The sequence below is a fragment of the Eucalyptus grandis genome, chromosome 3 (assembly GCF_016545825.1).
Source record: "Eucalyptus grandis isolate ANBG69807.140 chromosome 3, ASM1654582v1, whole genome shotgun sequence".
Taxonomy (NCBI): domain Eukaryota; kingdom Viridiplantae; phylum Streptophyta; class Magnoliopsida; order Myrtales; family Myrtaceae; genus Eucalyptus; species Eucalyptus grandis.
In genome coordinates, this window is record NC_052614.1 from 29,030,350 (window position 1) to 29,102,438 (window position 72,089).

Consider the following 72,089-nt stretch of genomic DNA (forward strand, 5'->3'; position numbering starts at 1 on the left):
CTAGATCGCCAAAATTTAGGTGTCAACAATTATGATCAAGCAATCAGGTAGACTTATCCAATTGAATAATTAATTAATTGAAATATGCGAATGTAGAGTAGAAACAAGTTGTAGAATGTGAAAGCATGGGAATGCGAAACATGGAAATCTTATTCCTTATCATCTTACAATTTTTCATGCAGAGAATTCTGTAATTTTCATGTGAAAATCATTTTTTAACTTTCTTGCGCTTTGCAAGCCATAATGCCACTAGTTACTTAAGGTTAAAAAAAAATTGAAGCATAAATTCTAAAACTTTTATAATAATGCACTTGAATCCTAAAATTTTCGTAATTTAGGTTCTATTATTAGAAAAATTTTCTTGTCCGATATGTTTTTTTTTTTTTTTCTGATTTTGTTCCCTCAATGAGTTTCTAAGCATATGAAAGCGACCAGAATAGAAATGCGTTTAACATGACATTCTTTTTGCAACTTAGATTTTTTTTTAATTTTTAAATATTTTTTACAATTATTTTATTAAAATTATTATTATTATTATTATTATTATTATTATTATTATTTTTTCCTTTTTCTTCTTCTTCATCTTCTTCCTTTAGTTGGTTGCTGGCCTTAGGTGTCATGCCCCGAACCTCGAGCGCGTGCACATCCCTCGGTGGTCAATAAAATTGCGACATCCCAGGACGCGTCGACAACCCTTTCATTTTATTGCACATGTGGAAGCGTATAGACAAAACATCTAATAGCAAACAACATGAGATAGAAAAGCAAGATACAAGTTTCACAAACACTTTTATATACAAACTAATCTATCTACAAAAAGATCGGCTTTGAAAAAGAAGCTGTCCTACAACCTACTAGTTGGACACATTCACCAATCTTTCGGACTCCATCTCCACAGGTTCCGGGGCTTCAGGTCCTCCATAACCCCATCAGAAGGGTCAACTGCACCCTCACCCAGAGCGGCGTTAAGCGTAACGGCGGAGATATCAAATCCTTAAAGGGGACCTATCCTATACCCATTAAGTCCATGGCGAAACCACGTCCTGAATCGATGAGGTACCCTATGAGGTAGGCCCTCATTGACCCAAACAATGGTCACAACCAACTCATAGACTTAATGACTCCTAGGAACATGGACGTCTATGCTTTGCTCAATAATAGCCCGAGGCTGACCAAAACATTCCAGAGGGACCGCCATCTAAGGACCTGAAAAGATTGAGCCAATGATGGGGTGAAACAACATCTCAACAAGTTCACCCCCTAAACCGCGACTAGGGAGGAAATACGCCCAGAGGTGGCCTAACCACATAACCACACAACCACACAACCATAGACACTCACCTCATCTCAGATCCTCCCTGCATGTCAGTACGGTTCATATCACAAACATAAGCCGTAATAAACTCAATCAATTGGAACGCCTTAACTTATATCTCAATAAACACAAGGGTCCCGATTATAAGGTCAAATCGTTATGACACGTCTCATACAATGCCACACGATTTTGTTCCATAATCAGGCACGATTAAGACACTCAATCATGCGTTCCAATTTTATAATGGCCCAAAGGGCATGGCCTACTCGATGTTCGGTGGTCTTCTGGCGTAAATAGACATCATCTCAGCCCATTAAGCATGGCAACGTTTACCTCGAGATGGCAATCCCGAATGAGCATCGGTTCAGAATCTACTGCGACCGGCATCCGTTATTCAGGGGCATCCCATATAGGGGCAACGTCCACCCGACTCATATCGCGGGCAGGTTCTCATATCCATCACACGATCATTTACTTACAGCCAAGGACACTGTGCATTGCATCCAAATGTCTCAATTAAAATAACAAACTTGGCATATTTTTTTCATATTAAAAATACACGGTAAAATAATTGTGTGTGGATACACAGTCAATTTGAACCAGAAAAATTGATATCATCCCTTTTAAAATCCCACTATTTGATATAGTCTTTAAAACCAATTTCGGTGTCAAAACCCGACACTCGGTAATTTCTAATTAATTAACAAAATTTCCTAATTTTGAAATAAATACAAAAAATCACAATCACCACTCACTTTGCACAAATTAACACTCAATTGCATAAACTAAGCACATCACTGTAATTAGCATGAAATTCCGATCATTGGCTATCTTGGTATAATTTCCAAAAATATTAAATAATTAAATAAATCACTAAAATAATTAAATCATGCAAATTAAATCCAATAAATGCTAACCTAGGCCAGAAATGCTAATCTAATCACCTAAACGGGCCTAGAAAATTAATGCACCAATCTAGATAAATAGCACAATCTATTTAGCCCCTAATTAATCTATTCTAACCACCTAACATGCATAATTAAGCAATTAAATCACTAATCTAAACTAACGAACCACCTAATCTCATCTTAAGCTAAACTAATCAACCCGTAGGCATAATTAACCTCTTAAGTAAGGTTTAGTGAGTAAACTCATTGGTTTAGCGGGCCGGTGAGTCCACAGCGACAGCGACGCCAAGGCGGTTGAGAATCAAGCCTGAAGCGACACCAACAAAGGTCTGGATGGGCCCGGAAACGGCCCATGAAGCCCACAGCAAAGTTGCTGGGCTTGGTTCTATTCTTGAAGATCTAAGCTAAACCAAGCAATTGGAAAAGGCAAGGTGGGACGATGAGGGCTGCAGCAGGGCCAAGCGGTAGCTCCGGTGGGTCCAAGCGGCTTGGGAGCAGTGGATGGTGGCTGGACGACAGCCTAGGTGACGGAGGCGGCTTGGGACAATGAGCAAGGATCATGGACGGGCGGATGGGCGGGCGAGCGTGTGGCCCGGCGTACGGAAGCTCGCGCGGCACTCAGCTACTCGGACGGTGGCAACAAGGACGGTCGACGGTTCAAGGGGGTGTTGGCTAGTTCATGCTTGCTTCCTCTGGTTTTTGAGCTCTCAAATGGCACAACAATGGGGAAAGCAAGGCTGATGAAGAAGAAGAAGAAGAAGAAGAAGAAGAAGAAGATAGTTTGCTAAGAAGGGGGTCACAAAATATCCAAACACTCATTACCCTTGCCCCACCATGCTCAGCTATCATCCTTAGCCATTATCCACACTAAAGCTTCTCTAAGAAGTCTCCCAAGGCGGCTGAAATGTTGCTCCCTCCATTGACCTACGAATTTTGGAACATTTCCCCCCAAATTGAGCTCAATTCCTCTTCAATTAAGTTCAATTGGTGCCTGAAAATTCCCAATAAGGTGTTCACATCCATTCCATGATTTTTCCTCATCAAATGAACCAACTTGAACCCCAAACATTCACCCAAAAATAGCCCTTTAATTTTCCCGGTCAAAAACGCCTAAATTTGATTTTTCGCTGAAAACTCGGGTTTGCAGAAAATATTTTTGAAGGATAAGTCGATATTCATAAAATGAATCATGACATGACAGAACTTTCAATTTCTAAAATCGGGTTCAAATGTGTGGTTAATTTCAACTATGCGTGATTTTAGCGTGACTTAACCTACTAGGTAGCTTTTAGAAATTTTTAGTGCAATTGACCTGCGGTCGATTATTTTCGAGCCACATTGTGCATCTTCAACTCATTAGCGACTCTTGGTTGTCATGAAAATCTCGAGATTTCAAATATAGGCACGGGTACGAAATGACAGAAAATCAGTTTAGTGCTTTGTTCGACGAGAATTTTGCAATTAGGTGAAATCACCCATACTTTAATCACATACCTCAGTCGAACCGGCCTATCTCTAATCTCTGACCAATTTTGATGGTGTCGTATTGACCCTTGCAGATTAGCACGGTCGAGTAATCAATTTCTGGTCGAATTTTCAAGTTTATTGCGTTAAAATCCCTTAATGACTTCACTAGATAAACTAGTTATATCATGAGTGATTAGCTTAGAGAAAAGAACTATAAGCGCATTGATGAAAAGCCCAACTCATTCAATTGAAAACAAAATAAAAAATTTGGGCCGTCACAACTCTTCCCCTCTTATAAAAATTTCGTCATCGAAATTTAAACCTATTACAAATCTTAAACAAAAAAAGGTGGGGTATTGTCGTCTCATCGAATCTTCACTTTCCTAGGTTGCTCCTTCTGTGCCGTGGTGTTGTCAGACCACTTTAACTAATGGGATTGTCTTGGTGCACAGAACCTGATCCTTCCGATCTACAATTTGAACTAGTCTCTTCATGCACGACACTCTGTCATCAACGTCTAACTCTTCAAAATTCAGCACGTGGGTCGAGTCAGGTTCATACTTTCTCAACATTGACACATGGAAGACGTTATGCACTTGCGCTAGTCTTGGTGGCAATGCAAGACGATACGCTAGAGTCCCTATCATTTCCAAAATCTCAAAGGGACTTACATACCTCAAACTCAGCTTCCCTTTCTTGTCAAAGCGCGAAGTACTCCTCATCGATGACATCTTCAGAAAGACATGCCCACCAACTTGGAATTCCAAAGCTCTTCAATGCTTATCAGCATAGCTTTTCTGGCGACTCTGAGCAGTCTTTAATCTGTCCATGATAACTACAATTGCATCCACCAACTGTTGAACCAACTCTGGGCATGTGATCTTCCGTTCTCCAACCTTATCCCAACACACTGGCGTTCTGCACGCTCTGCCATACAATGCTTCAAAAGGTGCCATCTGAATACTCTGCTGGTAGCTGTTGTCGTAGGCGAACTTGACGAGATGAAGATGTTCCTCCTAGCTTCCTTTGAAGTCTAGCACACATGCTCTCAACATGTCCTCGAAAGTCTGAATCGTCCTTTCAAACTGGCAGATGGCAAGCCGTACTAAATTGCAACTTCATTACCAAGGCGATTTGCAAGCTTTTCTAAAAGATAACTGTAAATGACGGGTCTCTATCAGATGTAATTGTCATCGGCACTCCATGCAAACAAACAATCTGACTCACGTACAATTATGCATATCTATCCAATGCAAGGTCTTTCCTTACGACGATAAAGTGATCCGACTTTGTCAGTCTATCAACCACAACCCAAATGGAATCATTAACCTTCTGACTCCTCAGTAAGCCCATCACAAAGTCCATTGTGATATGTTTCCATTTCCACTCGAGAATCTCAAGAGGTTGCAGAACTTCTCCCGGTTTACAGTGATGTGCCTTCACTTACTGACACGTCAGACATTTGGCGACATGCTTGGCAATGTCCGCCTTCATACCGTTCCACCAATAGTATTGATGTAGATTCTGATACATTTTTGTATTGCCTGGATGAATGCTGTACCTATTACGATGAGCTTCTGACAAGATTTCCTCCTTAAGCTCTGCATCGTTAGGTACACACAATCATCCACGAAATCTCAGTGTTCCTTCAAAATAAAAAAATAACATAAAAAATAAAACTTTTTTTCCTCTTTTTTTTTCCTGTTTCATTTGGTGTTTCATTATTCCTGACGTATATCTCAGCCAAGGACCCACAAAAAAGAAACCTTAGTTCTCATATCTTTTTGGTAGCATGGATTTTCGATCATTTGATGATTACCTTATGGCCAAACACCAAGAAGAGGCATGTTAGGGCCAAAGATGTTGGGAAGGTGCATAAAGCCCAAAAGGAAGGGGCGAAAATTGATGGTTTCCTTTGGCCTAATTATTTATGATACTTTGAAACGTCTCCATTTTTTTTTTTAATCTACCTTACTTGATTCTATCCTATCTCAATTGATTCAATATCTTGGATGTCGAGAGTCGAGTAAAGATTGGATTTTTCTTAAATAAGGCCCATTCTATTATTAATGTTATTGTGTAAGTTCTACTTTTAATTTTCATGTATTCTTCACTTATGTACCTTTGTAATATATGCACCTTATGCTTTGTCCCCCAGTTTAACCAATTGAACCTGGTGAAAAGCACTAAACTGGAGAAGAGGCCGGGTGCAATGCTCTAGTTGCAAGATTTTTTCATTCTCCAATATTTTTTTCAATATACGAAGTTGTGGTGTACCTCCTAGGAAATCCATTTTTTTTTCTTTGAAGAAAAATAAAGAACCGATGTTGGAACTAAATAGTTACATAATTAATATACTCCAAAGGGCCAAAGCCCCAAGCGTAGAATGTAGACTCGCTCTGGAGCATGAGCTTAACGATTTCCATAGATCAATCGTAGAAAATGGAACAAGAGAAAATATTTTCTAAATATATCAAAGTACTCATGGTTCACATGTTTGTTAGCAATACATAATCACAAAGTGGAGAGTCTTTATGTTATCTACTCCTCCGATTACAAGCTTTTTCAACCATGGCAGATTGAGAGGTCATGATGGCTTTGAGCTATACTTCTCCTGGGGGAATACCTCTGGAACAACATTCAATGTCGTGGTTCTCTAGCTTCTTCAAATTGGATAGATCAAGTAAACTTTGCAAGGAACTATAGTCTCCAATGGTGATTGATTGTAGTGATTCTAGTCTGTCAAGACCTTGAATCTCGACCAGTTTCCAATAGCTCCACAGAGATAAGTCCTTCAAATATTTTAAGTTGGATAAGTTGGGCAATGTATGAAGGAGGGGGCAAAGTTCAATCAACAAAACTAGTAGATTCTCTAGGCTTTCAAGCCCACCAAGATTGCTAAACTCACAGGAGGACAGTTTCAAGCATTGTAATGATCTTAAGCCTTTAAGACCTTGAATATTGGGTATCCCAAAACTGAGACTTAACTCCAACAATTTCTGCAAGTTAGAAAGATCTATACTTTGTAGAACACTACAGTGGGAAACTGTAAGTTTCCTCAAACTAGAGGGAAGCAGTCCAATGTGTTGCAGGTTCTCACAGTAGACAAGGAGAAGTTCTTTCATGCAACAAAGGTGATCCAAATCCGATGGTATGCTAGTGATGCTTGGAAGTTCCAATCTTAAGTACTCCAGTCTCAATAGTTTCCCAATCCACCATGGGTTGTAAGTTCTATCCATTTCCATAGCTATGAAGGACATTAAGGTGGGAAAACTCAATTTCAAATTTCTTAGATTTGTGTCCAAAACTACTGCTATTGAAGAAAGACATTAAACTTGGGGGAGGCTATGGTACTATCTTCACATGAGTTTTTGTCAATTTGAAAATTCTCAAGAAACAGTCCTGCAATATCACTAGGAATCGTTTGTAATGCCGAACAATCCTCTCCATGAATCTCTTCCAATTTCTCCCACATTCCAATTGTCGTCGGTAGCTTTGTTATGCAACTTTTGTTCATCTTCAAGACTTTCAAGTTCTTAGGCAACTCAATAATACCTGTGTTTAAGATATTCAATTCAACTAAGGGTGTGTTTGTTTGCGAAAAACAATTTACGGTAAAATGTTTTCCTCATTTTTCAACATTTGGTTCATTTAGAAAAATGAGTCAACGGAAAATGTTTCCTTCCGAGAAAAGTTTTCCTTAAATTTAGGAAAACAATTTCCCCTTTTAAAGAAGCGGAAAACATTTTCCAAAATGTTTTAAGGTCTTTGCTTAATGAAAAAATTATTATTAGAAAAAATTTCTAATTAAAAATTTTGAATTTGTTATTATTATATCTTTTCTTTTCTTTTTTCTTTCTTTCTTTTTCTTTTCTTTTTTTCTTGTTTTCTCTTTTCTTTCTTTGCCTATGAATGTAAACCCTAACTCCTCCTCCCCTCTCTCCTTCTCCTTCACCCCCTCCCTTTCGCCACCACGGCCGCCTCCTCCAACCCTAGCCCCTCCTACACTCCCGTTGGCTTCTCTCCCTCCTCTTCCTCTTCATTGGCGTCTTCTGCACCTTCATTCTCCAATGGATTCGGCTCCACATCAGCGACTTCGGTGCCAATGCTCTTCGGTACGCTATCGCAGGTTACGTCCGGAGGATCGTCGCCCTTTGGAATGGCTAAGCCTGCCGCGAGCTCTGGTCCATCGCCATTCGTGTCGAGTTCCCCTTCGCCATTGTTTGCCTCATTGGGGAGCTCTGCTGCTTCTCTGTTCGGTGCGCCTACGCCTTCTTCCAGTGTGAGCCTAGGTTCGTCCTTGTTTGCAACGCGTGCGCCTGTGCCTCGGGCATGGTCAAGGCTTGCCGGCTTGTGTCTGTACTTGGAGCTCGGCTGAGCTTCAATGGACGGAATCGATGTAGAGGGAGGTGAGGTCGTTGAAGATGGCAATGATGGTAGTGGACTAGAGGAAGGGGTGATGGGTTAGGTGGAGAGGCGGTTGGGAGAGAAGGAAAAATAGGAAAAAAATATAAAAAATAAATGTTTATTTAAAAATTTGATTTTTTTTATCCGAGAGAAAGCATTTTCCAATGAGGTCCAAACATGAAAGAATGTTTTCAATGATATATACCAAACAAAAGAAAACTAATCGTATTCCTGGAAAATATTTTTCAAGAAAATATTTTCCTCAATCATTGAGTTTTCCACGAAACAAACGCACCCTAAAGATTTCAGCAACCGAACTGATTTTGGAAGTCTTCTTAGCCTTGGAGCTCCATAAATGGACAAGCACTCGAGATTCAAAAGTGCTTTGATTGAGCTTGGGGCATGCCTAATGCCTAGACTTATTTCCCTAGATGACCAATACCTTGATAACTTTTTGGTGCAGAGGTCTCTCCATCCATGATACCTTCGACTTCTACATATGACCAATCCATTCCATAAGCTCCTAGTGCAGGGGGATCTTCATCCACGATACCTTTGACCTCTACATTTGACCAATCCTTTCCATAAGTTTCTAGTGCAAAGGTCACTCTGTCCATGAACAGCTCAGTCAAAGCTTTCAGAGAACCTAATTTAGGCATTTCCCAGAGAGAACAACATCCATTTAGATTCAAGTGCTTCAGACACCTTAGTTGACCGATGGATGGATAAATTTGGTTCAAATTCTCACTCCTCAAGAATTGGTATTTCGAAGGATGAATGTGCTGATAGGTCTAGAATCATAGTTAACCTACGGCAATATGAAAAATTAAGGACCTTTGATCTCATAGCCACCTATCAAATCGTATTTTTTAAGAAGTTGAATTAATAAAACTTAGCAGAACATGACCAAAAATATTGTTACTCCATCAATGTAACCATAAACAAATATCCTAAATGAAGAAAGAGCTACATCAAATGTCATACTTTCACATTTTTTATTTACGTTTTCTTTATGTGACATAATTTATTGAATTTACAATAGATTTGAGTCAATCAATATTGTTTAGTCCTTATATCCTCTATTTAGTAAACGAAAGTGTATAATTAAGATTTTCAATCTAACTAGTATTTGAGTTTATCAAAGTATTCGTTCAATATGTTAGTTGAGAATTGTGATGAAAATGAGAGGAATGTAATATCCTATAGATTACCAAAACGAAGATTAAAAGATCTACATAGAAAAAAACAATTAGACTTAAATACAACCAATGTAAATTACAATTAACTTAGCCCGAAAGAGTAATCATAATATAATCTAACGTACCTCTCAAATGGGAAAAGTACAAAAAAATTCTAAAACCTATGACATTGGTACTAATTTAGTCATAAACTTTTCAATTGAACCAATTTAGTCCTAAACCTTTTTACATTGATACCAATTCAAATTTTATGGTCAATTTTGGCCAACGGGCACTGACGTGGACATTGTTCGGCAAGCGAACGCGACATGGAAATTTTTAAATAATTTTTATTTTTTAATTTTTTTCCTTTTTTCCCCTTTTCCTCTTCTTCTTCATGGCTTCTTCTCCTATAATAGCCAACAAGCCTTTAGTGGCTCGTCGGCTGCTGGGCGAGGGCCGTGAAGCCCTCACCTACCGGGGGTAAGGGTTGTGGCCCTTGCCCACCGCCGGCGACCAACCTCGCCTAGGGCTGCGGGTAAGGCAGCTTTGCCTAGATCTGGGTGAGGCGAACCTCACCATGGCCTAGCCACGAACGAAGGCAGCCTTGCTTGCGGCTAGTGAGGCAATGGTGGCCTTCGTTGGGTCTTAGCAAACGCCGCCATGGCCTCGCTAGCTACGGGCGAGGTCATCTTTGCTTGCAACTAGGCCATGGCAAGGTTGGCCTCGTTTAGATTTGGGTGAAGCCGCCTCGCTTGTGGCCTTGGGTGAGGCCGGTGAGGGGGTGGGACATGGGGGTGAGGCCCACTAGAGTCTCATGGCCCACTGCGGGGAGAAGAAGCCATGAGGAAGAAGAGGAAAAGGGAAAAAGGAAAAAAAAAAAAAAGGAAAAATTCAAAAAAATTCAAAAAAAAAAAAAAAGATTGTTTACAAATTGCCATATCTGCGTTCACCGGCCAGCCGGTGATGTCTACCTCAGCTGACCAGTCAAAATTGGTCGGAAAAACTGAATTAGTATCAATGAGAAAAGATTTAGGATTAAATTGGTCCAATAAAAATGTTTAGAACTGAATTGGTACCAATGCCATAAATTTAAGATTTTTTGGGGTACTTTTCCCCTCTCAAACTCAAGAACTCAAGGTAACTTGAAAGAAGTCAATTTGAATTTGGAGAATAGATCCTAAAACGCTTAAATGGATTTGTATTGGTGAATATATAGGCACTTTGGTCAACAGATGAAGTGGAGATGAGTTGTACAGTGCCACTAGGCACATGATATCAAATGAAATGACAATTAAAGTTCATTGTATTTGGTGCGCTCATTATGTGCTATTAGGTTATTCTTACTCTTGCTGAGTAATATTGGCCTTTATTGGCCTGCCAACATCTTTTCTCTAGGTTCATCCCTAACCGCGGGCTCGTTCGATAAAATAGAAACTAAGTGGTGAAACAAAAACTAAGTGTTGAAAATTATTGAATTGTTTAAGTACCAAAAATAAAATAAAATAAGTTATATTTATGACAGATGAACATTAAATAACAGTTTTTATTTGTTTCTTACCAATTATAGAATAGTGAACATTGTTGGAAGATTTTTAACTATACAATTGGTAATATTACAGTTTTGATTGATTTTTTTTTTTTCACTTAATCTTTTAAATAATAGCTTCCTCCATATTATATTAAGTGATTTATACTTAAAACAATTTATTAAGTTGTGTGGACTTAGAGGTTATCAAAAGTACTTAATGTGGTTATCAACACACGCTTAGTACATTCAATTTTGGGTTAGGTCTTATTAGTGCCTTCAGTGCACTTTGTTAGCCATATGTATAAACAAAGATTTACATTGATAATGCACTTATTGGGCAAAATACGAGAAAAATCCTTTACAAATGATAAATTTTCTCTATATGCATGTCTAGCAAATATTTTTAGAGCACTCATTAAGAAAAACCTTTTATATTATTTTTAAATAGAATATAAGGAAGAAAATAAATATTTTCTTGAAAGTGCAAAAAAAAAAAAAAAAATTACTATGATTACTATAAACAAATATCTTAAATTACATTATTATCACCATTTATTTGTCATTTAAGATTTAATGAAGGTACTTGGGGAAGAGAAAAGAAAAAATATCCCTGAAAATTAGAAACCTCTCTTCTCATCATTTTGTACAAGAATTTGTGCACATATAGAATTGCCCATGTTTCCATTTTGGACATATTGCATATAATTGATTCTAAGAGTGAATAATTACACATAAAATGGAAATTTTAGTTCTTAAAAGTACAAAAGGGAACTGAGAATGTGGAGTTTTCTGGTACTTAAAAAGGAAAAAAAAACAGTATAGAGAGAAATGGGAATGTGGAGTCAATGAAGTACACTAGATAGGTAAAGTTTAACATGTGATTATTTTATTTCATCTTTTTTAGATTTACGCAATTGTCCTCGGGACAATTTTTTTACCGGTAAGTTTATGGCATTCGTGTAATAAAGAGGGACAAATCCCTTAAAAGTAGAATTCATCCTAACACTTCTATGAAAAAATTCCAATAAAGATCATGCAATGGGATGAACAATAACTGTACCAATTATTTTCCTTAAATCTATAACAATTTTTTCCTTAAGTAATTTATTTTCTTTTTGCACTCTATTATATACTAGAATTCATCCATGCACGTTGTGTCAAGAAAAATGAAACTATAAGGAAATATCTCATATATACTAGGGAACTCAAAACAACGTGGATGTTTATATAATGTTCTTTAAAAAGTAATGTAAGTCGACAGATATTAAGCAATGACATATTCCATTAGATGATTTAACAATCCTATAAATTACAGAAATTATGAAATATGTATAAAATTCTACAAATCATTTCTTTTATTAATTGTGCTACCCAAAATTTAGTTACAAGTAACGTAAAATGCACCCATTAACAATATCCCTTACGTGTGCAGTTAAAATCGATTTGAATCAAAGAAACACATCAGGTATAGATTTGCCTAATGATAAAACAGCAGTAACATAGTATCAATCTAAAACTATAAATGGAATGCAGAAAAATGACCAACAACCAAATATTAACATCTCTTTTTTCTTTTTCTTTTTTGTAAGCTAATTGTTTGATTCGATAAAAATGAAAAATGCAATTTTGAAAAATCTACACATGCTACATTCTCTCCGTCTCCACAACATAATATCTATGAATACTATATCGAAAGAATGAGATAAAAGTGATCGAGGGTGACATTCTTTCCGTCAACCAAAATGTACAATGGGGATATACAAGTAGCATTATCTCTTCAATCACATATTTGACATATATCAAAGTCATTGTTTGATTCGATTTACTTCTAGTGAAAGCTCAACGGTTGTGTTTCAAACCTATGGAATGAGGTATTGGTGCCATAGGCATTGTTAAAGAACAAGATTTGTTTGAATTAAGGCAACAAAATTCAAATGGAAAAAAAAAAAAAAAAAGCAATAACATAACAGTCTTCAATCACATGAGACACAAGACCTCGTGTGATTGAAAGAAAATATAACATGTTATACTTAATTATCCGTACATACCTTAAGATGAGTCCAACCGCCCCAAAGTTCGTCTATTCAGCTCCTCGATAGGTCGAGGATGGGTAGTTTTTTTGGGCATAAGTTGGTCGCACCCAGCATTGAAGGACTGTACTTCCAAGAAAGCCATCTCAATTCTGAAAAGAGATCCTCAGAGTCTCCAAAGAGGTTCCCACGGACCATTTTAAGAAATCTAATACTTTGGCATTTTCATAAATTTATCTGATGTCAAAACAGTGGCTGTTATAAACCTGCCAAAGTTCATACAGATCGCTTCAACAATTTCGTTTCCCTAAAATGAGGAAAAAGTCAGCTAAATGCGAGTACCAAATAATGTTTGAAATGAAGGGAAAACAATCCAAGGAAGATTTCTACAATGAACAAAGCAAAGGAGGGTGCACTTAAACATGTACCTTCTTTCTCTTGATCATGTCAAGAACTTCTTCATGATTCCACAACCGTGAACGTTTTCCTAGATCTTTACAATTTTCTTGGTATCCAATGCTCTTGCCGAAGTCTTTGACCTGATCATGCGTCCATAGTTGATTGTTTTCTCCAATTTTCACTAAGGACATCAAAAGCAGAACTTCAATACCCTCATCCGGAAAAAAATCTGCAGTCATCCCACATGTAATCTGCATAACTCTTATTTTCTCCAGCTAGAAAGCAAGCAATATCAAGAAGTATTTGTTGTTGCTGATGATCGAATGCCTCATAACTCAACATCAATTTTTCCTTCACATCCTTATGAAGGTAATGTCCATTTTTTTCAATGTATCTTGCCACACTACTTTCTTTTTCCTATATAGTAATGAGCCCATCACTTCAATAGCCAAAGGAAGCCCTCCAGTTTTTGAAGTAACTTTCTTAGATAGACTTAAAAATGCATTTGGAGGAGAGTTGCTTCTAAAGGCATGCTTGCTAAGGAGCTCAAGAGCTTCAAGATCCATAAGCCCCTTAGCTTCATAAATCAAACAATGGTCAAATTGATCTTGAATCCACTTAAAACACTTTTGTCTCTTATTGTAACAACAATTCTACTTCCCGAACCAAACCATTATGTCTTTGCTGCTATTGGCTCCTATGAATTACATCATCAAGGACAATAAGAACTTTCTTTATCTTGAATCTATCTTTGATCATATTTATCCCATGATCAATGCTAGAAAGTTCAAATCCTACGTTGCCAAGGATATCAGAGACTAGTTGCCTTTGCAAATTGGACAGATTAGAACCTTTTGATGCTTCTCAGATATCTGAAATGAAACTACAACTTATAAAGTTAGTAAAAAGTTTGTGGTAAACAACCTTGACAAGAGCTGTCTTGCCTATTCCACCCATTCCACAAATTCCGATGAGCCTTATGTCCTCAGATTCAACATTCAGCAAATCTACTACTTCGTCCATCGATTCATCCATTCCAACTAAATGATCCGATATATGAACATAAGACACCTTAAGCTTAACCAACACTTTTTAAGCAATCAACCGTACGAGTTCCCCATGGCTGTGTCAACACATACAATGTAATCAAGTTAATTAAAAGATTGGTGGCAAACTTGTATATATGCAAGATCTAACAATACATGAAGTTACAAAATTGACGCTGAGTGAACAAAAGAATGAATACATGGTTTTTTGGTTCTTTTCAATCTAGACAATGGAGTATAATGCTTATGTAGATAAGGTGATCCTTGAGCCTTCAGATAATGGAGCGTAGAGTTCCATGTGATGTTCCATCACAATTTTTGGTCCGGAACTCAGAAAAAGCTGTGCTCTTCAAATTATAATCTGCATTCAAGCAAAAGAAACAAGGAGAAAAGGAAAAATGGAGTTGAATGTGTTAACATACCCCGTTTTCTTGGTGTCTTATCCCTTGTGATGGTTTTATTTATAGTGATGGGCCTAAGTTGGCACGTCCGCCCATGATGGGCCTAAAAGGCCGGCCCACAGGATAAGGGCCCGTTGAAAAGGGAACGTATAAAAGGGATGAGAGAGAGAGAGGACGCACCTTTTGGCGCATAGCATACGTACATCCTCTCCAACGCTCTCTCTCCCTCCAAAAAGAACAGTAAGCACAAGGCCACTGTCTTCTCCCCTTCCAAGGCGAATTGACATCATCGGATCAGAATTTCTTCCTCGATCTTCGGCATTGGTGTCTAATCTGTGGCTAACAAGGTATGCTCGAATCCGTGATGTACTTTACGATCGGTGATACGTGTTTTTTTCCTGGGCTTCGTCTTCCGCATTGCTTTAGGGGTTCGATTTAGTGTCGAATCCGATTTTCGGGGATCCGTTATTCCCAACATTGGTATCAGAGCCCTAGTTCACGTTTTCCCGATGTTTGATGTTTTTTGATTGATTTTTCGCGAAAGTAATTCGGCCGTACGGATCGAGGCGAGAAATCCCGACACCCAAGCCCTGTTCGTCCTTTTTTCTGAGTTTCCGTAAGTAGAAATCAATTTCTGAAGGAACTAGGTGAAAGAGGTCGTCGAGGTGAGTCCGGCGACATGTCGTGCGGCGCCGGGGACGCCGCACGCGCCACACGCGTGGCCGAAGCCGCCGCACATGGGCGCGACACGCCGGCTGGCATCGGCCGGCGCGTTCGTCCCACGTGCCGGTCGGTGAACCGGCACGTGCGCAACGTGCCCGGCGGCGACCGGCATGCGCCGGTCGGCGGACCGACGCGTGCGCGTCAACATGACGTCATCCGGATCGGCTTCTGCTGGGATGACGTCATCACGGCGTCAGCGCCGATGGCGGTTGGCGGGCGGTCCCGGCAGCGATCCGACCCGACCCGACCGCGGCCTTTGCCCGCCCTGACGTGCGCGTGTCGGCTTCGCGCACGCCGCTGCACGTGCGGTCGGTTCGTCCGACCGGCCCGACCGGCCCAACCGGCCGATCGTCCGGCCCGGGTCCGACGTCCGACAACCGGCGACCATTGACCATTGACCATTGACCGACGACCGTTGACCGTTGACCGGAAAAAAAAAAAAAAAGAAGGAATTTGTTTCTTTTTTCAAAAATGTCTGTGTGGGTTAGAGGTAATCCATTTTTTAATTCTGCATTTGTTGCATGAATCATGGAAAATTATGTATTTTCCATTTTGTTTATTGTGGATTATAAGTGATCCATTATGCATTTGTTGCAGGAACTATGATGCGTTATGCAAGGATACCTGCAATCCCGAGAACGGACGAAGGAAGAGCTAGACTGAAAAAGCTGATGAAAGAGTTAGCTGATTATCGGTGGCATGATGGTGATTTAGTATCACACGTGATCGGAGTCAATCGGATGATACAGAAATCATTTGAAATGGTTATCTTATGCCGATTTTGAGAAGGTGCCGGCATTGATAAACACTCTTCCACCTGAATGGCAAGCAGTGTTAGATTGGCTATGGGAGGTCAACGTGGTCCCGGGTTACAGGGGGCTAGTGGAAGCTTTTGTAAGAGATTACTATAGGATTGAGTTGGCCAAAACTTCAACCCTTAGATTGAGCACAACATGGCGCGAGAGTGAATGCGCCTTGGTGGCGACATGAGAGCTCTCCAAAAGTTTTTCCATGGTTGGCAAATGTGCCTTCAAATTTCACGAGATATTTTGAAGTGATAGATTAGAAGGGACTTTCCCTATTTATTTCTTAGATTAGTTTGAGATATTTTTTTTTTTTTGGGTGTGAATATCTCTTTCTGTGTTGATATTTCTTTTTGGACATATTACTTAGTGTAATGAATTGTTGTATTAGTTAAAAGCATTATTATTTTATTGGATGTCAATTATCTGTTGCTTTCGTTATTGCCGATTCTTGTGGGTAGTTAGCTGTGGGTAGTTCATAGAAGTTTTTGTAACTTCATAGAATTTATTTTGCATAAGACAATTATATTAATAATAGTTTTAAGTTAGGATTTTTGGAGGATGATTGGAAACGTAGTGACCTTTTGATTCTGAAACCTAACTTGAAATTATTCATTGATATGATGGGTCTATGCAAAGTGGATGCATAAATGATAGGCATTAATTATTCATGCATGTATATCTGATGTGTTCAGATCGATGGATTCAGCAACTAAGAATGCAATTGCTGATGTGAACGGCAACAATTGTGAAATATTGAATATGAGGATTCAATATGTGCTGGAAAAGCAAGAAGCACTAGAAGCTCTTGACCATATTATGGAAGATCTTGAGGATGATGTGCGCCACCTTGAGCTGGTAGAGGACCGCTTGACGGCATGTGAGCGGAAAATAGATATTTGCAATGCTGGTTCTAGCTCGAAAGGGCTTTGAGCTCTAAGCGCAAACGTATTGATTCGTTCAATATGTGGGAATGCAAAGGATCAAGTCCTTATTGCAAGAGATCAAGAGTTAACCAACACAAGAGAGGAAAACGTCATCAAGTGAAGAAAATGTCAAGGGTAAGGTGTTACAATTGTGACAAAAAGGGTCACTATGCTCGCAACTGTTGTGAGCCGAAAAAGGTAAACACCTCTTGTACATTTGAGAACTTTGCTTATGTGTCAAGTTCTGCATTATTGGCTGAATCCAATCCTTAGTGGACTGTAGATTCAGGATCGACAGGCCATGTAGCGAAGTATAGAGAATCCTTCGTGGAATTCCGACGATACCAACTGGAACTAAGTGGATCTATGTGGGATATAACTCCAGAGATGAAGTTAAAGGGATTGGCACCTGCCAATTGAACATGCGTGGTGGACGCACCTTATTCCTACATGATGTTCTATATGCTCCGGAGATTCGTCGAAATTTAAGTGTCTGTTTTTGGTGTTGGTTAAGCTTGGTTTATGTGTGAACTTCCGTAATAGCGGTGTAGATTTGTATTTGGATACAAACTACTATGGTTGTGGTCACTTTCTGGATGGTTTTATTGTACTAAATGTTGACTGTGGTGATGTTAATATTTGTTATTCCTTTGCTTCACGTCTTCTACTTCATATGATAATGATGTGATTATGTGGCATGCTGGACTTGGTCATATTGGCCAACAACGTACAAATAGACTAGCCAAAAAAGGGCTTGTTGGGCAACATTGAAAAAGTCGATTTGCCCAGATGTGAGCATTACCTAGTAGGGAAAACGACAAGGAAACCATTTGGAAAAGATAAAAGAGTTGAATTTCATCTGCATTTAATCCATTATGATGTCTATGGTTCAATGAATGTGAGAGGAAGGCATGGGACTGTTTACTTCATCACTTTTAATAAATGATTATACTCGATTCGAATGTGTCTATTTGATTTCTCATAAATCTGAAGCATAAGTTGTTTCAAAAGGTTTATGAACTTGGAAGAAAATCAATTAGACAAGAAAATAAAAGTATTGAGATCCGATCGAGGTCGAGAATATTTATCTGATGAGTTTAGAAAATAATGTGATGAAAAGGAATAGAAATACAGTTGTCTATTCCATATACTCTTCAACAAAATGGTGTTGCAGAGAGAAGAAACAGAACCCTACTGGAAATGGTTAGGCCCATTATGGCGCATGCTAACTTACATATCACTTTTTGGAGTGAAGTGTAGTTAACTGTTGCCTATATACTTAACCGGGTGCCTTCCAAATCAGTTAGTTCCACTCCATATGAGTTATGGACAGGTAGAAAACCGGACTTAAGTTTTCTTAAGCCATGGGTATGTGCTGCCTATACTCATGAGACCTCTCACAAGTTTGGGAAATTGTGTCCCAAAGGAAAGAAGAGTATTTTAATGAGATACTCCGAATACTCGAAAAGGTACGTGTTCATATGTGAGTAGGAAAGTGGGAGTATGACTAAATTTGAATCACGAGATGTCACATCCTTAGTGGATGAATTTCCCAAGAGGGGCGAAATAAGAGAAGATTACTTCCTATTTGAAACCTTAGATCAAGATAATGATATTAGTGGAGTTCGTCCAAGTGGGAGTAATATGAGAAGTGATGAATTGAATTCAACTCATTCTCAATTACAACCACATGATAAGATGATATCGTCATTATCTAATCCGAGTGGGAGCATAATTGGGAATGATGTGCTAAGTGTACTATCTCCCATACGGCGAACAAGTCGCCACTTTTATAATTGCTCCACAAGATGAGGATGAGCCAAGAAATATTAATGAGGCTCTAAATTGCCCTAATAAGGAAAAATGGATTTATGCAATGAAAGAGGAGATAGAATCAATGAAATCAAACCAAGTCTGAGAACTGGTTGATCTTCCAAAAAGGACGCAGAGCTATTGGGAACAAATGGGTTCTCAAAATAAAGCGAAAGGCTGATGGCTCGATAGAAAAGCATAAGGCTCGCCTTGTGGCGAAGGGGTATAATCAACAGGAATGAATTGATTATGAAGATACATTTTCTCATGTAGTGAGATTTACCTTGATTCGCATAATTCTGGTAATAGTGTTTAGTATGGATCTTGAGTTACATCAAATGGATGTAAAGACTGCTTTCCTCAATGGAGATTTAGAGGAAGGAACATATATGGAACAACCTGCTGGTTTCATAGTGAAAGGCCAAGAAAAAAAAAGGTATATCGACTTTTGAGGTCGATATATGGCCTTAAGCAGTCGTCAAGATAATGGTATATACGATTTCATAATACCATAATGGCATATGATTTTTACAATGATAGATGAGGATCATTGTATATATATCAAAAGATCCAATGATCAATTTGTGATCATATCATTATATGTTGATGATATACTAATTGCCGGAAGCAATATGGAGCTTGTTAATAATGTCAAGAGTTGGTTGTCTTCCAACTTTGAATTGAAGGATATGGGATTGTAAACCCATAGACACTCTTATTGCAAAAGGTGATGGATTGAGCCATAGACTGTGTCCAAGGACTCCACAAGAGAAGGAACAAACGAAATATGTTCCTTATGCTAGTGCTGTTGGGAGCTTGATGTACGCTATGATGTGTATAAGACCCGACATATGTTTTGCAGTTGAATGGTGAGAGATACCAATCCAATCCAGGTCAAGCACGTTAGAAAGCCGTTAAATGAATACTAAGGTATCTAAAGGGGACTGCTGATTATACGTTGAGTTATTATGGAAAGGATCCGCAACTCAAAAGCTATTCTCGATCTTTGATTGGAGAGGAGATTTAAATGAAAGGAAATCTACCTCTGGGTTTGTTTTCTTACCGAATAATGGCACCATATGTTGGAGCAGTAAGAAACAAAAGTGTATAGCTTTGTCCACGATAGAAGCTGAGTTCGTGGCATTATCAGCAGCAATAAAAGAAGATGTTTGGCTTAAGAGATTATTGGATCATTTAGGTGTTATTTGAAGTGCTGCAGATTCATTGTTGGTTAACTGTGATAGCTAAGCAGCAAAAGCGTACACCAAAGATCCAAAATATCATGGCAAGACCAAACATATAGATACCAAGTATAATTTTGTCAAAGATATTGTTGCATGAAATGATGCGAACTTACAGTACATATCTACGCATAGAATGGTAGCAGATCCTATGACAAAGCCAATACCTAGAGATGTGTTTTGTGGCCATATGAAATCTCTAGGATTGCGTAGAGTCTGATGTACTGGATTGTAATTTCCTTGAAGTGTTCACATTTGATGAATTTGTGTTTTTTCATCATTAATGCATATGTATCTTTGTTTGATCTTTATGCATCTTAATGCTTAGTGTATTATTTTAAGTTGAGAAAGTATGTCGATGACGAGATATAAGATTAGCCCACTCACACGGGTAATCGCCTCTATTTACTGTGTGATAAATAGATATGAGACTGTTTTTAAGCTTATTATCTAGGTGATAATTGAGAGCTCAAGCTTAAAATATGTATGTCGCCTTAACTGGGTGTTAAGATGAGGATATAATACTTACTATGTCCGAAAGTAAAATACCCCACATATTTTACTTTATCTGTCTATGATGCCAGATGTGAGTTCTGATGAATTTTGTGAATGAGTAGATACGTGAACTCAAGTTAGACATTGGGTATGTCTGAACTATCATCTGTACGGTATTGAAAGGTGTAGACATACGCTCAATGGGAAATGAGTTAATACCGTAATACGTATTTCATACTACGTCTGCATGAAACGACCAATAAGAGTGGCAAAAGTTTGATCTCAACTTTTATGTCGTGTGAGACTCTTGAGAAAAAGAGTTACTCAATTTTTTAGTCCCCTCAAGGCTCTTACTTATTCTCAAGATTTCTATTTAGTGTTTGCTATCTTAAGATATTGCCAATGGTCATGAGTTGATTCGATCTAATGGGGCATTTCTAGAAAAGCAAGATGAACTAAAATTGAGAGTTTGAAGGGAAGAGGAAGATCGAATTTGGAGAATCACATTGTAATTTTTGTATTCACCGGTTAACCAATTATGACTGTCTTTGTGATAATCATAATTGTGAATACGATATATATATATATATATATATATATATATATCATTGTTTAAAAGAGATCAAGAGAGATATAAATGTGATCAATCGATCTTGGGTGCTGCATACTAAATCTACTCGGAGTGTGATGCCCATTATGAGCTGCTATATATTCCTAACAGATGTATGGCAACGAGCTCTCAAAGTATCTTTCGCACGGATTATTCACCGGTATGAATGTTGAAGAGAGGTAAAGAGAATCTCTGTTGAGCCCACCATGTGCGAGTGGGAGATGATGGTTTTATTTATAGTGATGGGCCTAAGTTGGCCCGTCCGCCCATGATGGGCCTAAAAGGCCGGCCCACAGGATAAGGGCCCGTTGAAAAGGGAATGTATAAAAGGGATGAGAGAGAGAGAGAGAGAGGACGCACCTTTTGGCGCATAACGTACGTACGTCCTCTCCAACGCTCTCTCTCCCTCCAAAAAGAATAGTAAGCACAAGGCCACTGTCTTCTCCCCTTCCAAGGTGAATTGACATCATCGGATCAGAATTTCTTCCTCGATCTTCGACATTGGTGTCTAATCTGTGGCTAACAAGGTACGCTCGAATCCGTGGTGTGCTTTACGATCGGTGATACGTGTTTTTTCCCGGGCTTCGTCTTCCGCATTGCTTTAGGGGTTCAATTTAGTGTCGAATCCGGTTTTCGGGGATCCGTTATTCCCAACACCTTGATTGCAGTAACTTCCTCAAGCACCTTGGTACAATGCTACACAATATCGACCCCCATTTTTCTTCATCCAGAGTTAATGCATCCCTATATACTTCACTTTCAAGCTTCACATCGAAAGGATCCACATCATAAAATATTGGTATAACGTCTAGTTCGTTGATTTTCCTACACTCCATCATGTGTCCCAGCTCACGTAAACACGAGCTACCGGAGGCATAGCCTCTGGAGAAGATGGAAATGCAGATTCTAGAGTCATCAGTGGCCTGGAAAATCTTTAGGCTGATCTCTTCACCAACGTCGATTCCTTTCTTGTCTAAGAAAACACGGATACCCTTATTTAGCAAGGCATCATAGAGGGAATCTGTGAAGTCAGCGCAAGTTTCAGATCCTCGAAAACTTAAGAACACATCAAACTCAGCTCCCGATTAGCCATGGCTTGTGGATCTAGTTTCCGAAGAAGAGCTCCATTTCCTTTCCATCTTAGTTGCATCTGCTAAAGTTTTGAAAGCAAATCACAAAAGATTTGACATGCTTTTCTCATAAAAAAATCACGTAAAACCATACCACATTTTAAAGCAATTTTACAAGACTTGGATGATGGAAAACATGGTGTTATGCAATTCAAGGAAGTTGGAAGAACTCCATTTGGAACGGGGATCGACAAGCGATGGTCAGGTAGGAATGTGAGGCTCGGTTCCCACTTCCATTCCCATTGTGTTGTGGCATCGATCCAGAGAAGTGGCAAAGATATAATTGAAGGATTAAGAAATGGTCTAAGCCCCACAAGTTGACATAATTTGAAGGAAGTAAACTAAACTCCAGTATGGTCGATAATCGAGGTGTGACCAGAACCGAAGTGTGGCTCGCAAAATTCATCCATACCTCAGTCACTTTCGAGCTCCTTGCTCTGCTGTTGCTATGGCAAATCTGGAAAGCATGAAACATCCTCGTATTCAGAGCTCAAAGTCCAAACCCCCCAGGCAACTCATCGACCTGGCTCTGGTGATGGTTGCATGAGACACAGGGAAAGAAGTCATTGCTCGCGTACATCACCGTGACGGCTATGGCTTCTTGATCGATGGCTTTGCTCGATTGGGGAGAGTGGCCTCGGCGTTACAAGCAGAAGACCTACCCATTGTTGAATCTGAAGCAAAAGCCGAACTGAAGTTAAGAGTTGGAAATAGAACAGTCTGATCTGGTGCAGGAGATATGCAGAGGCGCAGATCAAGCGAGCTGGGAGGTGGTTGTTCTTATCACTGAAGCCCAAGCCCGTTTGATATATTTCCAAAACCTGAAGAGAATTGTTAACCTAAATTCAAAGCCCAAGTCCAAGCCCAAGCCCAAGCCCAAGCAAGAGAATTGAAATAAGGTTGCCGATTGAGTGGTCAATGTATCTCACCACCCAATCTTATGTCGATTGACACCATCGTAACCGAGGTTCTACCTCACCGCCTAGGTATCTCTAATGTAGTGATCCGCAGAGCAACTACTATATGAATTATCAACCTAAATTCAAGTAATTTATCAATTTTTGTTACATAAAGTTACCAATTAGTTCTGCGTTACCAAATTTTATTTGGTTTACTAATTCTCTTTATATTTACCAATTATATTAGTTAACGTGATTCACCAACTTGTCTCCCATAATATTACTACTTAGTATTGAGTTATCAACTCTTATTTAATTTACTTATTGACAATTTATTTGGTTCTTAATTTCTAACTTTTCTTATTGTTTACAAACTTTTATTTGCATTTCTTAGCAATGCCTTAGAATTACCACAATTTTTTTTTTTTTAAATAGCCATCTTTACTTACAGTGACTTGCTAACTTTTTTCTGTTTAAGTTATCAACAACTTTGGGTTGTCAACTCTTGTTTGAATTACTTACCAAGTTTATTTATTAATTACCAATTTTTCTTCTTCTTCTTCTTTTACCAATTTTCATTTACCTTACCTTTCTTCATTATGCCTTAAATTTATTAACTCTTAAGAGATTTTTAATCAATGATAAGAGAAGTTAGTATTTTTTAAAAAATAAATATAAATTGATAACTAATTTCTTAGAGCCCACGTGGAGCATTCCAAGAAGGATGCTCGAAATATAATCTCCATGGTTGCTACCGCGTGGAGTAGAAAAGAGTAACACTTCTTTCCCAGCCCTCAACAAAAAAAAAAGAAAAAGTTAAAGATCAGTAATCAAAGTAACAACAAACGATCTTAATCTTTCTCATTCATTTTTGTGTTTCCATTACCTTTCTTGGAAATCTAGAATCAACTGTTCTTTTAATAATTTCTAATCCTTACGTTAAATGTACATAACTTATGAAGATTTAAGTGCAAACTATAAGAAAAATCTATTAAAATTTTACTCATCATCCTATTTTAAGCACAGAACTACTATATTTAATATTTGAATCAATACATTGCATTCACTTTTTATTTTCTATTAGGTTTTCTCACTAATAAAATTTTTCTGAATCCCCCCATTTTCCCAAGTGCAAACACGAATACAAGGCTGCCGAGATAAATCCAAGGAAATGTCAATTCTAAAAAGAAATAACACACAAAACTAACCTCAAAATCTAAAGGCCAAAATATATTATTGGACTAAACCGAAAGAGTAACGGTCTGAATAGGATTCAAGTAGGTCCATGAATGCCTCCGGCCGGTTTAGTCCGCTGATTAGCACGTTTCATTGACGGAGTGGATTTTTGGACTAGCCACGGACGTGGCATTATGTGGAGCTAAGGTAGCACTAACACAGCGGCTCTAACCATGGTCAAATGAGAGACTGGCTAGTGGCACAAAGGCACATAAATCGAGGTGAGGCAGGTCGTTGTTGCATGAAACTGGATCGGACAATCGGATCATTTATGACATTTCTTATGCAGGTGCGTCGAGTATTGGATGAGGCTGTGGTTCCTAACGTTTGACTTTCTAGTGATGGGTGATTTGTGCCAAACAACAGGGACCATGTGCTCTGGCATGTATTTGGATGGAAGTTGTGACGCGAGAACATTCTTGGCGGCCGGCGAAGCTAGATCACAATTGTAGGATAATACCTTAAGTATTTTGATGATAACAAAAGTTAATCCAAGTATCTGAACTATTCAAGCTTTATTAATTGACTTGCCCTCTTGTAATGCCAACATCAACACATGCTGCAGCACATATTGCGGTTAGACAGAATTAATTTAACAAAAAAGAAACGCATACTTTTAAACATTTATTAATATTGACTATATATGGCATGCAAATGAAATTGTTACATTTCTATTAGACTAAGAACTAGATAACTCTTTATTCCCGCTGTAAGACACATTCTCTCATAAGTTGAACACTAAGTAATAGTAGTGTATCTTTATTTATGGTCAACTTTTTAAATCATGGTACTTGCAGTGCTCAGACTTCTCTAAACTATTAGAGTTATATAATACTCAATCTTAACTCCAAAAAAAAAAAAAAATGTGTTGCCGTATGTCAAATTTGAAGTATGGCTTATGAAATCTTCAAAAAAATATAATAAAGGTAGATATAGATAGGTTGGTAAAGATGATCTTGGCTGATTAAAATGGTTGGACCTTCGTTCGGTCTTAATTCAAGTAAACCCCTCAATTTTTTGTGTTCTGTTAATATTGGAACTCAAATCTGCATTTGATAGGATGAAAAAGGAGAATATGAAAGAAGAACGTTCACTTGATTGGCATTAAGATTTCTGATAAAAGAAAAAAAATGCAAAGGCCGTTCCAATGTCAACGACGGATCTTGTACCAAAAACAAGAACAATAACACCAGAAGCACCATATAAAACTCGAAACACGTATGCAATCATTTGAGTAGCCTCCAACAAAGTTCAGTTCTAATATAATCAAATTCGCGAATTCAAGGTCTCTATTTTGAAGGAAACATAGCGTGTGCACTTTACCTTATCGGTGAAGTGAATCTAACTGGGAATCAAATCCGTCAAGGAACTTCCGGATGTTTTGTCGGTGAAGATCGGAGCTGGTAGTGGAGAATCGAACACAAATTAGATTCTTTTCAGATTCTTGGATCTGAAGACAGAGTCGAACAGGACAAACTCAGTGCGACGGTGAAATGGCCAACGGCATTAGCGACAGCCATTGGAATAAGCTAAAAGACGTCAAATAAAAAATTTGGCGATCAGAACCCACCGTGTCAGAGCCAAACTTTTAGAAAAACCCTGTGAGAAATGACTTGGCCTGAAGGAGAATTGGACTAGGCTTTTCTTGTGGCCTCTGCAATTTGGACAGGGACCGAATTGACCCATTATTTTATAACTTATTTTTTTATTTGTGTATTCTGATTTGGTTTCGTTTTTTTCTTACTTTTGATCAAATAAAATAAAAAACTACCTAATGGCCGATTTTGCTTGAAATTTCCATTAAAAATCAAGCGCGGACAATCATTGTAAATTGATCTACTGACATTTTGATTCTTGATGACAAATTCCTCCAAGTCTCAAATTTCAGGATTTACTGATCTTCAAGCCTTTTCAAGTGTAGTGGGAGATCATCTCATGAGCTACTGGTTTTTCTCACCACCAACTCATCTTCAGCTTCTTCAAGCGGGATAGATCAGGGAGGCTTTGCAGGGATCCGCAGAATAGGATATCAAGCCTTTCTAGTGATTCTAATCTGTTGAGACCTTCTATCTCAACTAGTCTCGGACAATCCATTAATTCAAAGTCCTTGAGATTTTTTAAGTTAGATAAGTTGGGCAATGTCCGAAGGAAGCGACACATCCAAAGCTTGAAGAGTTGTAGATTCTTCAGTCTTTCAAGCCCTTGAATAGACTGACAAAAAAAAAAAGCCCTTGAATAGCACAAATCCAATTATCGGTTAGACGTAACTCCAACAAATTCTCCAAGTTGGAAAGGTCAACAACTCCAGAAAGATTGCAATCACTAATTTTGAGTTTCCTCAAACTTGAGGGAAGCTGTTGAATCTGACGTAGGTTTTTGCACTGGTTGAGTTCAAGTTCTCCAGTACAATGAAGGCAACCCCCAAATGAGCTTACGCCGGTATTACTCAAAAGTTTCATACGCAATGAGCTGTAAAAAGGGTGGCGCTCTGATTTATAGTAGACAAAGGTTTCATCATCATCTTCGCCGAAACATAATTCCAGATTTCTTAAAGTCGGAAGGTTCTCCGGGTTTAAGATCTCCGGAACTTTTTCTACGGCACTTGAGCACAAACATAGACTTACCAAACTCTTTGGAAGCTTTGGTACATTCTCCGCACGAGTTCCTGTTAATTTCAAAGTCTTCAAGAATGGTAGTCTCACAATATCACTAAGAATCATCTTTAGCTGCTCGCAGTGCTCTCCATAAATTTCCTCAAGATTCTCCATCATCCCAATAGCCTCGGGTAACTTTTGCATGTAACTTCGATTCATCTTCAACACTTTCAAGCTCTTTAGATTGACAATGGTATTTGGCAACTCTATGATGCTTGTGTATGAGACATCCAACTCAATTAAACATTTCAGCATTCCAATCGAGTTGGGAAGTTTCGTAAGCACTCTACACCACCCTAGAATTAATATTTCTAAGGATAAAAATGCAGAGAGGTCAGGAATTTCCTTCAACATGTGACAACCTAACAAATTAAGGACCTTCAATTTTGTAGCCACCTATCAAATGATTGTGTATATCCAATGAGTTTAATTAATAGAAGTTTTGCGGGACATAAGCAAATTTATTGACTAAAGAAGCATTCCACTAAAGTAACCTCATAAATACTCTATATATGCATTCCTAACTTAAGCTAAAACCACTCTTTCACACTTTTATTTTATTTTATTTTATTTCTTCCAATATTGTCCCCAACAATAAATTGAAAAAAGAAAGATTTATTCTCAAATTACTCTCCGTATCAAATAATAAAAAGACAAAATATAGCCAAAACTTCTCCTATAAATTGTGACATCCCTCTCCAGCTTCATCATCGAATTACCGACTTTGTCCCCACCACTTATACTTATGACACTAAACTTCATGGCTTTTCCTATGTAAATATATCTTCTAAATTTCAATTTAGAAGATATATCTTACATATTTTCTGACTATTGACTAATTATATTTGCACTTGACTGTTTTTTTAGTTTTTATTATTAAAATAAGGGCCGCTTTAGCTTTCACATAACCTTCTAAGAGTATAATATTTATTTAATAGTATTGATGTTCTAAACAAATTAGTTTGCATGTTCAATTTTACTCACCAATTTTTATTATTTTGCTAATTTCTCTCTATTGTTTGGCTTTTCTTCAGCATCGCATCCTTGTATAGTATAGATAGTCACTAATTATATTTCATTTAAATATAAACATTTATTACTCATGACAACTAGTTGCATGATTAAGGAACTCAAAACAACGTGAATGTTTATAAATTGTTGTTTAAAAAGTAATGTAAGTCAATAGATATTAAGCTATGACATTTATTCCATTAGATGATCTAACAATCATACAAATTACAAAAACACGAAATATGTATGAATATCTAATCAAATCATTTCCTTAACCAATGGAATTTGCCCTAGTGGCCACCTTTCCAATATGGAAGGGGGAGGTGGGGGATTTGAATCCCCACCTTCTCAAGAGGGTTGGGGTGGGAATGATTTAGTTTCAAAAGTGGGTTTCAACTCCGACGCTCTGCAAGGAGGTAGAGCAAAAGTCTGAGAGTGAGGGTTAGAGTAGGAGTAGAGTAGGACCGAAAAAAAAAATCAAGTCATTCCCTTTATTTATAATGCAACCCAAAAATGCAATTCTAGTAACATAAAATGTACACATTACAATTCCCTTAAATCAGGCAGCTATGATCAATTTGAATTGAAGAAGGTCATCAGAAGAAGAATTGCCATAAATGACAAAATAGCAATAAACTATTATTAATGTAAAACTATAAAATGCAATGCAGATTAATGACTAACAACTAAATCATAACATCCTTTTCTTTTTTTTTAGTAAGTTAATTATTTGATTAAGTAAAAATGGAAAATGCAATCTTGAAAAAACTACCCAAGTTAAATTCTCTCCATTGACACAACAAAATATGTATGAACACAGTATTGAATGAATGAATAAAAGTGGTCAAGGGTAATAGTCTTTCCATTGACCAAAGTATCTTCAACAGGGATATACAAGTAGCATTATCTCTTCAATCACATCGATGACATAAATGTGAAGTAATTGTTTCATTTGATGTACTTCTAGTGAAAACACAACGATTAAGTTTCAAACCTATGGACCAAGGGGTTGGGGGTCTTAAAGCCTTCTTCATGACCAAGATTCATTCTATGAATTAAGCAAATAGACTTCAATAAAAATAGTAATAAAAAAGAGATCAAGGATGATAATCGACAACTCGTGCAACAAAAGAGTTGGTGTGACTGGATGATATTATAACAAGTTATTCCAAATTAATTACACACACATACCTTGAGTTTGTTAAGGAAATCCCTTATGATGTTTTGAAGATGACAAAATAAATCAAAGGCTACTAACATGTTTGATGGTTGAGTAATAGACCATGCAGATGATAGAACATGTAAAGGATATTATGAAAGTCGAAGACGCTTAAGACCTAACGTAACATATGCCCAAAGTATATTCGAAGATTTCCGGACTTCTATGTCAAAGTTTGAAGACTGCCGTGTCAAAGTCTCGAAGACGCAGGACTTTAGTGTCAAAGTCTGATTTCTACATCAAAAGTCTGCTCACTCGACTAATTCCGGGCCGAACGTGAATACCGAACCGGAAGACAGATTCTATGCTGAAACCGAACCAGAAGACGAGACTCTATGCTGAAGCCGAACCTGGCACGAGACCTTAAAGCTAAATCTGTTCAGAAGCAGATATGTTCAGACCCAGATTGTAAAGTCTACAGACTCATATTGTAAAGTCTATGGCTATCAGATAGTACATCCAGATTCAATGAATCGTAACTCAAGCCCAATCATATAATGGCTAGTGATCTGGTTTGGATTCCACATCAAGATTGATTTGATTGGTTCAATCTAATTGATTGACGATTGGATCTTGAAGACAAGAGCTTTCTATACGAAGAAGCTTTACTTATGGAAACCAAGATTTCGTTTGTATGGGCGATCGGAATCAATTTGAGATTTTACCTTTATCACTCAACGGCTACTAAATCTTCTAGATACAGAGCTGTCCAATGGGTATATTGGAAGACGATTCTCCCGGATACTGTCCAACGGGTAGTTTGGAAGTGGATGAGTATTTAAGGAGATCATGGACCGATGAGCAAGTAGGAGACGGAGCGTAGAATTTATAATTCCAAAGTCTGAGCGACTTTCGATCATATACTTGTCTCTTGAGAGCTTAAACGTTTGTAATCGTGAGAGAAATACCGAAAGAGTGACTTAGTGAGATAGTGTGATCTACTACTAAGTGTTTGCACTCGAAGTTGTAATCTCTTGTTGATTGCATAGTGGAATCCAGCCAAGAAGGTTGTTATCGTGGGAGAGTGGACGTAGGCTTGGATTAAGCCGAACCACTATAAATCTTGTGTTCTTATTCTCTTCCCTAACTCCTTTATTTTGTTCATACTAGCACTCTCAGAGTTGAGTCCAACCGCCCCAATGTTCATCGATGAAGCTCCATGACAAGTCAAGGATGACTAGATTTTTTGTGGAAAAGTTGGTTGCCTGCATTTCTTTTGGACAACCATTCCAAGTAAGCCATCTCAATTCTAAAAAGAGATTCCCAAAATCTCCAGAGAAGGTCAAACCCGACATTGTGAGAAATCTAATATTTGGCACTTCGTTTAAGTCTTCTGATGTCAAGATAGAGTCTTGGATAGGCACCTTATATGGGATACAATACATTGCAATAGTTTTGATTCCCTAAATTGAGGTAAGAGTCGGTTCAATGTGAGGAGTTCCAAATAGAGCCTGAAATAAAAGGAAACGGTCCAAGGAAAATTTTTCCCATGAAAAAAATAGTCAAGGGTACACTTAAACTTGTACGTTTCTATTTTGGACAATATCAGGACCACATAGCTCCCACACCCGCGAGCGCTTTCTATATGGGATACAAAAGACGCCAAAGTTTCGATTCCCTAAATTGAGGAAAGAGTCGGTTCAATGTGAGGAGTTCCAAATAGAGCTTGAACTAAAGGGAAACAGTCCAAGGAAGATTTTTCCAATGAAAAAAGTAGTTGAGGGTGCACTTAAACTTGTACCTTTCTATTCTGGACAATATTAGGACCACCTAGCTCCCACACCCGAGAACCCTTTCTTGGGTCTTTGTAATATTCTTGGTGGACAATGCTCTTACCTAAGTCCTTAAGTTGATCATGCATCCATAGTGTATTCTCTTCTACAATTTTCACTAAGGATATTAAAAGTAGAACATCAATCCCCTCTTCTGGAAAAAAATCCACAATCATCCCACATGTAAGTTGCATAGCTCTTATTTTTTCCTGATAGAAAACAAGCAATATCAAGAAATATTTGTTTTTGTGGATGATCTAACTTCTCGTAACTCAACATTAACTTCTCCTTCACATCCTCATGGAGTAAATGATCCATCTTTTCCAATGTATCTTGCCACACTGTTTCCTTTGTTTTTCCACATAAAAATGAGCCAATCACTTCAATAGCTAAAGCAAGTCCTCCGGTTTTTGTAATAACTTCCGTAGATAGACTCAAGAATGCATTTGGAGGAGAGTCACTTCTAAAAGCACGCTTGCTAAAAAGTCGAAGAGCTGCGAGATTGTTAAGTTCCTTAGCTTCATAAATCAAACAATGTTCAAATTGACTTTGGAATTTACATAAAACACTTTTGTTTCTTGTTGTAACCACTATTCTACTTCCCATACCAAACCATTCTTTCTTTGCTGCCAATGCCATGAGTTGGCTCGCATGATCTACATCATCAAGGAAAATAAGAACTTTCGTTCTGCAAAATTGATCTTTGATCATATTCATCCCATGATCAATGCTAGAAAGTTCAACTCCTACGTCACCAATGATATTAGAGATTAATTGTCTCTGCACATTTAACAGACCAAAACCTTTTGATGCTTCTCGGATATCTGAAATGAAGCTGTGACTCTCAAAGTTAGTAGACAGCTTGCTGTAAACAACCTTGGCAAGAGTTGTCTTGCCTATTCCACCCATCCCCCAAATTCCGATGATCCTTACGTCCTTAGATTCGATATTCAACATATCTACTATTTCATTCACTGATTCATCCGTTCCAACTAATTCATCAGATATATAAACAGAAGACACCTTAAGCTTAACCGACACTTTCCGATCAATCAAATGTGCAAGTTCTCCGTAGCTGTGTCAAGACATAAAACATTATCAAGTGAATTATATGATTGGTGGCAAACTCATACACTTGCAAGATCAAACAACAACATGAAGTTACGAAATTGATGTTGGACCCAGCGAACAAAAGAATAAATACATGATTCTCTTATTCTGATCAATCTAGGACCATAGATTATGATGACTATGTCGAGCAGGTAATCCTACAGTCTTGATACAATGGAGTGTAGAATTCCATGCGATATTCATCACAATTTTTGGTCCAGAATTAGGTAAAAATTGTGCTCTTCAAATAATAATCCGCATTCAAGCAAACGAAATGGAAAGAAAAGGGAAAAAATTGTGCTCTTCAAATAATAATCCACATTTAAGCAAACGAAATGGAAAGAAAAGGGAAGATGGAGTTGAGTGAGTTAACATACCCTTTGTTCTTGGCGTCCCATCCCTTGATTTTAGTAACTTCCTTGAGTGCCTCCTCCCAGCCTTGCACAGTCTCAACCCCACATTCTTTTTTATGCTGAGTCAATGCGTCCCTATATACTCTAGTTTCAAGCTTCACATCGGAGGGTTCCACATCATAAAAACGGGCAAAATCTCCAGTTCATTGGTTTTCCTACGCTACATCATGTGTTCTAGCTCACGCAGGCACCACCTCTTTTGGAGGCATAGCCTTTGGAGAAGATGGGAATGCAGATTTTCGAGTCATCGATAGCATGGAAAATCTCAGGTCCGATCTCTTCACCAACGTCAATCCCCTTTTTGTCTATGAAAACACGGATACCCTTATCTAACAGGGCATAATAGAGGGTATCTGTGAAATTAGTGCGAGTATCTGGTCCTCGAAAGCTTAAGAACACATCGAACAAAGCTCCTAATGTGCCGTGGCTAGTGGATCCAATTTCTGGAGAATAGCTCATTTTTCTTTTCATCTTAGCCGCGTTTGCTAAAATTCTGAAAGCAAATCACAAAAGATTGGAAATGCTTTAACAGGGGCTAACGAGCAATGGTCAAGTAGGTAAGCCAGGCTCAGTTTCCAATTCCATCGTGTTGCGGCATTGATAGAGAGAAATTATATGATTTTTTTTTTAGCAGAGTGCAGAGATATGATTGAAGGATTAAGAAATGGCCTAAGCCCCACCAGTTGACTAGTGGATGGGCCGAGAATCAAAGGAAATGTCCGAGACATGTAAATTTACACACGTGGAGTCGCACGTCTCAGGATGCAGGAAAATGCAACTCCAGCAAGTTTATATTAGTTTGAGACTGTGAAATTGAGTTTCTGTTTTCCGATTTCCATGGCTCACCAGGGTCAAGTCAGAGTCTAAGTAAACCGAAAACGAGGAAGGCAAGTTGACGTTAGTGTATTGCTCTAAAAAAAACGTTATATTAAATCAAATCTGATGATTAATTTTTTTCCTAATTTATGGTAAGTAATACATCTAATTAATGTTTAGGGACAGGAGGAGATGGAACTTAATAATTATGTGGTTCAACCACTAACAAAATATTTGGGTTTCACAAATGACACATAATATAATAGTAACTCTAGGAGGTAATCCTATTGATTGGAGTCAGCTATGTTTTTCTTAGGATTTATTTGTTTGTGCTTTTTAGAAAGAAATTTTTTTTTATTTTCTTGTTGAGATTTAAAATGTTTAAAATTTAAGAAAATTTTATGTAAATTACTTATCAATTTTCACAATTTTATATATTTCAAGGAAAATAAATGTATAATTGTGTCGGAAATAAAGATTAAACTAAACAAATTGTAAAACATAACAATTTACCGATGCAAGCTAGAAACTAGATTTCATTTTTTTTTTTTTTTTTTTTTGCTTGTGAGAGCGTAAAGCTTGAAATCCACCACCATATCAAGTCAACATTAAAATTTCTAATATAAAAAAGGGGAAATAAGTTAGATTATGCCCCCCTCCCAAAAAAAAAAAAAAAAGAAGAAACAAAAATTGCTCCTCGACGGATGCAAACCGACTATTCTAGGATGCTTTGAGTGGCCTGATCTTTATAGTCATAGTCATGAACCATGTGATGCTTTTTCTTTTTTGGAGTTACTTTATTGTACTATAATAAGTCCAAAGCAACAAGAAAAATAAATCTGAACAAGTTGGATTGGTGGCTATTTTAGGTGCTTTTTAATTTTAATTAGATATGCATTTCTTAAGAAAGAGTGGGAGAATATAAGATTATGAGACTTTGTTAACTTATATTCATTTATATTGGATGATTTGTTTATGTCATTTTTTATTGAATTAAAACTTACGTAAAAGGAAAATTAAAATTAAAATCATTATCAATTTTTTTTCAAATTTTTTTATGCAATCCCTAATGGGATCTTGATGCCTATATATCAAATTATCAACCGTACGCACGGTTCAAAATAGGGAAATTTCCTAACATGGAGATGCCTAAAAATCTCAAACGAATCGAAATTAGTATCAAATAATATCAAATCAAATAATCAATAATTGAAAACTAGGCAACGAATAATTAAATCGAATTGGTTCAGAAATTACCTAATTTGAAGTATGTGTTTCCAAGAATAGGGCTTGCGACGGGGTTTACGGCGACCGTTGAGGAGGAACGTCAGGACCAAAGCAGCAACGATGGCGATCCAGCAAGGACACAGCAAATTGCAGACAGGTTCGCTAGAACAAACGATGCAACGGTGAAGGCTTGTTGGTCGGACTCTGCTTGGCGGCTACAGTGTGGATTCGATGAATGCTAGTCTGCTCTGGCCAACCTGCGAAAGGAAATCAAACGTAGCAGAGGAAACAAAACAGCAAGCGGTGGCGTCAAGTGGAGCCGGGATGCCGCCTGGAGTCACCGGAAATCGCCTGGGACTGCTGCCGTGGCGTTAGAATAAGTTGGCAAAGCTGCTGTCGCGGCTGCAGCAGGACCGGGACGTGCTGAGCGAAACGAAGCGTGCCAACAAGCGAGGTAGAGGCGCGACGATGGGCAAGCCGGCTGCGAGCGCGGTGACTGGTGAGGGGTGGTGGCGATGGGCAAGCCGGCAACAAGGTCTCGAGAATTTCGAAGAGAAAGCAAACCAGACCGCCGGAACGAAAGCAGTAACGACACCAAGAATTAAACAAACCGGCTGAACAAAGACAATCAAATTGTTTCTTTTTACAGTATTTTTTTTCTTTTTCTTTTTTGTCTCTCAAATTGTGGGCCGTCCTCTCTAATTGTTGCGTGTCTTATAAAGTATTCAGTGGTTAGTTCTCATCCCGTCAGCTGACGTGGCATATATTTTGTACTGAAAGCCAATCAAAAATCGCTCGTGTCCATGACTGGCAGGTAAAAAAAACAATCAAAATTTAACTTCTGTTTTTTCTCTCCCATCTTCCTGCTCCGTCTACTGTCGTCTCCTTCGTTCAGTCACCGCGCCGGCGGAGTCGCCGATGCTGCGTCACCGGCGCGTCACTATTTGCCGCCACCTCCTTTCCGGACCACTACCGCTTGTCACCGCCGTCATCCCTCGAGACCTTCCGTTCACGAGCACCGTCGTCACTCATGGCCTTCCATCGACAAGCCATGGCCTCAGATCTCGGAGCTCGTCCCGGAGATGGAAGATCAACGAGTTCCTCCAGATCTTCACCATCTCATCTCAGATTCACCCTCCTCTCTCGATCCAAACTCAACCCAACATCGATCCACTTTCACGCTCCCTCAAATTTTATATTTATAGTCCCCAATCCCGATGCATAAAATGAAGGCTCCAACTACGTATCGGTGACCCGAGCGAGACTCAGATGGGAAAACGCACTCTCTGCTTCGACCTCGTATGTCGCTTCGGCTGATTATGTTGGCCATGGGTGTCACTCTCAAGCTCAAGGAATGGTTCTCTCTCTTCCCCCACTGAGCAAGCTTTATTCTACAAAAAAGATGAAAAACAGAGAATGTTTCATACTATGGAAGGGGCGGTGCTCTTTGGATGAAATGCCGCGAGCGACGGCTCGTTCGACGAGCATGAGTGGTTGGCTTGACGCGGCGCCGGCAACTCCACCGGTGACCGAACGAAGGAGGTGGCGGTGGACGGAGGAGGAAGATGAGAGAGAAATCACAGAAGTTCAATTTTGATTTTGTTTTATTTACTCTGCAAGTGCTGGACGCGTGTCGATATTTTACCGGCCATCGGTACAAAAGTATATGCCATATCAGCCTATGACGTGGTGAGAACTAACCACTGAATACTTTCTCGTGTGTCTTATAGGGTTGTGCGGTAGCGGCGGTCCCAAGGCTATTTTTATAGTGTCTTTCTCTCTTTTTTTCGTGTGAACCATTAATCTCACCTTTCTTGTTTTAAAATAAATATATATTACTCTCAATTTTCCTTTCCCTCTCAAACCTCACGTAAAGCTCCAAGAATCTGCTTCGGATATTCTTCGATCGTTGACCGAGCAATCCTAGCTAGGTCGGGTCTGATCTTTTCCTCTTTTTTTTAAGATTTCGTTTGTTTCACAAAAATAAATAATTTTTAAAATATTTTTATAAAAATCTTCACTCATATCACTTAAAATAATTGATCAATCAAAAATATTTTCATTATTAATAATTATTTATAACTTAACAGTTATGTGAATGATAAAAAAAATTATTAATTCATTTTTGTAAATGATATAAGTAACTATTTTTGAATAAAATTTTTAAATTATTCATTTTTTGTGAAATAAATGGAGTTTAATTTCATTATTTTTTGTTTCCTGCAATGTGCAAGACTATGATAATTTTTCTTCTTTTCTTCAATCTTGCCATGGCATGGTTGCGAAGACAATCTTGCAATGTTCTATGAAATTGTTTTATAAAGATATTGTCTTTCTCCCCTAAATTTACTCTAATCAATTTAATTATTCCACCTTGGCACATCTTCCATTTATAAATTTCGGCCACATACTATGGGCTTGGCCAAAATTTGAATAATGTATGAAAAAAATGAAATTAACGATGCATTTATTTTGTGGAAATAAATGATTTGGAACATATTTTTCAAAAAATATTATTTGAATCACTGACAAAAATGAATGAATGAAAAATATTTTTATCGTCTACAAAATTGCTTAGACATATACTGTCATTGACAACAAAGGCATTTTTCATTAATTAATTATTTTAAGTAACACAAACGATTTTTTTTTTTTTTTGGAAAATATTTTTCAAATATCCATGAAACAAACATAGCCTGAGCCTGATATGCAAAATGCAATTATTGATCTTTTGTTAGGGATTCATAAATTCTTTTATGCAATTAACAACTAATTTAGTTGTCAAAATTTATATGTCAACAACAAATAATTTACCAATACATTTTTACCCAAAGCAAGTTTGCCATCAACAATAACAGCACCATCTGCTCAAATTTGTCATTTTTTAATGCATTTACCTTGTAGATCATAGGGTTTTTTATGCATACAGTTATTTTTGTTGGAATGTAAGTGTTTGGAAATAGAAATCTCATAAAAAGATCACTTGTACAGTGTCATATAAAGTCTAAGTATAAGAAAAGAGAATAAACAGCTCCTTCCTCTTTTCATCTTAGTTGCACTTGCTAAAACTCCGAAAGCAAATCACGACATGCAAAATCACACCGCATTTTAAGGGGATTTCACAAGACTTGGACAATGGGAAACGCGGTCTATATGCATTTCAAGGAAGTTGCAAGAACTCCGTGTAAAACAGCAACAAGCGATGGTCAGGTGAGAAAGTGAGGGTCGGATTCCATTTCCATTGTGTGGTGGCGTTGATTGAGAGAAATGGCAGAGACATGGTGGAAGAATTAAGAAATGGCCTAAGCCCCACAATTTGACATAATTTAGAAGAAGTCAAGTCTGAGTAGTCTCAAAATATGGAGGAGAGTGGGATTGGTTGGTCAGTCATCATCCATTTAAGGTACCATATGGACAGTAAATTCTAAGTTAGAGAATTTGTTTTTTGAGTCGCGCTTTTTGCACTCCTCATTTGGCTTAAACACTTTCCTTTTTTGTGTTTTGATTATATTATCTCTTGTGGGTCCCACCACTTATGGTACAATTTAGTGATCTTTTTTTAGTTATTTGTTCCACTCTTATTTGTTTTTTTCTTCCTTCTTTTTTCCTACAAGACCCGCTTTCCTTCTTCTTTCTTTCCACATCTTTGACATCTCAGTTTTCCGCTCTTGCAAATTGTCTCTATATTTTCTCTATAGCAGGCCATTCTCTTCTTGTGATGCCTCTCACTCTTTCTTCTTCAGCCACAAGTCTCTCTTGCATTTGCAGTCCCCAAAAGAACTGCATACTTCAACAATCCGCACCCTCCTCTTCACTATCGGAGGTATGGTTCTGACGAAAGCTTGTTTATTTTCCCTTTTATTTTTCTTGGTAAAATGCTTGATCTTGTGTTTCAATGCATTTGGAGCGTAGCATGCATCGCAACATTGTTTGTAAATTAATTGGGCAGTTACTTTATAGTCTGTAGCATATTTGTATCCTATAGACTTTTGCTCCCTGTAAGTTCAATTTCTTACTATTGTTTCCATAAGTTCTTCATCATCAATTTTGGGATGTTGTGGTTGCTTCTCATTAATTGACTTGTTGGAATTAATGATGCCGGATATGCTTAATTTGGTTGCTGATCTCAAGGGGAATTTAGGTAATCTATTGTCTTTGACAACAATGAAGGCCAAAGACCATTTGCAATAGCAGAGAACTAAGACGTCAGCCTAGAAAAGAAGAAGAAGGAAAGTGAGATCCGCAATGAAAAAAATAAAATAAAAAGAGTTGACCAAATAATATAAAAAAGATCATTTTTGTAGAATTGTACGAGAAGTGATGGGTCACACAAGAGATAATATGTCCAAAAAAAAAGGAGAGTGTTTAAGCCAAAGAAGGTTGAAAAAAGCATGGCCCTGTCTTTTATAGTTATCAAATACTTATTGTAAAAGTTTTCCAATGAATATGGGCTAATACTACTCGAATAAACGAAAAAGAAAAAAGAAAAAAAAAAGAAAAGGCTGTTATATAATATGAGATGATGCATGATAGTATAAGTACGGTAATGAGATCAAATCCTATTGGACTTTTTATATCTCAATTTGGAGAAAAAGTATCAGAAAATTCATAAACCTATGATATTGATATTAATTTAGTGTTAAATCTTTTAATTGTGTCAATTTATCCTAAACCTTCTAACCTAGTGTCAATTCAATATTTCTAACTAATTTTGGCGTGATATTAGTAATGTGGATGCCAACTGGCCTACATAATAATATTTTAATAATTTTTGAATTTTTCTCTCTTTTTTTTTTTTTCTTTCCTCCTCTTCCCGGTGGCCCTCACCACCACAAGCGAGCTCGCAAGGCCGCCCTAGCCTAGGCGGGGGCCGGCTTTGCTAGATTTGACTCTCGAGACGGAGTAGGTTGAAAGCTTGATGTTTCTGGGCTTGTGAAGTTGAAGTCGGGAGAATGAATGGCGGGAGATCTGGACTTCAAAGCTTTACTGTAACCGAGCCTCGCCCCAAGTCCCTTGGTTTTTCATTGTCCATGAGCTCGACCTTCATAGTAACCAAGCCTCAATTAGCTGTCATATCTTCTTCTACGACGTGCAGCTCTCGGAACTACAATTTCTTTCGTTTGATCTTTGATTTCTGTCGCTCCAATAATGAACGCTATCTAATGTCATTCCAATTGCTGAAGCTCTATTCTCGCGGATTGGAGCTCCATTCCATGTGAAATTGAAGAGACGTGCGAGGAGCTTCGTTAGTATCCCACCACTATCTCCCACTTCGATCGAACACTGATTCTTCCTTCGAATGAGGCTAACAAAAAGGAAAGTCATCCTGTTTTGCATTTGAAAGACATGATTGCAGCGATTCATGCTCCAATCTACAAGAACAGAAAAGCAGAAATGCCCAGGTCGGCCTCGCCAAATCTGGTAAGGTCTACCCTTGCCTAGGCGACGCCTAGTGAGGTTGCCCTCCCCCAGGCAACGGCTAGCCTCACCCTCGCCTTGGCAAGGCCAGTCCTTGTTGCCCATCGGAAAGAGGAGGAAGAAAAAAAGATGGGAAAAAAAAGGAATAAAGGAAAGGAAAAAAAAAGAAAAGAAAAATCGAATATTACTAAAATATTTTTAAAAATATCAACGCTAGTGCTGGCTATAGCATGTAGGTCAGCCGGCTTCCACTTAGCAATATCCAACCAAAATTAGCTGGAACAACTGAATTAGCTTTATGTGAAAAGGTTTAGGACTAAGTTAGCACAATTAAAAAGTTTAACACTAAATTAATACCAATACAATAAGTTTAAAACTTTTCTAATACTTTTCTCCTCAATTTGGTGACAATGTGGGGGGATGGTTAGTGTAGTCTGGTATTCTAATGGCCATTTATAGCAGAGAGGCTGTTAAAATATGCTTGATAGAAAGGACTTTACTTGACGTCTCCTAAAACACTAAGAGACGGTACAATTGAAAATGAAGAAAGTGATGTTCGGATGAGAAACGGTATCTCCATCGTCGCATGCCTATCAAAACCCACTCCTATGACGTTATATAAGGTCTGTGTTATGGATCTTAATACGTATATAGATAAGTGATAAGCGGGTTTATCTTCTTCTATTAAAATTTACTTATTAATCATTGCGATTACGTGTTTTTCTAGAGGGAAATCTGGAAAACATGAAATATATGAGTTTCGATGGTCGTGCCTCGTGATTGCCTTATTAATGATGTGAGTTCAAAATGTCGGAATATTATCAATATTAGAATAGGAAAACTGCAGCGAAGAGAAATGAACGCAACATAAAGCTAGCACAATTAATCCAATGCGATATAATGAGTTCCTTCATGAAAATTAAATCCAAATCATAAAAGATACAGGTCGACAACTGGCCTGGACATTGCCCCGCCACTAAACTGAAAAATTTTGACACGCGAGAGGGTGGGACAAAATGTGCATGAAGCTGATACCGACTAACTTAGGGTGTGTTTGGTAACCATTCTGTTCTCGGAAAAAATATTTGTTAAGAAATAATTTTTTCTGAATTTGTTTCCTGGACGAATTTTGGAGCATTCAACGGCATTTAATAATTGCACAAAATTTATATTTCTGGGATAGAAATGCATTTGGTACAACTCTTAAATTTGTTATGACTTAGGATTTCTTTTAGTTTTTAAATGATTTTATCACATTTTTCTCTTCTTTTTTTTGTTTTTTGCCTTTTTTTTTCTTCCTCTAGCCAATTGTCAACCTCGACCATAGCCTCGTTGGCCCGAGTCTTGCTGTGGTTGGGAGAGGCCAAGCTCGCCCAACCACCGACGAGGCTTGACCTCACCCACCATTGCGAGGTTGGCATCGCCCGACTAGTTAAGATCAAGCCTCGCCATGGCTGCGAGAGCTCGACCTCGCCAAATCTGGGCAAGATTAATCATCACCTAGCCATGGCGAGGCTTAGGCCTACATGGCCATGGCTTGGCCTTGTTGGAGACTGGCAGCCGGCTAGAGGAAGAAGAAGAAGAAGAAAAGAAAAGAGGAAAGAAGAAGAAGAAGCTTGATTCTAGAATTGTTCTAAGAGCAAAGAAGCAACTTTTTTTCTTTTTTTCTTTTTTTTTTAACTTCTTGATTTTGCTCTAAATATATTTCCAGGAATAAATTTGCTCTCAGAAACAAAAAAATTACCAAATGGATTTATGTTATTTTTTCTAGCAATTAAAAAAACAGAAATAGTTATTATTTAGCTGATTACCAAATAGGCCCTTACTAAATTTGATGAACTCTCAAAGTTTGTGCCAATTATTCTCCTCTAATTAGTTATTTGGCGGAGAACTTGCTAACATGTGGTAGACTAGATCACAAGCTTTTGTGAAATTTTGACATTTTTTTTTAATATTATTGTTGCGGCCTACCATTTCCATCCGAAGGAGAAATGATAATAGGTTTAGAGACGTTGCCTAAAAGATGGGCCTATGGCCCTTAATTAGGCGTGGGCTCTCCCCAACCCATACCTCGCACAATGTTTGGATATTTGTTAACTCAAATTTGATGCTAGGAGAATTTTCTAATAAAGAGTAGTCACTAGTCTATTGGAGCCACATAAAAACTAAGTGAAGCATAGGAGTGTGCCTCACTTCCTATGCAACTAGATAATCTAGGGTCGGGGATTTGGTTACATTAATTAATCAAATAGTGCTCTTTGATACCTAATTCATTTTTTAAAAAAAATTGTCAGACAATTGAATTGATTTTGGACCTATCCACAAATGTGTGCGGTTATTAAGTAGGTGGATAATCATTAAAATAACAATCAACAACCAATGAAGCATTTCAATAAATTGCAAGAAAAACAAGCATCTAGTGATAAGAAATAAATAAATGCAAAATCATAATCATCATATTGAAAATGCGTAATCAAGAGCATTCATCTCTAAGAACAAAAGAGACTTATGGTAAAATTCTAAGAGTTTGTACAATTTTTTAACACGATTTTTTCATCAATGACTTTCCCACAATTTCAGAGAAGACTACCCAAAAAGACTATTCTTAAGCTTTTTATGAGGAATTCTACTTTTTTTTTTTTTTGAAATTTTAGAATTTTTGGGATTTCTCGAATTTTTAAAATTTATTATAAATTTTCTAAATTTTTTCTAATATTTTTTATTTTGTATTTAATTTTAAACAAGGAACTCCGGTTTAGATGTGGGTTTGACTGGGAACCTAACAGTCCAAGTTGGGTCAAGAATCTAGACCAACCCAGAGGCTCAGCTGAGCTTTGGTGGATGAATTCACCATAGAGGGAGGCGAGGTCGTCGAAGATTGCGGTGATGATGGTGGACAGGAGGAAGGGGCTAGGGGTGAGGTGGAGAGGCTGGTGGGGAGAGAAGGAAAAAAGAAAATTTAAATATTTATTTAAAAATTTGATTTTTTTATTTGAGAGAAAGCATTTTCTAACGAGGTCCAAACATCAAAAAATATTTTCAATAATATATACCAAATAAAGGAAAACTAATCATATCCTCTAAAGTATTTTCCAAGAAAATATTTTCCTTAATTATTGAGTTTTTTTTTTTTTTAAACAAATGCACCCTAAGCCAGACTAAAGCAAATCAGGCCCGAACTTAACAAATCCTAGTTGAGCCCAAAACCAATGGACTTTTTTTAAACCCATGAAAACGGAAACGGGCCTAAACCCACTAAACCAAATTAAGCCCAACCTACTACCCATCCTTCAAGGTGCCGACGCCTCCCACTTCACCCTCTCGGTTGCTCTCTCTCCATCCAAACAGAGACAAATGGCCATGAGCCGTCTCATCTCTGGCCTTCGCTCAATCAAGAGGACTGTCCGCTGGCCTCGTCCACCAGCCCGGCTCTGTTGGCCGTTTTGAGCTGACACCGCCACACCGCCTGTTGGCCACAATTAGCCCCCATTCTCATCACCGTCCGCCGCGATACACACATGACACGGAAAAGAAGCAGCGCACGACTCCACGGATGACAATGAGAGTCCACAAGCATGTCAAAGGACCGACAAACGCTTAGAACAAACCAAAATCACGGAAAATCTACCCAAGCTCGGCTCGGGCATTTTCATGAACACATGACGGGCATCGAATGAAGGGAGGCTATTGAGTCAACCAGGATTCAACCCGCCCCAAGACGCTTAGCAATCGACAGGCAGAGATGAAAATGCAGCATAGCACAACATAGATGGGGGTTGGGACTAGCGCAAACCGGACCCCGACGAGGCCCGGTCCGATGAGCAGAAACAGTGGACAAAACCTGGCAAACGGGGGCCGTTGGTGGCGCCCTCTACTCGGCTCGGCGGCAGCGAATGGTGGGGGCCCGGGGGGAGCTCGATAGATCGGACCACGTCCGTTCGCCTCGCACTCCTCCGAGCCGGGTTCCTCGAGGAATTGACGCAAATCGGAAAAATAAAAGAAAAAAAGGGCAACTACTGGAAAACACCCGCGCGGCCTCACTCTTTCCTCTCTAGTTCTCGCTCCCCCTCACTCACGGCTCGCTCTCTCTCTTACTCTGGTTTCTCCCAGAGAACCCCAAGCCGCCCCGCCCCCCGGGGCCGTTTCAGCCAACCTTCTCCCTCTCTCTTCAAGGCCAGCGTCCCCGACCGAGTGTCTTGCGCGACGCTCGCCCTCCCTGTCCTTGTCCCCCAGTACGCCCCGTCCTCTCTGTCTGTACCCCGCGTCCTCCCTCCTTTCTCGCTAGCGTCCATGGCGGAGAGGAAGGGAAGAAGAGACGAAGGGAGAGGCCGGGCCAGAGAAGAGGAAAAAAAGAGGATGGGCTGGCCAAGCGAGGGGAAGGAAAAATAAAAAGGAAAAAGGGGGCTAGACAAACCCAGCCCTGATCCGGCCCCACTCCTTTTTTTAGATATAATTTATTTTAAAAAATCAATTTAATTGTTAATTTAAATTTTTTTATATACTAGTAATGAAAATATTCCTGATGTCTATATGTAATGCATTTTAATGAAAATTATTTTTTGTTTGGGGGTTAAAAATTAATACATAAATTTCTATGCGATTAAGTTCTAAATAAATACATTAAATTTATGTGTTAATAGTTATTCTTCCTACACTCTTTTACTAGTTTGTTAAATGACGATATGTATTAGACTAATTTATATGAAGTATAGCTATAAAGCCTGTCGTGGAAGAAATTAAACCGATGTTTAATGCCCTAGAGAGAGCGATTGTCGATTAGTAGCACTGTTTGGACCACAAGGTCTGCCATGGTTGTGTAAAGGAGCATTTATGATTAAGGTGACATATATAGGCCTTCTTCCTAGGGATTTAGTAGATCTAGGAAAAACTTATATATGTATTCTTTATGAGTTGAACCTAGTAATGGAGAAAAGTACAAAAAAAGTCAAACTTATTATATTAGTATCAATTTGGTCACAAACCTTTTAATTTGACCAATTTAGCTCTAAACATATTCGCATTGGCACCAATTCAATCAATTCAGCTACTTTAGGCAAGAAATTACTAACATGGACGTTGGCAATCATAGCACAGTTAATGCTAATATGCATAAATTTTATATATTTTTTTTATAATTTTTTGAGAATTTTTTCCTTTTATTTTCTTTCTATTTTCTTTTTCTTCACACTGTTGCCACGAGGTTACGGGTCAACCATTGCTAGCCACAGGCAAGGATCGGCAACCCTTCCCCGGTCCAAGTGAGGGCGAAAACTCTTGCTTGTTGGTTGGTGAGGCCTGATGCCCTTAATGGCCACAAGCAAAGGTGCAAAGACCTCACTCGTGGCGAACGAGGGCTACGATGCCCTCACCCAGACTTGGTGAAGGCGTCAAGGCATTAGGCCATTGCTAGATCTAGGTGAGGGCCTTTGCGCCCACACCTATGGCTGATGACGCATTAAGGCCCTTGCCTAGACCAGCTTGTGACTAGTGATGGTCGGCCAATGACCTCATTGGCCTAGAGTATAAAAAAAATGAATATAAAAGAGAAAAAAATAATTATTATGATGATATCAAAAAATTATAAAATTTGTTAACATTAACGGTGGTCATGCCACATAAAACCACCGACATCTATGTTAATAATTTTTAGCCTAAATTGGTTGGATGGATTGAATTAGTTCTAATGTGAAAGGGTTTATGACTAAATTGATCAAATTGAAATGTTTAAGACCGAATTAATATCAATATAGTAGGTTTATGATTTTTTTGTACTTTCCCTAGTAATGGTACTACTATTGAACTTAGACAAAAGAGATTGTTTACTAATCCTCAATCATATTTCCTAAATCTGCCATTTTGAGATAAAGTTTTCCATAAAAAATTTCAGTTCTTCGTTAACTAATCAATTCATAAATTTTATTTGCTTTATAGTTATGATAACCTTTATTATAAGCTTCATCCTCATATACCTTTTCTACATTCCTACTGCATATGAAATGTTTTATCCTGAAAAGTGATTTTTTGTTAGGAGAGAGAAAGTAAGACCCCCCCTCCAAAAAAAGAGAGAAAAAAACAACAAAAAAGAAGAAGAATAAATGTGTGGTTTAATATGTCAAATTTGAAGTTGATATATAAACATAGGTTGATAATGATAATTTTAACTAATTAAAAAGGTCATACCTTCGTTTGGTCTTAATTCAAGTAAAGTAAACCCCTCAGTTTTGGGTATTCATTTTTAGACGTCAAATCTGCATTTGATAGGATGGAAAAATGAAGAAAGATTGACATTAAGATTTTTTATCAAAAAAAGGGGGAAAGTTACCCTTGATGCACCTCATTTACTCTCTCCAGGATGCTTTGGTTGCCTGATCTTTGTAGTCATAAACAAAATGATGCTGTTTTGGAGTTACTTTATTGTAGTATTATAAAAAGGCAACGGGATAGATAAATCGTAAAAAGCTGGATTGCTGACTAATTTAGGTGCTTTTTTATTTTAATTCGATATGCATTTCAAGAACAGAGTGGGGAAACATAAGTTAATGAAACTTTGCTAAGTTATCTTCATTTAGGTTCGGTGATATGTTTCTGTAAATTTACACGAAAAATGGAAAAAAAAAAAAAGAATCTTCTGCATACTGTGTGTTTATGTTGGCTATGTTGTCTTTCAAAGGATACAATGAGATATGGCAAAGATAAATGATAAGGAAAAGAACAATAAAAAGATCAAAGTGGGATATGTGTCAATTGAGAAGAATGCCATCTGTCGACTTCACCGACGCCTCTTGCTTTTGCACCAAAACACTAATCATATTTCTTTTGATGAGGTTCAACAAGAAAATTAAGATGGACAAAAAAAAAAAAAAAATGAAACGGTTCAGTTTGAAACCAAATGAGATAATCATGAATACAGACTCTAAATAATTATTATTGTTTCAGAAGAGAAAACTCCAGAAAAATCAATAATATTGCATCAATCAATTATTTAATCTTCATCCTTTATAGGAAAGATAGAAATCTCATAAAAAAAAAAAAATTCACTTCTAGACAATGTCCAAAATCTTGGTTTTGTGTATCATCAGACACTCTTCTCATATAGATTTGATGATGGAAATTTGTCCAAAAAGTTTTAAACTTATTGCACTTTTACCAATTCAATCATAAATATTTTAATATTGTCAATTGAATTCTAAATCTTTTCACTTTTTATCAATTAAGTTCATATGGCCAATTTGGCCGAAATTTGCTTACGTGGATCTTTGCCAAAGCCGATGTGGACAAATTTTGTGAATTTTTAATATTTTTTTCGATTTTTAAAATAATTTTGTTTTCTCTCTCTCTCTCTCTCTCTCTCTCTCTCTCTCTCTCTCTTTAATTTATTATTATTTCTTTCCCTTTTTCTTCGGCGATTGGCCGAGCTGATTGAGAGGTTTTTTTCATCCATTTCTTTCTTTTCTTTTTTTGGGTTAAGATTTTGCATCCATCTCTTTTGTAAGCTTGTAACACCCATTTGAGAGAAAAAGTAAAAAAAAAAAAAAAAAAAAATTTAAATCTACTATATTTATGTTAATTTAGTTTTCAATCTTTTCATATAATGCTAGTTCAGCTCTTTCGGCTAATTTTGTCCGGATATTATTAATGTAGACATTAGTTGTGACATAACCAATGCCAATGTTGATAGCTTTTAATGATATTTTAATATTTTTAAATTTATTTATTTTTTAAAATATTTTTCGAATAATTTATTTATTTATTTATTTTTGTTTTATTCCTTCTTCCACTAGCTGGTTGCCGAGGTCTAGGGAAAGCTAGAGGTGAGGGCGACAAGCCCTGCCAAAGGCCGCGAGGGCAACCTTGCGCTAGGCTGGCAAGGCTCCCTCGCTAGATTCGATAAAGGGTTGAGCCTAGCCGATCATGGGCGAGGCCCAACCTCAACAATATTGTGCTATGTGTATGATGTATGCGAACAAGTTCCAATTACAAATATATTCTTGCATAGATAATTTATGTTTTATTAAAAATTCTCAACTGAAGAGCTCAATTATCATTCAGTTATAATTGAATTAATCTCATCGCTTATCAATAAACATTTATAGCTGTTCAACTCACGTTCATGCACATCATCGACGTACCTGGCAATGGCTGGTGTAAAAAGAATTACAGAATCTCTGTATAAAAAAATCGTGCTTTTCAAACTTTAAATAATTATAGTTTACTAAATTATAGTCAATTCATCATACATGAATGATAGTTCTGGCGTGTCCGTGTTGTGCCCCTATACATAACGAAATTGTCATGCCCAATCTGACGGCTAACATTAAGCATTTTTTATCTGACCGTTGGGACTGCGATGGCATCCGACGGACGAAATTTCAAGCCCTCTTAACCCGACGGCGGATGTCACCTTCGTCATGCATCATTTGGAACCTTGAGTGTTCTCCCGATGTGACCCGAGTCTAATTGTGTCCCAAAGCCAAATAAAAACGAATTTCTCTAAAGTATTTTATTAATATGACATGTTAAATGGGGGAACATTGTGAGTTGTAATCCACTTAGAGAATAATGAACCGAACACTTTTTCGAGAAAATCAAAAATTGAAATTGAAAAAGTCGTATTCAAATTAGAAATATATTCCAAAACCAAAGGTCGATCTCCACAAAATTTCGTGAAAAAGATTAAGAAGAAACCATAGGCCCAACTCCATATTATAAACAAAATTGACAAATTCATGTTAGAACAAATTACTTACACACCATCCGAAGCCGGTAAGTAGGATGCTCTTGAATCAATAGAAATACTGCTACATCGATGATTATTTTCATAGATCATAAATTTATTGCAAAAAGCAAGTTAGATTTGGAGAGATCAAGTGCTTAGTGATATTTCTAAGCCTTGTTCGTGTAGGAGATTGAACGTACGAGACGATATTGTTTATACTATCTGGGATTTCGTTGAAGAGTATTTAGAGAACACCTTAAGCAATTTAAAAAAGGCGAACTTCACATTTTTGTTGCCTCAGTCACCATTGTAAAATGAGTCGGTATATTATTTATATCTTTGATGACAAATTCCTCCACGCCTCAAAATTCAGGATCTGCTGATCCTCTAAGCCTTAACCTGTGCGAGAGTGGAAGATCTTCGGTTTGAGCTACTCGTTTTCCCCTCGCCAAATATGTCGTAAGAGCATCAACGTCCCACATCTTCAGCTTCTTCCAGTTGGATAGATCAGGTAAGCATAGCCAGGAACTGCAGCGTCCAATTATAAGACTTTCTAGTGACTCCAGTTTGTCAAGACCTTGAATCTCAACTAGTCTTGGACAGTCCCATACTTCAAGGTCCTCTAGATTCTTGAAGTTAGATAAGTTAGAAAGGTCCACAACTTTAAGAAGATTGCAATTGTTAACCATAAGTCCCGTCAAACTAAAGGGAAGTTGTCCAATCTGATGCAAGTTCTTGCAATTGATGATTTCAAGTCTTTTTATATAGCGAAGGCAACCCGAATATGAGCTTATATTGGAGATAGTCGAGAGTTCCAATTTACAACATGCAATATCAATTGTCTCTTTTGCAACATGGCGGGAGCCACGCATTGTTCGACAGAAGTCCCCTCTTATAGTTTTCCATCCGATAGAGGTTGAGCCGGTAAAACATAATTCCAAACTTCTTAAACTCATGAGGTTGAAGATATATGGAGCTTTTTCTGAGGCTCTTGAGGACAGACATAGGCATACTAGACTCTGGGGAAGCTTTGGTACATTCTCTAAACGAGTTTTTGTTAATATCAAATTTTTCAAGAATGGTAGTCTCACGATATCACCAGGAATCGTCTCTAACCAATTGCAATTCACTCCATAAATCTCTTCAAGTTTCTCCATCATCCCAACTGCCTCGGGTAACTTTTGCATGCAACTGTGGCTCATATTCAATGCTTTCAAGCTCTTTAGATTGATAATGGTATTTGGCAACTCTGCAATACCTGTGTCTGAGACATCCAACTCACTTAAACATTTCAACATTCCAATTGAGTCGGGAAGTATTGTTAGGTGGGTAGCTCCACAAATGGCCAAGCGCTCAAGATTCATGAGTGCTCCGATTGAGCTTGGGACTTGACTAATACTTGTAGGGAAATAATAACTTTCTATAAGCATCTCAGTCAATGCTTCCAAAGCACCCAATTCAAAAGGAAGGACTTGGAGACGATGACATCCATTTAGATTCAATTGCTTCAAATGTTTCAGATGATCAATGGATCGATGAATCCTTAACAAACTTTTACACCCCTTTAGAATTAATATTTCCAAAAATAAATATGTAGAGAGGTCAGGAATTTCCTTTAAGTAGCAGCAACATGATAGGTCAAGGACCTTCAATCTTGTAGTCACCTGTAAAAATAATTATGTATATTCAATGAATTTGATTTATAAAATTTTGCAGGACATAAACAAATATATCAACTAAGGAAGCTTTCAACCAAAGTAACTTTATAAATACTCCGTGCATATCAATTTCTTAAGCTAAGACCACACTTTGTCTCACACTTTTTTCATTTCTTCTAATATTGTCCCCAACAACAAATAAAAAAAATGGATATAGTTTCAAATCACCGCTGTATCAAATAATAAAATGACAAAAGAATGTAACTAACATCTCTCTTATGAATTATGACATCCCTTTCCAATTTCATCATGGAATTACCGATATTGTCCCCGACACTAGTCCTTATGACTTTCCTATGTGAATGCATAATCGAAACGTCAATATAGGAAATAATTTTATATGTCCTCTGACTATCAACTAATCTATATTTGCAATCTACTGCTTTTTGCTTTTTGTTTTTGTTTCATACGTTAAGATAAGGGTGTTATCAGCTTTCACATAACCTTTGAAGAGTATAATATCTTTTATACTATTGATGTACTAAACTAGCCAGTTTGCGTTTTCAATTTTACTCGCATCCTATGTATAGTACCGATAGTCTTATTCACCAATTAATTTTTAACTTAATTTAAACATCTAATAGTGACAACTCATTGGCTTGATTAGGGAACTCAAAACAACATGAATGTTCATATAATGTTCTATAAAAGGCATGTAAATCAATAGATATCAAGCAACAACAATTATCTCATTAGATGATTTAACAATTCTATGAATCACTTATATGCATATCTAAATAAGTCATTCCCAATAGTGGAGTTACTAGTAACATGGAATGTCCACATTACAATACCCATTGATAACGCAGCTATAATCAATTTGAATTTAAGAAAGTCATCAAGAAAAGATTTGCCATAAATGATAGAACAGCAATAGCATAGTATAAATGCAATACGAATTAATTACCAATAACCAAATCTTAACATCTTTTTTTTTTTTTTTGGTAAAGTAATTGTTTGATTCGGAAAAGTAAAAAATGCAATCTTGAAAGATCTAGACATTTGAATACAATATTGAAAGAATAAAAAATTGTGACTGAAGGTAACATTCTTTCCGTTGACCATTGTGTGTACAACCCTTCTATGCCATAAATGGAAAGTAATTGTTTGAGTCAATATACTTCTAATGAAAAGTCGACATTCAAGTTTCAAACATATGGAATGAGGGATTGGTGTCATAAGCCTTCTTCAAGACCAAGATTTGTTCTATGAATTAAGCCAATGAAATGTAATTACAAAAAAAAAAGATCAATAAAATGATGATCTACAACCCCGTGTGACACAAGAGCTGGTGTGACTAGAAGAGAATATAACATGTTATACCAAATTATTTGCACACACATACCTTGAGTTGAGTCCAACCACCCCAATGTTCGTCTATATTGCTCCATGATAGGTCGATGATGACTAGATTTTTTGGGCAAAAGTTGGTTGCTTGCATTTCTTTTGGACAATCCTCCCAGTAAAGCCATCTCAATTCTGAAAAGAGATCCTCAAAGTCTCCAGAGAGGGACAGACCACACATTTCTAGAAATCTAATATTTGGCATTTTGATAAAGTCTTCCGATATCAAAACTAAGTCTTGAGAATGCACAAAAAAGTTCGAAAGGTATGCTGCAACAGTTTCAGTTCCCTAAATTGAGGAAAGAGTCAGTTTAATGTGAGGATTTCCAAATAGAGCCTAAAATAAAGGGAAAACAGTCCAAGGAAGAATTCTACAATGAAAAAAGTAGACGAGGGTGCACTTAGACTTATACCTTCTTTTGCCGGACAATATCAGGACCTTCTTGATTCCTCCACACGCGATAACCCTTTTTTGGATCTTTGCAATATTCTTCGTACACAATGCTCCTACCTAAGTCCTTAAGCTGATCATGCATCCATAGTTCATTCTCTTCTCCAATCTTCACTAAGGACATTAAAAGCAAAACATCAATCCCCTCATTTGGAAAAAGTCCACAGCCATCCCACATGTAATATGGATAACTCTTGTCTCGTACAGCTAGAAAGCAAGCAATATCAAGAAATATTTGTTGTTGTTGATGATCTAATACCACATAACTCAACATTAACTTTTCCTTCACATCCCTCCACTGACAAAATTTCATCTTTTCTAATGCATCTTGCCACACTGCTTCCTTTTTTTTTTCCACATAAAAATGAGCCAATCACTTCTATAGCCAAAGGAAGCCCTCCAGTTTGTTCAATAACTTTCTTAGATAGACTCAAGAATGCATTTGGAGGAGAGTTGCTTCTAAAGGCATGCTTGCTGAAAAGTTGAAGAGCTACAAGATTGTTGAGTTCCTTGACTTCATAAATCAGACAACGGTCAAATTGATCTAGGAATTGATCAAAAACACTTCTGTCTCTTGTTGTAACAACTATTCTACTTCCCGAACCATACCATTCTTTCTTAGCTGCCAATGCCATGAGTTGCCTCGTATGGTCTACATCATCGAGAAAAATAAGAACTTTCTTTCTGCAAAAACGATTTTTGATCATATTTTTCCCATGATCAATGTTAGAAAATACAACTCCTATGTCACCAATGATATTAAAGACTAATTGCCGCTGCACATTCAAAAGACCAGAACCTTGTGATGCTTCTCGAATATCTGAAATGAAGCTGCAACTGTCAAAATTAGTAGATAGTTTATCAGACAAGTTTGGCAAGAGTTGTCTTGCCTATTCCACCCATTCCCCAAATACCGATGAGCCTTATGTCCTTAGATTCAACATTCAGCAAATTTACTACTTCATCCATTGATTCATCCATTCCAACTAAATGATCGGATATATGCACACAAGACACCTTAAGCTTGACCAACACTTTCCATGCAATCAAATGTGCGAGTTCTCCGTGGCTGTGTCAGAACACAAAATATTATCAAGTGAATTATAAGATTGGTAAGATCAAACAACAACATGAAGTTACGAACTTGATACTGAACCTAGCGAACAAAAGAATAAAACATGATTCTCTGGTTCTGTTCAATCTAGGACGATAGGTTGTAATGCTTGTGTCGAACAGGTAATCATAGGGTCTTGAGACAATGGAGTGTAGAATTCCATACGATATCCATCACAGTTTTGGGTCCAGAACTTAGAAAAAATTGTGCTCTTTCAAACTATAATCTGCATTCAAACAAAAGAAACAAAGAGAAAAGGGAAGATGGAGTTGAGTGAGTTAACATACCCTATGTTCTTGGCATCCCATCCCTTGATTTTAGTAACTTCCTTGAGCGCCTCCTCCCAGCGTTGCACAATCTCAGCCCCACGTTCCTTTTTATGCAGAGTTAGTGCATCCTTATACACTCCAGTTTCAAGCTTCACATCAGAGGGTTCCACGTAATATAAAATGGGCAAAACCTCCAGTTCATTGGTTTTCCTATGTTGCATCATGCGTTCCAGCTCGCACAAGCACCGACTACTAGAGGCATAATCTCTGGAGAAAATGGGAATGCAGATTTTCGAATCATCGATGGCCTGAAAAATCTCGGGACCGATCTCCTCCCCAACGTCAATCCCTTGATTGTCTATGAAAACACTGATACCCTTATTCAGCAGGGTATGATAGAGGCAATTTGTGAAGGTATTGTGCGTATCCAGACCTCGAAAATTCAAAAACACCTCGTACTCGGTTCCCGATGAGCCATAGCTTGTGGATCTTGTTTTCTGAGAAGAACTCCTTTTGCTTTCCATCTTAGTTGCGTCTGCTAAAATTTTGAAAGTGAATCACAAAAGATTTGACTCGCTTTAACGGGGCCAACGAGCGACGGTCAGGTAGTTTAGTCAAGCTTAGTTTCGATTTCCGTCATGTTGCGGCGTTGATAGAGAGAAATTGCAGATTTATGACTGAAGGATGAAGACATGGCCAATGCCCCACAAGTTGACTGATGAGATGGGGCGAAAATCAAAGGAAATGTCTGAGATTTTTAACTATACACATGTGGAGTCGCACATCTCGGGATGATGGGAAATGCAACTCCACAAGTTTATATTAATTTGAGATACGTGAAATTGGTGAAATTGAGTTTCTGTTTTCCAATTTCCATGACCAGAGTCAAGTCAAAGTCTAAGTAAACCAAAATTAAGGAAGGTAAGTTGACGTTAGTGTATTGCTCTAGGAACGTTATATTAAATCAAATGCGATGATTAAGTTTTATTTTTTTCCTACTTTATGGTAAAGTAATATGTCTAATTAATTTTAAGGGAGAGGGAGGAGAAAGAACTTTGTGATGATGTGGTTCAACCGCTAAACTCCATTTTACCTTACTTTCTTAATTATTGGTAGATGTAAGTATTTGCGTAGTTTGGTTTCACAAATGACACAACTCCGATAATTAGAGTCTGCTGAGTTTTCTTAGGACTAGTTTGTTGGGTGCTTTCTAGAAAGCAAAACTTTTTGACGTTCTTAGTAAGATTTAAAATGTTTATTCAAATATAAAGTGTAAGATAACGTGTTATTACAGATCAAAATCTATTACAAATCAGAATCACCATTAATCTGCACAGTGATAATGGCTGGCTTGGGGTTCACTGGAGTCAAGTCAACATAGTTTAGTCGAAGTCGAAGTCTAATTAAAGTATAATTAAGAAACACGAGTACCTAAAAAGGAAAAGAAAAGAAGAAATGGCCCTTGATTGACATTAAGACTTTTTATATATATGAAAAAAGGGAATAAGTTACACTTGACCAGATGACGACCCAGAAGAGAGAGAGAGAGAGAGAGAGAGAGAGAGAGAGAGAGAGTTGCTCCTCTATCGCGAATAGTGTAAGAAGCAAACCAACTATCCTAAGACGCTTTGAGCGGCCTGATCTTTATAGTCATGAACAAGCGATGCTTTTTTCTGGAGTTACTTTATTGTACCATTATGAGTCAAAAGCAACAAGAAAAATAAATCTAAAAAGCTCGATTGGTGACTATTTTTGGTTCCTCAAAAAACTAATTAGATATGCATTTCTAAAAAAAAAAAAAAAAAAAAGAGCGGGAGAATATAAGATTATGAAATTCTGTTGACTTACATCCATTTAGGTTGGATGATTTGTTTATGTAATTTTTTATTGAATTAAAATTTACATATAAGGAAAATTAAAATCATTATCAAATTTTTTAAAATATATTTATGCAACATTATAATTTCTAACTATTGAATTGTCAACTATAACCACAGTTCAAAATAGGGAATTTCCTAACATGTAAATGCCTAAAAATCTCAAACAAATCAAGATTAGAACGAATGGTATCAAATTAGATAATCAATAACTGCAAACTCTCAAATTGGCTCGAGAAATTACCTAGTTTGGAGTATTTGTTTCAAGAATAGGGACCGGCAACGGAGAGCTTTACGGTGACCGGTGAGGAGGAACGTTAGGACCAAAGCAGCAAGGACACAGCAAATTGAAGACACGTTCGCTAGAACAAAAGATGCAACGGCGAAGGCTTGTTGGTCGGACTCTGCTCGGCAGCAACGGTGTGGGTTCGATCAATGCTAGTCTACTCTGGGCAACCTGCGAAGAGAAATCAAACGTAGCAGAGGAAATAAAACAGCAATCGGTGGCGTCAAGTGGAGCCAGGATGCCGCCTGGAATCACCAGCAAACACCAGGGACTGCTGCTGTGGCGTTAGAAAGAGAAAGCGCAAGGAAAAGCAACATAGAGGATCAATTAGTTATTTAATCAACATCCTTTTGATTTTAGTAGTTAGATGTAAATCTCCCGTTTCTTCCTCAAGCATTTTTTTTGCACAAATCTTGCTTAAGTAGTGGAAGGTTAGAAATCACATAAAATAATGACTTCTAACCAATGTCCAAAATCAGTATAACAACGTACTGTTATCCTGAGATTTCGCACCGAAATTGGGTGGGGCCTTTTTGTTTTTGTGATATTGTTTTTGTGAGAAGTATGGAGAGATATTGGTACTTTCCCAAATCAAGCAAGATGAAAAGAAGATCACGTGTTTTTACCAAAAAAAAAAAAAAAAAAAAAAAAAGAAGATCGCGTGTAAGGTGGTCAAGAGCCCCTTTTCCTTTTCATCTTGGCTGCACGATGTAAAATCACACCACATTTTATAGTGATTTTACAAGACTTGGACGATGGAAAACGCGGTATGATGCATTTCAAGGAAGTCTTTTGTTTTTTAAATAACCAACTTTTCTTTTTATTTTTTAATCAAGTTTGCAGTCACCTTTCTTTACTATGCCTTAAATTTACTAACCCTTATTTGTCAAACTTTTCTTCAACTAAGCTTTCTACTAGTTATCAACTCTCATTCGAGTTAACTATCAATGTTTATTTGGTTTTTTTTTTTTAATTTATTCACTTTTCCATTGAGTTACTTAATCTGGGAAAAAAAAAAATCGGGAAGTCACCCAGTAAATATCAGTAATTTTCTATATGATAGTAAATGTAAGATGATGTTTTTAAAAAAAAAAAAAGAAGAAGTTTGGCAAATAATAAGAGAATGGGTTCATTAGTCATGAAAGAAATTTGGTAATTATAATAAAAGACTTGGTTACTAGTTTCTTGGACCCACGAAGAACTTTCCAAGAAGTACCTTCCAAACGTTATCCCAACTTTTGGTGTACCGTGTGAAATGGAAAAGACTTTTAAAACTTATCTTCCCAACCATCAACAAAATGGAAAAGTTAAAAGATCAATTATAGAAGGAACTGCGACAACATTATATTGTATCAAACTTCAATTCTTTTCATAAATCATAAAGATACGATATTCATTGTATGATGGATATGTCAAAATTCTTCTTCTTTCTACGTTACCACCAAATGTTCATATTTGTGAGTTGCGACATGGTGTTCATTAATAAAAAAAAAAAAAATTGGTTATAAAAAATATCAAACAATAAGGTGGTGTATATTATGTGAGCTGGTGAAAACAAGAAAATAAGAAAACGCATTTAACTAGTAGCTTTGTAAACAATGCCTCTTTGAAGAATGCTGCAGAGGATCATGACAGACTTTAGAGGACAATTAATCCGGTCTTTTAAATCAATCTCTCTCTTTGGCTCGGAGAACACTTCGGTCAACACACATTTATTCAAGTTCGTATGATTTTTCTAAACTATAAAAACATGAAAAGGTTCATGTAATTGCTTGATATTTAGAACCATCAGCTTTAACTTTAACTTGAGCATCGAGGCGATCACAAGCATCAATTAGTCCTGGTCACGTAACCAAAAAAGAAAAAGAAAAATTAAACAAAATTCTTGTATATTTTGAAATTGGGACAAGAGTATTGAAAGTCCGAAACTTATCACGAAAGTGCAATTTAGTTCTAAAACTTTCAAAAAAAGCAATCAAGTTTCAAAACTTGTCAAATTAGTCTAATCAATTCCTTCCGTCAATTGCACTTTGGTAATAAGTTTTAGGACTTAATTGTACTTTCGTGACAAGTTTTAGAACTTCCAACATTTTGAAATTTTATACAAATAGTCAAACCAGATTGTCAAACACTTTCTCTACATAGAGACAAAACTTGGAATCCCCAAAATGAAGACCCAGCTCATAGCATTAAAGTATGATATTTCAAGATTATTTGTGCCAAAAATCACCGCTTAATTGATTTGTGAGATGACATGATCAAAACTTGCTAATAATAGAAGCTTTGATTGCCCTTGATCAGGAGAAGGGTCAATAACATGTTTTTCAAAGAAATTAGTTTTGGATAAATGTATCGTGAGTGTAACAGTTTAGTATGTTTTGTGAGATGAAATTTAATATTGGATAAATATGTCATGCGAGTACTGGTTTGAAATTTCTAATTGTATTAACCGAACGATAGACAAATAGACGTCAAGAACTAATTTCTTAGAGTCCATGAGGCAATTTTCAAGAAGGACACTCAAAACGTTTTCTCTTTCATTGGCACACCGAGTGAAGTGGAAAATACTAACACTATTTTGTACGGCCATCAACAAAAACAGAAAGTTTAAGATCAGTCATGAAAGGAATCTCAAACAATCTTGCTTTTTCCCATCTATTATCGCATTTCTATGACCTTTCTTGGAAATCTAGAGTAAACAATTTTCTTTAAATAATATTTTGATTGCCTACCTTTTTTAATAGGCGTTAGGAACTAATTTCTTAGAGCCCACAAGAAAGTTTCATGGAAGGATGTTCAAAAGATTATCTCCTTGGTTGGCACACCAAGTGAAACAAAATAGACTAGCACTACTTTTCCTAGTCATCAACAAATGGGAAAAGTTTAAGATCAGTCATTGGAATTTCAAATGATCTTGCTTTTTCCCATCCATTATCGCATTTCCATGACCTTTCTTGGAAATCTAGAATCAACCATTTCCTTTAAAAAAATTTGATTATCAGTTGTTTCTCCCAAATCCTTATCAAAATTTGGCTAAAAATCAAGTGTGGTATGTGAGCGTACCTCACTTCCTAAATAACTAGAGATATATGATTGGGGACTTAATTAAACTAGTTATTGGAATCTCAAATGATCTTGCTTTTTCCCATCCATTATCACATTTCTATGACCTTTCTTGGAAATCTAGAATCAACCATTTCCTTTAAATTTTTTGACTATCAACTGTTTCTCCCAAATCCTTATCAAAAGTTGACTAAAAACCAAGTGAGTTATGGGAGTGTATCTCACTTCCCATATAACTAGAGATCTATGATTAGGGACTTGATCGGTGCTTCACATTGGCCTCATGCCTTCGCACCACAAAAATAATTTAATATTAAAGTAAATTTGTCACACCCCGGTCCTCGAATGCGTGCCCATCCCTTACCTCGGTCGATTAATAACGATGTCCCAGGACGCATCGCCAACCCTTTCATTTAATATACGCATGCAGAAGCATATAAAATCCCAAGACAATAAAATAATGGGATAGGAAAGTAGAATTCCAAATTTCCATTTTTAAAAGCATCCACACTTATATATATTGTCAATCATAATGTAAATGGTTATTCAATAACCAGTGAGACAACATCTCAACAAGTTTTACCCCATAAGACTTGATTAGTAAACCAATACGCCATATGGGCTGTCTATGCACGCATAGGTCAGAGGACTTACCTTGGCCTCAGATTCCACTTGCATATTAGCACAGTTCAAATAGGCACCCAATCATAACATCCCAGATTGATATGTTGATCAATTGACCTAATCGATTACGTGTCAAAAAAATCATTAATGGTCATTTCAATCAATACTGTCCATTCTTCAAAATGACCTATAGGGTCACCGAGTCAGTATTTTATACGATTCATTTTTCAAAATGACATAATAAGTCACCGAGTATATTCATCATAATGTCCATTCTCCAAAATGACATTGAGTCACCAAGCCATTATGGCATGTCGTCCATTCTACAAAATGACCTATAAGGTCACCGAGCCGACATTACATACCGTCCATTCTACAAAATGACCTATAGGGTCACCGAGCCGGTATTTCATACCGTCCATTCTACAAAATGACCTATAGGGTCACTGAGAGGGTATATAACATGATACTTTGAACGTACGATCAATTTGTCATTTTTATTCATTTCTGACAAAAGTACATGTGCGTGGGCACACGGTTGGCCTTAGCCGAAATATTATAATTTCCTTTCCACAAATCCCACCCTTATCCGTAGTCCACCAAAACATTTTTGGTGCTGTCAACTGACACTCGGCTATTTTCTAATTAATTATCCAATTTAATTAATTTAGGAAAATAATCATATAATCACAATTAATTTATTTCAGCACAAAATAAAGCTCAATTAAATAAACGGATTACACCACTACAATCAGCATAAAATTCTGGCCATCGGCTATTCCTACCTAATTTCCGGAAAAAAATTAATTAATTAATTTCGAAAATTATTAAATAAATACAATAAATCCAATTTAGGCTCGTAATGCCTAATTGGAGGCCGAGATGAACTAGGAAAAATCCCGAGGTCCGTTCAATAAATAATAGAAGCTCTATACTTGCTAATGACTAAGTCTAACCACCTAACATGCATCATTAAGTCACTAATTAAATTATTCTAAACTAATCTAACCACCTAATCATACTTAATTAAATCTAATCAACCCCTAAGTATCATTAACAAACTAAGCAAGGCTTAGTGAGCAAAACTCACTTGATTAAAAGCAGAGACTAGATCACCGCGACGATGGCGCGACGGTGGCCGAATTCAGAATTTTCGGTGGTGTCGGCGGACACTCGGACCGGCCCAAAAGCCTTGCAAGTCCACAGAGAATTACTGAGCTTGGGCTTGGCTGCGGTTGGGCCTTCTTCACGGGCCGGACTTCTAAAGATTCGAGGGCTTCAAATTGCTGGGCTCGGCTTCAAGAAATTGGGCTGAGTTTGCGTGAAGATGGGCTGAAGACACGGGACCAACTGCTGAGCCAAAATTCGCTGGCTTGGACGGTGGTGCTGCCTCGCTTGGATTTCGTTGGCGCACGAGGGAAAGCAGCTACTGGCGGTGAAGGCAGAGGAAGACCGAAGCGGTGGAGATTTGTGATTAAAGATGGGCTTTCACTCGGTGGAGTTTGGACTTCGGTTGACTCCACTGGATGTGCGAAGAAGTGGAGATGGCAGACAAGCTCGCTGGTGGAGGCACGGCATCTTCCTTGCTGGCAGCTGCGGGGTCAATAAACTGGCTGAGGGACAGCAAGGTTGACCAAGAGAGAGGGGGACATGGACAAGTGGCTTCGGCTGGTGAAATGGTGGAGAAGAATCAGTGGGCTTCGCTGGGGACGAGAAGCAGCTTCAGTGGATCGACTAAATGGAGGATTCGGTGGTGGAGGTGGGCATGTGATTGCGGTCAAAGATGGAGCTCCGTGGAGGGGAATTCGTGGGCTGAGGGCGTGAGTGGCCGACAGGGTCAACAACTCAAGAAGCTTCAAAGGATTGTTGATTGAGACAGGGCAGGCCGTGGACGTGCGACGGACTGCAGCTACTGTATCCTGGCCGGTTGGTGTTCGCACAAGATAAATGGAGAGAGAGAAGGTGTTGGACGGCAGCAAAAGAGGAGGATGAGGGAAAGAGAGAAGTGGAGGGTCCCCTTGGCTTGATTTTCTACAAAAATATCCCACTCCTTACATTCTTGGCCAAGCACTCCTCCTTGGCTCATATTGAGCCACCATTACACTTCTCACAACCTCTTGAAATGGTCCAAAGACCATAAGAAATGGGGGCACACGGATTTCATAACAAATGGCTTCAATTGGACTAAAATCCTCTCTTGAATTAATCCCAAATGACCTTAATAAATTCAATTGATCATCCATTGATCATCTCGGCATTTTTTTCCTCACCCACATATCCATCATGCATCTCAATTTTGTGACCAAAATAATCTCTGGCTTTTTCTGCACAAAAAACGACCCGGCGACGACTTTTTTGCAAAAAGGTCTCGATTGTCAGAAAAATCTTCTGAGATTGAGTTGATACTCCTAGAATTTATTGTGACATGAAAAAAACTTTAATTTCTAAAATCGGACTTGAATTCACAGTTAATTTCAACTTGGCACGTTTTTAGCGTGACCTAGGCTACCGGGTAACTTGCAGAAATTTTTAAGTGCAAATGATCCGTGGTCGATTTTTTTCGAACCACAATAAACCCACTTGACACATTGGCGACTCTCAACTGTCATGAAGATCTCGAGGATTCAATTACGGGCATAGGGTATCAAAACGACAGAGAAATCAAACTAGTGCCGGTTGACGAGAATTTTCCAATTTATGGAGTCACCCACGATTGGCCACTCATTTCAGTCGAATCGACCTATCTTTGATCTTGAATCGATTTTTAACTGTGCCGTAATAGCCTCTAAAGATAAGCACGGTCGAGAAGCCGGTTCTTGGTCGAATTCTCAAGTCTATTGCCTTAAAATTTCTTAATAGCTTCCATAAATAGTCTAGTTAACTTGAGAGTGATCGGCTCTGAGAACAGCTCTATAGACGGGTCGAAGAAATGCCCGATTTATTCAGTAAAAATTAGAGTCGAAAATCTAGGGTGTTACAAAATTAATATTATATTAGACTCAATAATAAAAATTAAGATTGAGAAAAAAACTTAAATAAGTCAAGTTTGCACCAAAAGAGCTAACTATATATATAGACTCTTTATTTGAAAAGGAAGAAGAAAAAAGGATAGACTCTGTACAGTTATCATTTATTTGAAAGAGAAAGCACAAGGAAAAGGAACGTAGAGGATCAATTGGTTATTTAATCAACATCCTTTTGATTTTAGTAGTTAGTTGTAAATCTCCCTTTTCTTCCTTAAGCTTTTTTTTTTTTTTTCACAAATCTTGCTTAAGTGGTGGAAGGATATAAATCGCATAAAATAATCACTTCTAACCAATGTCTAAAATCAGTATAACAACGTATTGTTATACTTTTGTTTTTGTGAGAAGTATGGAGAGATATTGGCACTTTCCCAAACCAAGCAAGATGAAGAAAAGATCACGTGTAAGGTGGTCATAAGGAAGTCCTTTTCCTTTTCATCTTGGTTGCACTATGTAAAATCACACCACATTTTATAGTGATTTTACAAGACTTGGATGATGGACAACGTGGTATGATGCAGTTCAAGGAAGTTGCAAGTCAACGAACGATGATTAGGTAGGAAAGCGAGAGAGAGTAGGGATATGATTGAAAGATTAAGAAATGGCCTGAAATCCACTACCGATTGGCGTGTGGGGCAAGAATTAGATGAAATGTCTAAGAAAGTAGACATGTGGAGTTGCAAGTTTAACCTCGCTTGAAAACAAAAATGAAAAGTTTAACGCCTTCAAACTTTAATTGTCATTTTTTTTTAATCGTCTACCAACTTCTAGTTGCATTTCTCAAAAATGCCTTAGCATTACCAGCTATAAATTTGAGCAGCTTTCCTACTTTTCTCTGTTTAAATTATCAATTAGTTTGAGTTACCAACTCTTATTTAAATTACTTACTAAGCTTATTTTTTAAACTTTTCTTTTTTTTTTTCTTTGGGTTAATACCCTGAAAAACCCCAAATTGGTACACCTGTGACAATTTTACACCAAATTATTTTTTGACCACCAAAAACCCCAAACTGGCATACTTTTGATAAATTTACCAAAAACTGGTATACTTGTGACAAATTTACCCTCTGTTAGTTTTCGTTAAATTTTATTATCAAATTATTAAGCTAAATGACACGTGACAGTTGACTAGTATACCAATTTGGGATTTTACGCTTTGTTTGTCACAGTTTACAATTTTTGTGATTTTTTTGTGATATTAATCCAATTTAGCGGAGGGTATATTTGTCACAAATTTACCAGTTATGAGTTTTTTTGCAGTTGAAAAAATTAGTTTGGGGGTAAATTTGTCATAAATGTACCTGTTTAAGCTTTTTTTTTTTTTAATGGTCAGTTGGGGTAAATTTGTCACAAGTATACTAGTTTTGGGTTTTTCATGGTAAAAAAAATAGATTTTGGTAAGTTTGTCAATAGTGTCCCGGTTTGGAGTTTTCAGGATATTAATCATTTTTCTTTTAATCAAGTTTTCATTCACCTTTCTTTATTATGCCTTAAATTTACTAACTCTTATTTGTCAACCTTTTCTTCAATTAAGCTTTCAACTGGTTACCAACTCTCATTCGAGTTAACTATCTATGTTTGTTTGGTTTTTTTTTTTTTTAAATTTATTAACTTTTCCATTGAGTTACTTAATTTGGAAAAAAAAAATTAGGAAAGTCACCCAATAAATATTGGTAATTTTCTATATGATTAATAAATGTAAGATGATGTTAATTAAAAAAAAAAAGTTTGGCAAATAATAAGAGAATCGGTTCATTAGTCATGAAAGAAATTTGGTAATTATAAAAAAAGACTTGGTTACTAATTTCTTAGACCCACGAAGAGCTTTCCAAGAAGTACCCTCCAAACGTTATCCCCACTTTCGGTGTACCGTGTGAAATGGAAAAGTCTTTTAAAACTTATCTTCCCAATCATCAACAAAATGGAAAAGTTAAAGATCAATCAAAGAAGGAACCGCGACGGTATTATATTGTATCGAACTTCAATTATTTTCATAAATCATAAAGATACGATATTCATTGTATGATGGATATGTCAAAACTCTTCTTCTTTCTACCTTACCACCAAATGTTCATATTTGTGAGTTGCGACATGATGTTCATTAATAAAAAAAAATTGGTTATAAAAAAATATCATATAATAAGGTTGTGTACATTATGTGAGCTGGTGAAAACAAGAAAATAAGAAAACGCATTTAACTAGTAGCTTTGTAAACAATGCCTCTTTGAAGAATGCTGCAGAGGATCATGACAGACTTTAGAGGACAATTAATCCGGTCTTTTAAATCAATCTCTCCCTTCGACTTGGAGAACACTTTGGTCAGCACACATTTATTCAAGTTCGTATGATTTTTCTGAACTATAAAAACATGAAAAGTTTCATGTAATTGCTTGATATTTTGAATTATCAGCTCTAACTTTAACTTGAGCATGCATGCAATCGCAAGCATCAATTAGTCCTGACCGCGTAACCCAAAAAAAGAAAAGAAAAATTAAACAAAATTCTTGTATATTTTGAAATTGGGACAAGAGCATTAAAAGTCCTAAACTTATTACAAAAGTGCAATTTAGTTCTAAAACGTTCAAAAAGTATAATTAAGTCATAAACTTGTCAAAAGTATAGTTGAGTCGTAAAACTTTCAAAAAGTACAATCAAGTTTTAAAAATTGTCAAATTTGTCCAATCAATTCCTTCCGTCGATTGCACTTTGGTAACAAGTTCTAGAATTTGATTGTACTTTCATGACAAGTTTTAGAATTCGATTGTACTTTTATGACAAGTTTTAGAACTTCCAACCCTTTGAAATTTATACAAATAGTCAAACTAGATTGTCAAACACTTTCTCTACACAGAGACAAAACTTGGAATCCCCAAAATGAAGACCTAGCTCATAGCATTAAGGTATGATATTTCAAGATTACTTGTGCCAGAAATCGCCGCTTAATTGGTTTGTGAGATGACATGATCAAAACTCGCTAATAATAGAAGTTTTGATTGCCCTTGATTAGGAGAAGGGCTAATAACGTGTTTTTCAAAGAAATTAGTTTTGGATAAACATATCATGAGTATAATAGTTTAGTATGTTTTGTGAGACGAAATTTAATATTGGATAAATGTGTTATGTGAGTAATGGTTTAAAATTTATAATTGTATTAATCGGACAGTAGACAAATAGACGTCAGGAACTAATTTCTTAGAGTCCACAAGGCAATTTTCAAGAAGGACACTCAAAAGGTTTTCTCTTTGGTTGGCACACTGAGCAAAGTGGAAAATACTAACACTATTTTGCTCGGCCATCAACAAAAAGAGAAAAGTTTAAGATTAGTCATAAAGGAATCTCAAACGATCTTGCTTTTTCCCATCTATTATCACATTTCTATGACCTTTCTTGGTAATCTAGAATAAATTATTTCCTTTAAAAAATTTCGATTTCCTTAGGGGTTAGGAACTAATTTCTTAGAGCCCAAGAGAAATTTTCATGGAAGGATGCTCAAAAGGTTATCTCCTTTGATGGCACACCAAGTGAAACAAAATAGATTATCACTACTTTTCCTAGTCATCATCAAAAGGAAAAAGTTTAAGACTAGTCATTGGAAAAGTTTACAACAACCTCAATCTCTTCGTGACCTTGACTTTGAATAATTTGTATCCTCTTTACAATGATTCTAGTCTTCAATGAATCTTGATCTACGTGTCGTTATTATATTGTATCAAACTTCAATTCTTTTCATAAATCATGAAGACATGATATTCATTGTATGATGGATAGGTCAAAATTCTTCTTCTTTCTACCTTACCACCAAATGTTCATATTTGTGAGTTGCGACATGATGTATTTATAAAAAAAAAAAAAGTGATAAGAAGCGTATATAATCCCAATATCATTTAACATCTCTCATCAAAATTTCCTCAAAAGAAATTATATAATTGCAAAAGACAACGATAAATATTTAATCTGAATGCCCATTTTCTAAAAATTACATAGAAATGAATAATTCCATGATTTTTCATTGATAACATCGAACAATTACAAGGGAGGCAAAACCTTATGTATACAAAGCTTATAAAGTGATTCGATTTTATATGTAATATGAAAATGAATACAGGAAAAACTCAAAGGAAAGGAGGGAAATACAAAAGGAAATTCTTTTACAAGAAAAGAGAAACGCATGAAAGAATGTCAAGTGAATATCCAAGGAGCTAGGTGGGATCATGTGGAGACGCTTTGTCATGCCCCGAACCTCGAGCACGTGCACATCCCTCGGTGGTCGATAAAATTGCGACGTCCCAGGACGCGTCGCCGACTCATTCATTTTAATGCACATGCGGAAGTGAATAAACAAATCCCTTGACAGCAAACAACATGAGATAGAAAAGCATGATAACAATTTCACAAACAAACACTTTTATAAACACACCGCTTTATATACAAAAATCTACAACCAAAAGCCTACTATAAAAAGAAGGGTTAACAAGCCATTTAGGCGCACGAATCCCCATCCGAAATCTCTAAAGCCTCCGAGGGTTCTGGGTCCTCCATAACCCCATCAGGAGGGTTAGCTGCACCCTCGCCTAGGGTGGCGTCTACCACCATAGCTGAGATCTCAAAATCCTGAAGGGGACCGACTCGGTATCCATTGAGCCCATGGTGAAACCACGCCTTAAATCAATGAGGTACCCTTTGAGGTAGGCTTTTATCGACCCAGATAGTGGTCATTGTGAGTTCATAGACCCAGTGGCTCCCGGAAACAGGAAATACAGTACTTAGCTCAGTCACCCTTTGAGGCTTACCATAACGTACTAGAGGGGCCGCCATCTAAGGACCTGAAAAGATTGAGCCCACGACAAGGTGAGACAATGTCTTAGTAAGTTCACCCCCTAAACCCCGACTAGGAAGAAAATACGCCTAGAGGCAGTCTATGCACACAATATAGAGGATTTACCTCGCCTCAGTTTCCTCCTATATGTCAGCGCAATTCATATATCACATAAGTGCAATAATAACACTCGAGCATTTGGAACGTCTTAATTCAATCTCAATCAATCAATCCATCAATCGATCATTCAATCAATATAATCGATAATTCAATCAATCAATTCAATCAGTACAATCAATCATTCCATCAATCAATCGATCTATTCTAGGGGTTCTGATTATAAGACCAAATCATTATGACACGCCTATATCATGCCACACAATTTTGTCCCATAATCCGGCGCATCAATTTCAATCAATCACATGTTCCAATTCAATTACTGCCTGCACAGGCACAATATACTGACACACATCGATCTTCTAGCGTAGCCAGGCTTCAACTCACTCCTTTGAGTACGGCAACATCCATCGACACACATCAGGGATAGCATTCCCGAAGGAGCACCGGTACAGAATCTACTGTGACTGGCTTTCGTTATCCAGGAGCATCCCATATAGGGGCAACGTCCTATCGACACACATCGAGGATGGGTTCACTTAGCCATCACATGATCAATCAATCCCGGTCAAGGACATTGTGCTTTGCACTCAAATGCCTTAATTAAAATAATAAACTTTGCATATTTTCTTTATATTAAAAATGCCCGATAAAAATAATCATGTTTGGGTACATGGTCAGTTTGAGCCAAAAAAAAATGTGGTATCTTTCTTTTTAAAAATTTCACTATTTAATATAGTACTTAAAAATATTTTTAACGTTAAAAACTGACGCCGGGGATTTTTTGATTAAATACCAAAATTTCCCAATTTTGAAATAATAACTCAAAATCACAATCACCACTCAATTTGCACGAATTAACATTCAATTGCATAAACTAAGCACACCATTATAATCGGCCACGAAATTTCGGTCACCGGTTATCCCGATATAATTTTCGAAAAATATTAAATAATTAAATAAATTACAAAAATAATTAAATAATGCAATTTAAATACCATAACTGCTAATCTAGGCCGGAAATGCTAATCTAACCACCTAAACGGGCCTAGAAAATTATTGCACCTATCTAGATAAATAGTATAATCTAATTAATCCCTAATCAATCTATTCTAACCACCTAACATGCATAATTAAAAAATTAAATTACTAATCTAAACTAACTAATCACCTAATCCATAATTAGCCTAAACTAATCAATCCTTAAGCATCATTAACTCCCTAAGTAGAGTTTAACAAGTACACTTACCGGTTTTGCGATCTGGTGAGTTCACGGTGACGGTGACGCGGAGGCGAGTGACAACCAAGCTTGCGGTGACACCAAGCAAGGTCTGGACAGGCCCGGAAATGGCCCACGAAGGCTCAGCTTGAAAGCTTTGGTTCTATCCACGGTTGAAGGAGGCGATTTGAACGGCTGCTTGGCGCGGAAAAGGGACTTGGCGGGTGGTAACGGCAAACCAGGCAAGCAGTTTCGGCAGCTGGACGACGACGGTGGAGCTTTAGTGGGGCTTCGACGGGACCAGGAGCTTCGAGCGTTGGGCTGGCACGCGGGCGACATGGGATGGCGAGGATAGGTGGACGTGCACGCGGGCTGGCACGCGGCTTGCGGGCGGTAATGATGGGCACGTCGGCTACAGGGGAGGTGGTCGACAGCAAGGGGGAGGATGCTAGCTAGTTCTTTGGATTTTCTAGGTCACTAAACACTCAACAATGGAGAAAGTGAGTCCAATGAGGAAGAAGAAGAAGGTTACTGAAGCAAGGGAGGCCCAAAAGCCTTCAAAGTCCACACAAATATCTTCAAACCATCATCAAACATGTCCCACCATGGCCAGCCCTCAATCCTCATCCATTTGCACACCCAAACTTCCTCAACAAGCCATTGAAATGGTCCAAAAGTTGCTGCCCCCAAGGACTTACGAATTTTGGACATTCCCCATCCAAATTGAGCTCAATTCCTCTCCAAATTAACCCAATTGATGTCGCAAAAAATTCAGCCAAGGTGCCCTCATCCATCTCATGATGTTTCCTTGTCAATTGAACCAACTTGATGGCAAAAACACAACAAAAAACGGTCTTCTAGTTTTCCCGGTCCAAAAACGCATAAATTTGATTTTACACCAAAAACTTAGGTTTGCAGAAATTTTTTTGGAGGGTGAGTCGACGTTCCTAAAATAAGTCATGACATGAAAAAATTTTCAATTACTGAAATCGGGTTCAATTTCGCAGTTAATTTCAACCAGGCGCGATTTTAGCGTGACCTAACCTACCGGGTAGCTTCTATAAATTTTTAGCGCATTCGACCTGTGGTCGATTATTTTCGAGCCACATTGTACATCTTCGACATATTGGCGACTCTCAATTGTCGTAAAAATCTCGAGATTTCAAATACGGGCACAATGTACAGAAATAATAGAAAAATCGGTCTAGTGCCGTTCGATAGAGATTTTGCAATTATGTGGAATTACCCACACTCTAATCATATACCTCTATTGAATCAACCTATCTTCAGTCTCTGATCAATTTTGATAGTGCCGTAATGACCTTTGCAGATTAGCACGGTTGAGCAGTCGATTCCTAGTCAAATTCTCAAGTCTATTGCGTTTAGATTCCGTAACGGCTTCACCTGATAGACTAGTTATTCCGTGAGTGATCAACTCAGGGAAAAGAACTATAGGCGCGTTGATGAAAAATCCAACTTATTCAATCGAAAATAGAACTTGAAAATAGGGATGTCACACGCTTGGTATCACAATCCAAGCATTTCACATCAATCAAGGCTTCATCTTCATGCTCTTTGACATGAGCTTGTTGAAACCCTTGAGACTTGGGAATATCAAGCAACTCAACTTCAAGCTCCGGTTCTACTTGGCGATAGATATAGTTGATAGACACGTAGTGTGTTCGAATTTCTCTTTCTAAGTCGAATTTGTTAGTAGCGACCACATGATGTGAGAATCTGGAATACCAAATCCCAATAGCACCTCGAATTGTGGCTTCGACATGACCAATTTGTTTTTCCACGATGACCTCATTATGATAATCAATACGGTATAACCCCAAATTGAAGATTGACAAAATCATTTGAAGTGTGTGATATTGGGAGAGCACCTGTAAAGAGTAATACAATGTTAGACCCATCAATTCTACAAGGGGGAGTGGGTCGTCAACTCCACTAACAAGGTGCAACTTGGGATTCCTAAGCCATCGGACATGCCATTGGATTAAGCGTGGGGTGAGTCTTTTGAGGAAATGGAACCATAGAGAGAAAGACCATAATAGAAAGAATTCATTTCTTTGGTGAAACATGCGAATAGGATGATGGTAGTTTGTGACATCAACAATCCTCATGCATATTGGAGAAAACTCCTTTACTGTTTTGAAGTTAAGAAAACCTTTTCAAAAGTCTAGTCTCCAAACTCTAGCATCAAAGTCTAAAGACGGCCAGACTTTAGATTCAAAGTCTGTCCACACTGACAGTTTCCAGACTGAAGAATTAAGACTTATCTAGATGTGAGATTATCTTTATTTCTTCAAGGATTCGATTCGTATGGTTTATGGATGACCTTATGGCTGGATATAGCACCTACATGATTGACTATCTTTATTGGAATCAATTTCGATATTCAAATCTTTTGGAAGGCAAGCAAACTTGGAAAGTTCTACTTATGGAAACCAAGATCCTAATTATATGGACGAACAAGATTGACGGGCTTTTATCACAATCATCTAACGACTCGAGATCTCCTTAATTGATTCTGTCCAACGGGTAGATTGGAAGAATTCCTTTGGAAAGTGCCAACGGTCGTGAATGCATGAAGAAGTATTTAAGACGGACTCTCTAGTTGTTCGATAGAGTGTGTGAAAGAAAAATTTCAAAGTCTGAAGCTTTCTAGTCCCTTGTTATTTCATTCACTGAGCTTAAAGTTGTATACAAAAGAGAGAAACTCATAATGAGACTTTGTGAGAGACCAGTAGAGACTCTTCATTGAGAAATTGAGATCACAAGTTGTAAAATCTCTTTTGATTCTTAGTGGAATCCAGCCAGTGGGCTGTTAACGCGGAAGAGTGGACGTAGGCTTGATCTAAACCGAACCACTATAAACCTTGTGTTCTTATCCTCTTCCCGAACTCTTTTAATTTTGATTCGTAACTCTAATTAACTGTTTAAGTTTAAACTCCTTGATTTTATTTGAAACTGCTAAAGGTTGAATTTGTTCTTAGTCTGTTATCTTCTATAAGCAAATTACTTCTATTGAATCTTGCGAAAATTTTCATTCACACCTATTCACCCCCTTCTAGGTGTTGTTACTAGCCCTTTCAATGTGAGGGGCAAATTCTTCGATGTGAGAAATGAGCCAAATATGGAGAAGTCCTAATGGAGCTCTAAGAATTCCTTGACCACTTGTTTTGAATCGGTAAAGAGATACGAAAGTTATGGCGATGATCATGTGTGTAAAGCAGCTAAAGGCGCATA

General features: G+C 37.5%; 2 protein-coding genes across 2 annotated transcripts; both read right to left on the reverse strand.

The window, feature by feature from the left end:
* Positions 1 to 21,936: 21,936 nt before the first annotated feature.
* Positions 21,937 to 44,489, reverse strand: LOC120291791 (disease resistance protein RPV1-like). Its single transcript, XM_039309524.1, has 5 exons — positions 44,293 to 44,489; positions 32,920 to 33,229; positions 32,701 to 32,831; positions 31,822 to 32,288; positions 21,937 to 22,313 (listed from the first exon to the last, which is right to left on the reverse strand). The coding sequence occupies exons 1-5, from the start codon at positions 44,487 to 44,489 to the stop codon at positions 21,937 to 21,939; spliced, it is 1,482 nt and encodes a 493-aa protein (XP_039165458.1).
* Positions 44,490 to 53,287: 8,798 nt separating this feature from the next.
* Positions 53,288 to 54,333, reverse strand: LOC108958479 (toll/interleukin-1 receptor-like protein). Its single transcript, XM_039309525.1, has 2 exons — positions 53,828 to 54,333; positions 53,288 to 53,495 (listed from the first exon to the last, which is right to left on the reverse strand). Exons 1-2 carry the CDS (start codon positions 54,331 to 54,333, stop codon positions 53,288 to 53,290), a joined length of 714 nt encoding a protein of 237 aa, XP_039165459.1.
* Between the last annotated feature and the right edge of the window lie 17,756 nt (positions 54,334 to 72,089).

What these genes read in the sequence shown, in the direction of transcription:
- LOC120291791 (XM_039309524.1), bottom strand. Translation starts at nt 44,489, where the DNA reads ATGGACGCTAGCGAGAAAGGAGGGAGGACGCGGGGTACAGACAGAGAG. An exon ending in TGGGACGCCAAGAACAAAGG is followed by an intron (nt 32,289 to 32,700) that starts GTATGTTAACTC and finishes GTCTTGACACAG; the next exon opens with CTACGGAGAACTTGCACATT. An exon ending in AGCAAAGAAAGAATGGTTTG is followed by an intron (nt 22,314 to 31,821) that starts GTATGGGAAGTA and finishes CTGACTTCACAG; the next exon opens with ATTCCCTCTATGATGCCTTG.
- LOC108958479 (XM_039309525.1), bottom strand. Translation starts at nt 54,333, where the DNA reads ATGGAAAGCAAAAGGAGTTCTTCTCAGAAAACAAGATCCACAAGCTAT. An exon ending in TGGGATGCCAAGAACATAGG is followed by an intron (nt 53,496 to 53,827) that starts GTATGTTAACTC and finishes GTTCTGACACAG; the next exon opens with CCACGGAGAACTCGCACATT.